The following is a 70,487-nucleotide window of genomic DNA, read 5'->3' as shown; positions in this document are numbered from 1 at the left end:
ACAAAAAGCCATTGCTTCATTTTGTGGTGTTATGAGTACATTTTTCAGAGAGAAATGTTGTTCCAGGATCAACAAAATATGTTGTCTAACTCTGCAAAATCAGGACTTGCTCGCAAGATAGTACTGTGTCCCATTTGCCATTTTAGGTTTCAGAATATTAAGAACATATTAAAAATTAGCCTACATATGTGCTTTTATATAAGTATGTAAGGCCGTCTAACTCGATCCAATGGCGGTATTCGAATGTCTGGTAAAGGTCTTTGCGTGTTACTGTCTTTTCTTGCGGCAAAGTATTTTTGGTTAAATGCAATACATTTTCCCATATGTATTTTCTCGTTATTTCATCTGACTCCATGAATGAAAAAGGTTTTAATGATATCTGTGCATCATTAAATTTGAGCGAATGTTTTACTATTCTTTTAAACTCTTGAATGAAAATAATGTCAATTAGAATAATCAAATATCACAATTTAATATGTCAGGTAAATGTATCATTACAATTCCATAATCAATTCAAAGGATAATCAATGCAAAACATCAAATGCTCTAGAACAAAGAGGAAAATACCCGACAAGAAATACGTGAGGCAGAGAGACTCGGCTCTCGACCTCACGGGCTGTTCTGGATACAGAAAAAGAGCCCTGAGCTCTCGCTGCATTTCATTATATACCCAGACCTCATTTCAAATCTAAACATCATCCACAGTGGAAATTTACCTGTAAGGCACCAGTTGCTAGCAGTGGAAAATTAGCATTCAGTCAAATGGTCAGAAGGTGTTAACTCAAAGACACACCCTCCAGTGTGGAAGATGTTTCTAAACTTCTTAAGAACTTTATTACATTTTGGTTTACTTCTTTGGGAATGACACATTTGTACCAGTCGCACTGAGACATTTCAAATAATACCAAACATGTATAAAGCTTGATCATAATCATTCACATTAAAGCTGCAGTAGGGAGTTTTGAGAAAATGTTGACTTAGCCTGAAAAGTTGAACAAGCACAACTTACAGGTCCAACCCCCTTGCTCTCTGCTACGCTACAGCCCTCCCTCCACAGCTCCTCCCCCACAGCGGAGCCTGCCGTTGAATGAACGAAATGACTCGAAAAAAGATTCGTTCATTTGGATGAACGAGTTTGAACAGGAGAGTCACGAACGACGGTACGCGCTCGCGCTGTGCAAGAGAGGGGTGATCAGCGCGTACACGAGCGTGATTGACACTGCTAAGACATTCCTCCTGGCTCTGATTGGTTGTTTCTGACCGGGAGCGGTGTATTTCTGCAAATGGCAATAGGACCACAGGGAGGAGCCAGAGGAGCTTGATTTTTTTCACAGATTATCTGTCTCATATTCTGCTGTCAGGACATAATGAGAGTTTTAACAAATATTTGTTTATAAAAGCTACCTACTGGAGCTTTAAACCATTTAGATTCTTGTGTGAGTTTGGGAGATCTCTGCCAGGATGAAGAATGGGGGAGAGAAATGTAGATCAGGATGAGGGAGGTGAGACCTTCGTCTCAATAGTGCATGACGGGGAGTTCAAATGTTAATTTCCTTTGTTTTCTTCGAGAGTGGCCCTCTCTTAAAGTCCTTCCAGTTTTTCCAGTCTTACAGATTGGCCTCTTGACCACGTGGGTCAAATTCAGATGAACACTTGCCTGGTCACAGTAAGACGGTTGTTGTAATCCTTGAGACGTAACTCAAAAATTGTCTTTGCAATATCAGCATCTGTAGAAGCTTTCAGAATGCTGTGTTTGGCATGAGTTCAGCAGGTGGATGAATGCGTTCAGGTTTTCTTCTTGCGTTTCAGCCTAGAATGTGAGCAAAGTTCATAGGGTCAATCTGGACCTTTGTGACTTATTCAGTCGACAGGTCATTCCTTCATAGAGAAACTTCTGCTTCTCTGGCACCTTCCCCATGATGATAATCTGACCCTTCTTGACCAATCCTGTCACCTTCAGCGGTGCGGTTGTCTGGGCAGACCTCGATGGATGAAGGGGCTCTCCTTGGTTCCACACTGCTTCGTGTGAGACACCTGAAAATCGTCTTAAATGTCCACTTCACGATTGAGCACTTATGAACTTAAAAATGTGAGGAAATGCGTCCGAACATATAATGCAACAAAACAAAAAAACAAAACAATATATGGGTTCATGTCAGCAAGTGCGATTGGTACATCTGGTCTTGAGTGTTTCTAAAGGTCCTGAATGGTAAGGTGGTCTCATTTGAAATATCCAATTCTCCATTACCACTGTGATGAAGTTAAATGATAGTGGAATTATAAATATTCTTGGTCTGAATTATTCAAAGGAAATGCAGCAAGAGGTCAGTGTAATCTAAACAATCAAATAGATTCTATGCATCAATAAATCATGTAATAACTAATAATATTCTATCGAAAATTATGAAGAAATACATATATATAATAATCACTGTGTTCAGGGATCTTCTAATGCAAGCCACCTATGCTGATCTAAGTGACTTGGGACATGCTTAGTCATTCAATAATGTAGATAGTTCAATCCTTGCAACAGTGGTGAGTGAGTGTGAGTGTGTGTGGGAGAGAGAGAGAGAGATAGAGAGAGTGTGTGTAAGAGTGTGTGTTCTGGCTATGTCAAAGTCGATGACAGGATTAAATTGTAAATTTTGTATGTGTGTGTGTGTGTGTTTACTGGCTAAGTCACAGTCGATGAAAGGGTTAAATTGTCAATTTTGTAATTGATTGAAGCGCTCACACTTCAGATCTATCCGTTTTTTTATGATGTTTTTGTTATTAGTGGTATATGTTGAGAAATCAGGGGCCCTCTGATTTTCCAACCACCCTAACAACAATCAGAAAATTTTAACATTTTGAAAATTGAATAGCAGGTCGGTCTCTGCTTATAATTTGCATCATCGATTTGTGATTGTGGCCATTCATATGTATATTACAGTGTCTTTGTGTGTGTTGTGAATAGTGTATGCTATGCGTCTCTGTTAGACTGTCATCATTGGATCAGCTTTACCATCCAATATGTGTGAAGCTATCCGGATCTGTTAGTGTGAAGATGTACAATAGGTCTTTAGTGAAGTGACACTTTTGGACTCTATGTCATCTTTATCTTTTTAGGATGTGTGATGTTCAGCCTGGATATACTTGATCTATTCCTGGTGATGATGAGGCGAGGGTGTATTGATGGAGGAGTGTGTTCAGTGTTCGTGTCTAGGAGATGGGTGGAATCTAATCTATAATAATTGTGTTGTAAATTTAGTTCCAGTTCTATACTGTGAGGCCATGCTTATATAGTGATGTGCTATTGTGAGATGTTAATGGCCTCTTGAAGTGTCTTTTCACCCATCTCCCGAGTCTCAGGTTATGTTCTAACAATCCCGCTGTCCTGGCTCTGATGCAGGTTGGGTCCGGCCCATCCTGGCATCCGTCCTTCAAGGAATTGCAGTAATACACATGAGACAGAAACAAATGCAGAGAGAACCACAGTTAATTCTGATGTTTTCAACAGTTTCAAATTCAGACATGTGGAATTCTTTTAACTTGCTCCATTATCATGTCCATTGCAATTTTAATTCCAGTTGCCACATGAAACCGAGTTTCATTGATCAGGTCTGAACTATTGCTGTTGTTTCAGTGCAGTGTGTGACACCTAAAAGCTGCTTCTGCAGTGGAGCCTTCACAGTCTGCTGTGTCATGAGCATTAGAGATCCCAGTTCTGCTGGGGAAAATTTCTGGATTAACCAGAGTTTTTCTCACTCATATTTTTATGAGATCAAATGAGTCGATGCCCATGGCTTTATTTCAAAGTTGCTCTCTTTACAGTCAGATCTGTGGGCAGAAATTAGTTCACCTGTTTGGGTGTTGCCTGCTTAGCATTTGCTTTTTTGTGGTGTCATTCACACGTGTGCAGATCTCTTGTGACCTGCAAAAGGCTGTGATACTTCTGTTCACACCCTCCTTGTAAATTTACTTCTCTGATCAGATTCAATTTTAGTTGGTGCGTCCCAGTTAAGGATGATTTGGTTTGCTATTACCTGTGCCAGACTTCTGGTTGTGGTTTTGTAAAGGCAAAAAATAAAAGCACATCCCCTCCCCTTTTGGCACTGGGTAGCAGGCCAATGAAATCGAACTGAAAGGATTAATGTCACACTTCTCCAATTAATGCCCTGCTTGGCGATAACAATATAATGTATATTATAATTTGAGTTATAATACAATTATATTATATTAAAAGGAATATAAATTAAATTATATTGTTTCTGGTCTCTAAAGAGTCTCTGGAACAACTTAGTTGTCAAAGTGTCAAAGCTGTACTGGTCAGTGCATCGTATGTACAACAACGGCCAGGCTGATAGCCAATGAGGAATTGCGTTGTTGTTAACACCCAATGAGCCGCAAGCACGTGCTAAACACATGGTCAAATCTCTGCTCATTCTCATGTCAATACATTTGAATATGAAAAGGTTTTTTGGCTCAGGGCTGATTAGAAGCACATTCGCTGTTTCTGATGTAGATTTCAAATGCCTGTTCGATTAATTTAGTCTTTTTAAAGACTACATAAAGGCAACGTGGCCATTTTAACATTTGATTACTCTCTTTTACTCTATTTTATATTTTCCCCGTTTTTAGATTAGGAAACTATGTTGCTTAGAGGTCCTCACGTTTTCTGTCTTAACGTTGGTCTCACGATCACAATCCGATCAGTTTCATCACAGAACAGAGGTAATTGGCTATATACCTGAGATTTGCTGTATTCACACGTATACAATCAAAGATACTTTCATAGCCCCCATGGAATTGCATCTGTCTGAATTTAATTTAGTCACTTTACCTCAGTAGAGGTTTTGGCCACCATTAAAGACGCTAGTCGACCAACTTCACTTCTCTTATAATGGCTTTGGAATGGCCAAGCCCGTGGTGTCCCACGTCACACTTATCTGAAATAACACTAAACCAAAATAGACAAAGCAGACGCACCCGAATCTAGGTCGGTCAAACAGCATTTCGCTGTTCTAGACAGAAATAACTCGTCTTTGCAGACCAAGTACAGTTGAATCTATGTAGAATATTGGTCGTCACCAATCTTGTTGATAACATACGAATCCATTTCTAAATGGGAAAATAATTGTAGAGCAATTCAGAATTAATTCAAACGTAACCATTTATAAATGTAGGCGAAACAGCTCCCATAGAATGGAGAGGAAAAGTATGCGTTCTCTAAAGCTTTGAATATGGAAAGGTTTTGTTTCAGGATTAATGAGATGCGCATTTGTTGTTTCTCTTTTGTAGATTTCAAATGCACTGTGAAAACACATTGTAGCCGCATGGCAATCCTATGCTCCTGTATAAGGAGGCAAACAAATTTCTCATAGACACGTTTACACAGTATACACAAGATACATGGCCTAGAATGCATGGCACCTACAGCCTTAACCTAAGTGCTATATCCAACACTTACAGTTAAGCAATAATGTGTTTCAAAGAATTTAACTTAACTAGCCTATGTGCGCATATAGTAGCACAAACAACCATAAAGTGTGTTCTATGAGCACAATGTGTTAAGCACAATTACAAATCTAAAAATACAAACAGAATTATTGCATGCTTTTTAGTCCCATATCCTGTTAATCGTTTTTGGAAGACACATGGTCATAGCATTTAGCTTAGCCTTGAATCTGACGCATGGTCATAGCATTTAGCTAAGCCTTGAAATCTAAATTTTAACCTGTGATCATACAATCCTATTTTTTCCCAAATTTGCTTTTCATAAACAAATGCATCGACTTGCCTTTTTATATAAAATCACATGTTTTCCGATTGTTTACAAACTTAGAATTTTCTTTCTGTTGTTTGCTCATTTTTAACCACGTGTTGCTCGTTTGTTTCAACAAGGCCAATACAACAATGGAGAAAACAGTCTGACTTTAAAACTTGAGGCTCAAATTTACAGCTCTTCATCGAGTACCAGAATATAATTTGGAAGATGTTTTCCAATTTAGGTTTCGTTTCTCGTTGCGTAGGCAAACAAGGATATCTTTAAAATCTATTAACAAGGGTTTTCATTCTTCATCTGCGGCGCAACTATCACGTCCTCACGTGTTTCAGTTCCGGACTAAACAAATGCCTTTCCGATCAGTAACAACGCAGACAACATTTTATCAACACTTCTAAAAAAGGGCAGAAAAAGTTGACTTACCATAACGGCGGAAGAAAGAGAAGATGTTCAAACCTCAAGTTGATTTTAAAATCCCAATACTTTGCTGGATAGGACGTTGCTCGCTTGTGATGCGAGATCACGTCGGGGTCACCACTTTGTAAGGCCGTCTAACTCGATCCAATGGCGGTATTCGAATTAGCGGTAAAGGTCTCTGTGTGTTACTGTTTTTTCTCGCGGCAAAGTATTTTTGGTTAAATACAATTCATTTTCCCATATGTATTTTCTCGTTATTTCATCTGACTCCATGAATGAAAAAGGTTTTAATGATATCTGTGCATCATTAAATTTGAGCGAATGTTTTACTATTCTTTTAAACTCTTGAATGAAAATAATGTCAATAAGAATAATCAAATATCACAATTTAATATGTCAGGTAAATGTATCATTACAATTCCATAATCAATTCAAAGGTAATCAATGCAAAACATCAAATGCTCTAGAACAAAGAGGAAAATACCCGACAAGAAATACGTGAGGCAGAGAGACTCGGCTCTTGACCTCACGGGCTGTTCTGGATACAGAAAAAGAGCCCTGAGCTCTCGCTGCATTTCATTATATACCCAGACCTCATTTCAAATCTAAACATCATCCACAGTGGAAATTTACCTGTAAGGCACCAGTTGCTAGCAGTGGAAAATTAGCATTCAGTCAAATGGTCAGAAGGTGTTAACTCAAAGACACACCCTCCAGTGTGGAAGATATTTTTAAACTTCTTAAGAACTTTATTACCTTTTGATTTACTTCTTTGGGAATGAGACATTTGTACCAGTCGCACCGAGACATTTCAAATAATACCAAACATGTTTAAAGCTCGATGATAATCATTCACATTAAACCATTTAGATTCTTGTGTGAGTTTGGGAGATCTCTGCCAGGATGAAGAATGGGGGAGAGAAATGTAGATCAGGATGAGGGAGGTGAGACCTTCGTCTCAATAGTGCATGAGGGGGAGTTCAAATGTTAATTTCCTTTGTTTTCTTAGAGAGTGGCCCTCTCTTAAAGTCCTTCCAGTTTTTCCAGTCTTACAAGTAAATGACATTAACTTACAAAAGTCTGAGAGGACTTCTCTTTTTGTTCACATTTTCCCTCGGAAGTCAGGTAGATTGCATATTTTCAGCGGCAGCTCAGTTCCTGCAGGTTAATGTGAGGCAGGCTCATGAATATTAATCACAATATGTGCGTTCAGCCAATGGCATTACCGCGTGTGTCTTTGTCCCGCCCACTGCTGAAGCATGTGATAGAGGCTTCTGCTTGGTTTTAATTTCTCAACAACAACAACAAAAAAGATTTTCCAAGTAATTTCCACTGTTTCAAAATATATTGCCTGAACATTTAATGCTGCGGTTTTGATATTTTATAATTTATCTGATAATCATCTTCTTAAAAATCCCTGATTAAATCCTGTGCAGAAAACCATTGGCGTTGACTAAATGCAATGTTTGTCAAAATAGTTACAAATTTTCATAATCCATTGTCAAAGAAAATCCTGCCATGTTTATGAACTGAAAAAAGGTACATAAATAAATAAACAATGTCAAGTGTATATTAATGAGCAAAGAATTTACCAAGACGTAAGAGCTGTAAATGAGATGCATGCAGCACTGCTGGGATATACAGGGCTGGGACAGTCATGGATACCAGTATTCAGGGATACAATAGATCTATGACCCCTAAAGGATTAGAAACCATGACTTGCAAACAGGAAGGAAATCGGAGACGCCAGGTCCAGGCTGACTCTTTGGACAGTAGAATAGGATCATGTGACAAGGGCAGGTGAGCAGGACAGTTGTGACAGTGCAATATTATTACTGTACAGTCTCAAGCTGCAGAGTGAGAACAAGAAGAAGGCAAATCAAGGCAAAAAGCCATTTGAATTGTTTTCTACAATGATCTGAATCGCAAGACTGTATGTGATGGGTTTAGCCACCATTCTTGTTTTTAAGTAGTTAGTCTTACTCACCTTTCTCACATTACAACATAAAATTATGTTTAATAGTGCAGAACTAGGCACAAATTGATAAACCTACAGGTGGACAACTTTTACAGGTGGGGGTGGGGGGGTGATGGGGGGAGAGAGAAATAAAATAAACAAAAAATCAGGGAAAAACAGAACTGCCTGAAACTAGTCATCAGTAATTCAGTCTTACTTCCTGAGCAAACCTAATATACCAACCTAATTTGTATATTGCCAGTCTATGGTCTTTATTGGCTGCTCACAAACAATGTCTACTTTGACTCTTAAACACTGTAGTTTTAGCTGAGACTGGAAGAGTTTGGTTTGTGTTGTTGAGATGTCGAGAATACACTGTTTTCTGTGCTGTGAAAGCAAATCCACTGTGCATTTACTTCCAAAGGATGAGGATGAGGACTCAAGCTCAAATGGTTGCAAAAAACAAATGTCATTGCTATGTTCGTATCACTGAGTATTGTGTGCTGATGATGATTAGACCAATCACAACAGACTGGGTCATCTGACCAATCAGAGCAGAGTAGACCAATCACAACAGACTAGGGCATCTGACCAATTAGAGTAGACCAATCACAACAGACTGGGCCATCTGACCAATTAGAGTAGACCAATCACAACAGACTGGGCCATCTGACCAATTAGAGTAGACCAATCACAATAGACTGGGCCATCTGACCAGTCAGAGCAGAGTAGACCAATCACAACGAACTGGGCCAATCAGAGCAGAGTAGACCAATCACAACAGACTGTGCCCTCTGACCAATTAGAGAAGAGTAGACCAATCACAACAGACTGGGCCATCTGACCAATCAGAGCAGAGCAGACCAATCACAACAGACTGGGTCATCTGACCAATCAGAGCAGAGTAGACCAATCACAACAGACTGGGCCAATCAGAGCAGAGTAGACCAATCACAACAGACTGTGCCATGTGACCAATTAGAGGAGAGTAGACCAATCACAACAGACTGAGCCATCTGACCAATTAGAGCAGAGTAGACCAATCACAACAGACTGGTGAGAAAAAAGGTGATGCTGCAATGTATAATATGAGAAAATTATAGTGTTTTTTTCTCTCTTTGATATAAACTTTGATTTCTTTATTTTGATATAAAGATTTGTCTTCAGATATGATCTTTTGGTACCCCAAGCACATTTATTCAAACGCCATCTACTTTAAACACTTTAAAGTTTTTGATATTCTCTCATGATACAAATGTGTCCCTTATATTAAATATGCTGTCAACTTCAATCAAGGTCTACTGTATATGGTATTATATCTCAGCAAGCTGGTTAAAAGAGAGGCTAAATGTCAAATCCATGTTTTAAAGCGTCATGCAGCTTTTCACTTCCATTCCAATGCATCTAATAAATAATGAATGACTGCACCAGTTCAGTGAGATATAATGCACATTTAATGATAATCCCGTGTAATTAACTGAAGCTACGGTGAACAGTATCAACTGTATGTTGTCAATAGATGTGACCTGAACACTTGACATCTCAGTCGTGCATGGGGCCATGAAGAAACCGCAAGAATGGGTGGGATTATCGCTCCGTAACTCGAGCAGGGCTTCCCAGCAAGATTTGATGAGAATGTCTAATCAAGAAAGCAAAAGAGTGAAGTAAATAAGTAATGCTGGCCAAATTTCTTTTGTCCTGCCGTGGCAATTAACTGGTCTGGTGGGATGAAGGCCGTAGATCCACGGGCTGGTTCCAGCGTCTTGTGCCTGTGTCTCTTGCTGGTCAATAATTGATGCACCTCGCTTCATTGTCACCAAAAACTCATACCAAGGAAGAAGTGTCAGGGTCGTCTTACTTATTAAAGGTCTCTGAATCTTTAATGGGCACCTCATCCTTCGTGATAACACAGCGTTACCGGCTAATTCATAGCTCTAGAGTGTTTGTTTCGGCTAGATGGTGTATGAAGTATGAAAAACAATAATTACAGATTCGGATAAAGGGGATTACCTTGTTGCAGGCCGTGCTATTATTCAGATCTGATTCAATTTGGGCTCGCCCGAGTCCTGAAAAAGCATGTGCGCCATTAAAGTTTTAAGAGTTGTGGAAGATAACGGTTGGGTGGATTCTCATGCATTATGCAGCGTGGGCTTCTGTTCAGTGAGTCAGCTGCTATTGTTTAATCTCTGCGTAGGGTTACAAACTGACACTTATACATTATGAGAAATCTCAGCCAAAGGTTGAGAATGACATCAGCTGTGATACGGGTCAGTCCTCTCATGCAGGTCATTTTACATGTCCCAGACAGCAACATAGTGTCGGCCTAGATCCGGCCCACATCTGGTGCACGTGGATTCAACGTGTACCAAGTGTGGGCCGGATCTGGGCCGACACTATGTTGCTGTCTGGGGTGTCTTAATTCGTCATTTTCAAATATGGAAATCACATATGATTTATTTAATCATTAAGCAGACATGGGAATGGGCTAATAATTGTACTACTTTGGTTTGAGCAGATGTTTCCAACATGAAAAATGACTAGAAAATGGATGACCATTTAATGTTGAACAAAGCATGTTTTGTTTTGATATTGTTTTAATATCATTTCAATTTTGAGTTCCATAATCCATCCTGTTAATCTTTTGTATAATGAGTAAGAAAAGGCAGTTCCTTAATGACATCATTTTAATAACATGTCAAGCATTAGAGTCATGAGGTTTTGTGTTTGTGATTTATGGTTTCCCTTGTGGAAAAAAAGGTACACTTAAAAATACTTATTATGGAAATCCATATTCATTAAAATAATAACTTCCATATTAATAACTTATTATCCATAATAATGACCAAAGCTGTTATTTTTTCTGTACAAACTACTAAATTGATTCAGATATGCCAAGAAGTTTGTTTTTTTGTTGTCTGAACTTCCTCTTGCTTGCCTCATTTGTCATAACCTGATGGTTGTGGCTGATCCAGATCACCCATTCAGGTCCTTAAGGCATTCAAATTTTGTGGAATGCCTCATTTGACAATAAAAGACCATTCAAATGTCTGGGAACACTTAATTTGATAATAAAAAAAACCTTGGGTTGGCAATATAGTCATCCAAATGCATGCAGCACATATGACATGTTATGGCGGGTTAACAAAGGCATTCTGAAGCGAAGCGATGCATTAGTGTAAGAAAAATATCCATATTTAAAACTTTATCGACTGCCGTAAAGCCGTACGCATCGAAAGAGTAACTCGTGACACATGTATGATGTAGGATGTAAGAGTAGCGTAAGCTTTGACACTCGCAGTTCAAACAAACAGGGCAATAAACTCAAGCTCCTCCGACATCTCTCTCTAAAAAATTATTGTTTTAGACTTTTAATTCATGACTGGTGTTTTGTTTTGCTCTATCCTCTGAGCTTCCGCGTTCATCAATGTGTCATGCGTCACGAGTTACTCTTTCACCGTAAATCAATGCGTACGGCCGGAAGCTAGTTATTTTAGACTATTAAGTGTTAAATATCGATATTTTTCTTACACAAACACATCGCTTCACTTCAGACGGCCTTTATTAACCCCCCAGAGCGTGTGGAGAACTTTTATGATGGAGAGATGCACTTTTATGATGGAGAGATGCACTTTTATGATGCAGAGATGCACTTTTATGGACTTCATCACAGAAACTGCCATTCACTGCCATTACAAAGCTTGGAAGAGCCAGGACATTTTTTAATATAACTCTGATTGTATTCATCTGAAAGAAGAATGTCATATACAGCTAGGGTGGCTTGAGGGTGAGTAAATCATGGGCTAATTTAAACTTTTGGGTGAACTATCCCTTTAAACTACCTGACTTTGCATTATCCTGACACATGTGATCAGTCCCCGCTCCAGGAGTTCTGTTTATCAGAGACGCTCCGCTAGCCGGTGGATTTCAGGCCCTGTCAAACCCCAACACGAAACGCTGGCGATCTCGCATCCATTTCCCCTCTCCGCTCCAGTTTCTGCATGATTACAGGAGTCACTGTTGGGTTTCAGCTGTGGCTCAGTTTCGACTGTTGGCCACCAGATCTTCTCATTACCGTACAGGGTTCTACACAACATATACCCGTCACATCTCCAGGACTTCACCGGACAGTGAATTATTAAAGCGTAACAAGCTGTCGGGACACCAAACTCAATTGTGCGTTTTAATTAAATGTCTCTCTCTCGCTCTGTCTGCCTCCTTTCTGCTGACAGTGAGACAGTGTTTGAGATGCTCCCATGAACAGACAGGGAACAGGGGACCGTTGTTTTCTGCTTACACAGCGTGTTGAAGTTTCAATCAATGGTTTTGTGATTTTCTTATTTAATGGGATAGTTTAAGTAAATTTTAAAATTCTGCCGTTATTTGCTCACCCTAATGTCGTTCCAAACCCGTAAAACTTTCGTTCATATTCTGAACACAAATAAAGAATTTTTTTTTGATGAAATCTGAGCCAGTTCTGTACTCTCCATTGAAAGCTGCAACTCCCAATTTGACACTTTAAAAAGTTCATAAAGAGATCATAAAACTAATACATATGAATTGAGTGGTTTAGTCCAAAGAGACATGATCGCTTTATATGATGAACAGATTTAATTTAGGCTTTTATTCGCACATAAACATTCATCAACGGACAAAAACAGAAGCTCAACTGAACCTGCTTGAAGCGCGAGTACAAACCTCTTGCTGAAGCTCAAACGTGATGCGTAACACGAGAACGAACCTCATTGGTTCTTGCAGAAGCTCAAACGTGATGCGTAACACAAGAATGAACCTCATTGGTTCTTGCAGAAGCTCAAACATGATGCATAACACAAGAATGAACCTCATTCGTTCTTGCAGAAGCTCAAACATGATGCGTAACACAAGAATGAACCTCATGGGTTCTTGCAGAAGCTCAAACATGATGCGTAACACGAGAATGAACCTCATGGGTTCTTGCAGAAGCTCAAACATGATGCGTAACACAAGAATGAACCTCATTGGTTCTTGCAGAAGCTCAAACATGATGCGTAACACAAGAATGAACCTCATTCGTTCTTGCTGAAGCTCAAACGTGATGCGTAACACAAGAATGAGTCTCATTGGTTCTTGCAGAAGGTCAAACGTGATGCGTAACACAAGAATAAACCTCATTGGTTCTTGCTGAAGCTCAAAGTGATGCGTAACACAAGAATGAGTCTCATTGGTTCTTGCAGAAGCTCAAACATGATGCGTAACACAAGAATGAACCTCATTCGTTCTTGCTGAAGCTCAAACGTGATGCGTAACACAAGAATGAGTCTCATTGGTTCTTGCAGAAGGTCAAACGTGATGCGTAACACAAGAATGAACCTCATTGGTTCTTGCTGAAGCTCAAACGTGATGCAAACACGAGAATGAATCTCATTTCTCGCTTCCGTTTACCACAACTGATGTGTGAGTTTATGAATTTTTGTATGTGAATAAAAGCCTAAATTCAATCTGTTCAACATATAAAGAGATCGAGTCTCTTAAAAAAATTGGACTAAACCGCTCAATTCATATGGATTAGTTTTACGATCTCTTTATGAACTTTTTGAAGAGTCAAAGTGGTAGTTGCGTAGACGGACAATGGAGTGACAGAAATCTCTTAGATTTCATTAAAAACATCTTAATTTGAGTTCCGGAGATCAACGAAAGTCTTAAGGGTTTGAAACGAGATGAGGTGATTAAATGACAACAGCATTTTCATTTTGAGTGAACTTACCCTTTAATTATTAATTTATTAGTTGTCTATCTTTACTGTTTTACTCTTAGTATAAGGCTGGATGTCTATTAAGTTAGATTAGGTACAGATACTGTACATAAACACTTTGAATGTATTAAACCAAATTTACTATATCCTCCTGAGGTTAACCTCAACAACTCACAAACACATAAACACGGTTCCTCACGCACATCCCACACAGAAGATCAGCAGACTCATCGGTAAATGAGCAAACGCAGGGCTTGGGTGACTGAACAGATCACAGGTGTGCTGACAGAACACAGTCCCTGAGTGGATGAACGCTGAAAACACACACACACACACACACACACACACACACACACACACACACACACACACACACACACACACACACACACACACACACACACACACACACACACACACACACACACACACACACACACACTCTGCACAATAACATACCCAGCAGGTTGCATGCTAAGACTCCGGGAACCATAGTCACACACACATGACTGAACACGTCTGTCTGTGAAACTCAAGCTGTGATAAAAACAGAATAGAGATTGAGGTTCCCACACCTTTTGACCAATAAATGTCCACAACTTTTACAGTTGCTTGTATTTATTGGATAAATATTTTAACTGTATTTCTTGTCATTTCCAGACAATTATATGACTTGTATACAGCCTAATATAAGGTATGCTCCCTGTTTTCACTTATTTGTATAATTGATAAATAAAAACACAATATCTGTAAGGTGTCTAAACTACGAAGAGTTGAAGTGTGCTATACATTACAGTTTTTCTCCAATTGCTAACACACAATTTTGCAAACTAGGCTGGTTTTATCAAAATACTTTAGCCTACTTTAGCCAAAGGCTATTTTTCATCCGCAGTCCCCCAAACAGGTCAAAACTAACATAACATTACACAGACAATAAAAACATACTGTACATACACACATACTGTCAAGGCTAGTTAAAAAATTAACTACAACAATCTCAATGGCTACATAATTGGTTCAATTTTAACAAAGATTTTAACTTCACTTTAAAAAGACCATACGATTTACACCCTTTTATATCCTCAGGTAGGGCATTCCACTGATTTGTGGCTTTCACTGCGAAAGATGATAGTGCAAATGCTGAAAGTCGAAAAGGAACTAGACAATTACTCATAAGTGATAGTCTGGTAGATCTCACAGAGGTGTCACAGCGAAAATGAATAAAATCACGTAATACAGAAGGAGCCAGATCGTTTAAGATTTTATGAACCATACACAAACTTGAATAAAGTCTAAAATTATCAACGTTTAAAAAGTTATGTTTCTCTATGATCCTACAAGAATGAAAATGGTTAGGTTTTTTATCTAAAATTTTTAATGTCTGTTTATATAGATATTTTAAGGGTTTAATAACAGTTTCACCAGCTTGACCCCAACATGTCAAGCAATAGGACATGTGAGAAAAAATTGTAGCATGCATAAATGCCTTTGCTACATCAAAAGAAAGACATTGTCTAATTTGCCTAAAATTTGTCATATTCCTCACCATTTTCTTTACGTGTTTTTTGAAACTGAGATTTGAGTCCAATATTAAACCAAGATAATTAATCTCATTTACAATTTCTATCTTTTCATTAATAAATATATCCACATCAGAAGATTTAACGTGTGCTTTTGAGGGAAAAAAAATCCTTTTGTTTTACTGATGTTTAAGCTAAGACATGACTGATCTAGCCACTGTTGAATCTTTACTATAGCAACTTTTAACTTCTCAGCTGCTAATTCTGCTGTTTTCGCATGTGTAAAGATAACAGTGTCATCAGCATACATTTGTACTTGGTATCCCTTCACAATGTTGTGGAAGATCGTTAATATACAAACTAAATAGTAAGGGCCCTAGTACTGATCCTTGGGGTACACCCATTGTATAATGCAAATTACAGGGCTTAACCCCTTTAATTCTTACACATTGTTCTCTATTTAATAAGTATGCAGGATACCCATGCCAAAGCGGTGAAAGGTGAAAAATGAAATGTAGACAATTTAGAAGGGAGAACTGTATGATTAACAGTATCAAAAGCTTTTCGCAGATCTAAAAATACAGCCCCAACAAATCCTCCTTTATCAACTTTAGATTTTTTTTGCTCTATAAAATGTAAAGTAGCTATTTCGGTAGAATGATTTACTCTGAAACCAAATTGCATACTATGTAAGCCAGACTCAATGGTATTGAGATGGGATGTCAACTGTTCAAAAATGATCTTCTCAGCAACCTTAGAGAGTACTGGCAGTATGCTTATGGGTCTATAGTTACTAACCACATAATGGTCTCCAGATTTAAAAATAGGAGTAACGATGGCTTTTTTCCACGCAGTAAACACTACCTTCAAATGACAAATGAATAAAATGAGTGATAACCGGGGTTAAACTGTCTTTGTGAGTTTTAACAAACATAGTATCTAAATGATGAACATATTTACATTTTGAATTCTTCAATGAGCTAATAACTTTATTAACTTGCGTTTCGTTAGTCTTAATTAGATTCAAACTTTCACATACATCCTCAATTGGACTAACATTTATTCCCCTTCTTGAAAATGTATCCCCTAATTCTTTAACGGAGTCAATAAAAAAAATTCTTAAAAATGGTAGCAATAGCACAATCATCTTCAATTAGCTTTCCCCTAACTTTAAGTTTAACATTTCCTGTAAAATTTGTTTCTTTTCGTAAAAGGGTATTTATGTTTTTCCAAATTAGCTTACTGTTGCCTTTCGCCTCATTCAATAAATGAAGATAATAATTGGATTTAGCTACTCTCAGCTCTCGAATTACTTTATTTCGCAGACCCTTATAACAAAGCCTATCAATGTCTCTTCCAGTCCTAATAGATTTCTTTAGAGCTGAATCGCTATTTTTCATCAGCTTCCATAATTTCACATTGAACCACGGTAACATATTCTTATGCCTATATTTTTTTTCCCCGAACACTAACAATAAATGTATCTCTTACAGAATTAATTCTATTATAAAATATATTACAACCATAATCTATATCCTTGGAAGATAAGATATCATTCCACTCTAGATCAGCTATTTCCTCATCAAATGCTACTAATTTATCTTTCGGTATACAATGAAAAATATGATTAGAAGTTCCTATATTTTTTAAATCTGTTTTTCGTTAGTTTCTGTGCAACTAAGGTTAAATTGTGATCCGATAACCCAGAGACCAAATTATAACTCTTGATTATCCTTTCAGGTTTATTAGCAAATATTTAGGGCCCAAGCACCGATGGTGAGAGGACCCTATTGTTTTTGATCCTTTTATTGTTATTCCGCTTCTTCTTCTTCTTCTTCTTCTTCTTCTTCTTCTCCTAAATGAATCACTTTTTAGAGGGCCTAAACATGCTCGAAAACTCATGAAACTTTGCAAACGCTTCAGAAGTGGTGAAAATTTACGCATGATATGGTTTTCAAAATTGGGTGGGGCAAATTCTGTAAATTATTGCCCCCACATTTTGCCCCGGCTCTACGTTTCACGTACAGGTATGAAATTTGGTACATACATGTAATGACCTAATACCTACAAAAAAGTCTCTTGGAGCATAGCCCTAAACACAACAGGAAGTCAGCTATTTTGAACTTCCTCCGAGATTTTGTGCATTTTTCGTAATTTCCTGATGTTGTACTTTAACGAACTCCTCCTACAGTTTTGATCTGATCCTCTTCAAATTTGGTGAGTGTAATCTTAAGGCCTTTGCGACGTTAAATTGCGAAGATCTTGAGTTTACGTCGAAGGGTGTGCCCTTGGCGGCCTGACAAATGTACACCCAATTTCAGCCTTTTGGTGATTTGTGCATGAATATGTCATATAGTTCAATATTGCTTGCAGTTCCGATGTTGCGAGGCAACCACAGACAGCCTGCAGTAACTCAGGCATACAATGTCCGATCTGCCCCAAACTTCACATGTTTGATAAGAGTCCTGTCCTGAACACATAACCATGCTCATATTTGGTTATAGCAATAGCGCCACCTGCTGGTAGCAGGAAGTGTGCAAATACAAATCCTTTGACATAGTCCTCCTATATTTATTATCATGACATACTGCCCACCGTGCTCTGTTTTCTTAAAACCGCCGGGTGGTGGTGGCGGCACGGGTGCGAAATTTACATCTGATATGGATTTCAGAATTGGGTGGGGCAAATGGGCAAAAAGTTGGGCAAACAAATATTTCGACTAATTGCCCCTGGCGCTACGTTTCACGTACGTGGACTAAATTCGGTACATACATGTAATAACCCAATACCTACTGAAAAGTTTCTTGGAGCATAGCCCTAAACACAACTGGAAGCGATAAACTTGGGAGGGTTCATCCAAACTTCACATGTTTGATAAGAGTGCTGTCCTGAACACATGACCATGCTCATATTTGGTTATAGCAATAGCGCCACCTGCTGGTAGCAGGAAGTGTGGCAAATACAAATATTTTGACATAGTCCTCCTATATTTATTATCATTACATACTACCCACCATGATCTGTCTTCCTAAAACCGCCGGGTGGCGGCGGCACGGGTGCGAGAGCCCTCTTCATCGCTGCTTGCAGCTTTAATAAATCATTGTGATGTTCTCACCATGTTGGCCAACAACATCTATAATGGCTCTGTGGTCAATGACGTTTCTCCCCTTTCTTCTGGTCTTTGTTTGAACCAAGCCTCATCTATAACTATAAAGATGAACTCCTTTGGGATTGCATGAGCATCCATTTCCAGTACTCCCTGAAAACAAAGAACAAACATCAGTCAATATGGTGTTATCCAGTACACTGGGAAACAATGTGCGTGTAGTGTACTGCAGTCAATATTGTACTTATCCACATATGATCTCTTTGTTTCTTTGATAGTTTCTCTGAAACAGCACCTTATAAAGTTGTTTCATTCTGACTCGTTGAATATGGTGTTGTTGAATATGGTGTTGTTGAATATGGTGTTGTGGCTTTGAATTTCTCGTAATCTGAGTAAAATAAAAAGTTTACAATGGCAGCTTCCTGTACCCGGTGAGCATTTGGCCCCTTCCTCCAGCATGGTTGCATCTCTCAGTCCTTTAGAAAAACTAAAAAACTAAATTATAGGGCTTGCACAATGCAGCCTAAAGATATTTCCCCCACAGTAGAGTGCATTATACAGGAAACTTGTACAGTTAGTGTATGACATCAGCCATTCATGAAGTAGACAGGTGTCACCCAACTGATACACTATGATATAGGGTGTACTACATGTGTACTACATGACATTTTGGTTAGCCTACATACCTGTAATCCAGTCGAAATGTCCGGATGAAACTGGCGACAGTAAAACGGCTCAAGTTGGGTCTCAAGTCTCGCATTGTCAGCCCATGGTTTATGACATGATCAACTAGGTTTCTCTGATTTCATTTGAAAGTTGTTGTCTGTCCGTCTTTTCATTCTCATTCTCACCCTCTTCCTCTTCCTCTTCCTCTCTCTGCAACGTTGTCCATAGTGGTTGTAAAAAATAAAAAAAAGGTGCTCACCTGTGGTCTTTTCATAGTGCTTACATCCTGATTGAAGTGTTAACAATTAACCATTGAGGTGTTTGGCCAGGTGGCGCATGTATTGGCCAATTAGCTCATGTAGTGTCATTTTGAATGGCAGTGTATTGAATTGCCAAATGTGACTTTATGTCAGATTGTTGTGTCTTGTGCAGAGAACCGTGTTAAAAAGTGCCATTTTGAATTGCAAAATGTGTGTAAAGCTGAAAATGTGTTTAGACTTTTGGAAACTTGAGAAGAGGTGTTGCTCTCTGTGTGTCAGTTTAAATAATTGTGCTGTGCATATGTCATTTTAGTGTGTTAGCAATTGGAAAAAACTGTAATGTCAATATGCTGCTCTGAATTTCCCCTCCGGTCTCATATATGTTGTAGCCTGTTGCCCTCTGCTGGACACTGACCAGACAGTTGATGGACCACATTGACTTCTGCAGTATTGGGGGGAAAATATACTGTGAAAGTCAATGGAGCCCATCAACAGTTTGGTCACTGACAATCTTCAAAATATCTTCTTTTGTGTTCAGCAGAAAAAAGAAACTCATACAGGTTTTGAACAAGTTGAGGGTGAGTAAATGATGATTTTTGGGAGAACTATGCCTAATCCAATATACAGTGATACATTTAAATATAACTATATATAATGTAATCTAAAGTTATACAATATAATATAATATAACATTATATAATATAATGTAATGTAATATATTATAATAAATTATAATATCATATAATAAAGATATATAATATAATGTAATGTAATATAATATAATAAATTATAATATCATATAATAAAGTTATATAATATAATGTAATGTAACATTATAAAATATAATATAATGTAATGTAATGTAATAAAAAGTTATATAATATAATATAACATTATATAATATAATGTAATATAATATAATACAATGTATTTTAATGTAATGTAATATAAAGTTATATAATATAATATAATGTAAAGTAATGTAATGTTATGTATTATAATATAATATAACATTATATAATATAATATAATGTAATAAAATATAACATTATACAATATAATATAAAATTATATAATATGATATAATCTAATATAATGTAATGTAATGTAATGTAATATAACATAATGTAATGTAATATAATATAATGTAATGTAATGTAATGTAATGTAACATAATATAATATAATGTAATGTAATGTAATATAAAGTTAGACAATATAATATAATATAAAATTATATAATATGATATAATCTAATATAATGTAATGTAATGTAATATAACATAATGTAATGTAATATAATATAATGTAATGTAATGTAATGTAATGTAACATAATATAATATAATGTAATGTAATGTAATATAAAGTTAGACAATATAATATAATATAACATTATATAATATAATGTAATGTAAAGTAATGTAATGCTATGTATTATAATATTAATGTAATATAATGTAATGTAATATAATATAATATAACATTATATAATATAATGTGATATAATATAATACAATGTCATTTAATGTAATGTAATATAAAGTTATATAATATAATGTAATGTAATATAATATAACATAATATAATATAATATAATGTAATGTAATGTAATATAATAAATTATAATATAAAATAATTTAATTTAAAGTTGTATTATATAATATAATATAAAGTAATGTAATTTTATGTATTATAATATAAAATAACATTACATAATGTAATGTAATGTAATGTGATGTAATCTAATATAATAAATTATAATATAATATAGTTTCATATTTTGTCTATAAAGAAGTCAAATTTTACACAATTTCAAAATCAGCCAGTTCTGAATTAAATAAAGCAAGTTTTTGCCAAAGACTTCTGATATCTAACAATTTTAAGAAATCCTTAAACAATAGGTTTTCATCGATTTCAGCCTCTGTCGTCACCGCGCGCGACCTGGCCACGTGCTTTCACTCTCATCGGAAATGACGTACGAAGGCCTCTTCTCTCTACTCGGCTACTGTTAGCTGGCTGCTAGACGGACAAACCCCGTCAAAAAACAAACATATCTGGATCCCGTGCTTTTATTTTGGCACTGGAGTGCGTTGGTCACCCGTCATCATGCCCATGTACCAGGTAAAGCCCGTCAGTCCCGGTGACATAAAGATTGATTTGCCAACGTGCATGTACAAGTTACCGAATATCCACGCGCAGGGAATGAACTGCAGCGAGCACGCGCTTCAGGTAATCACATTAACGATTAATTCACCATTCAGATGCCACACACCAGCACTAAATTATGAAAATGCGTATGATAAACAGTATATCTGTTGCATTAGGCAGACAGACTGATATTGCAACTCCCAGTATCATTATGTCTGATGATGTAATACACATTGTATGCAGATGATTGACAGCTGCAGTGTTTTTTGCTCTGCAATGAGAGGTTGGCCCTCCAAATGATATCTTCCTGAAATGACACTCTCAGTTTAATACACTACTGCTTACCAGCAACTAACAACACCACACTGAGACTCTTAGGAAGGAGATGGATCATACTAGACAAAATGATGATGAAATGGTAAATTGATCTAGCTATATAAGTTACACTACCAGTCAAAAGTTTTGGATCGGTAAGATTTTTAATGTTTTTTAAAAGAAGTCTCTTCTGTTCACCAAGGCTGCATTTATTTGATTTAAAAACATCAACAACAGTATTGTTTCTATATGAAAAAAACAGCTGCTTTCTATATGAATATATCGTTAAATGTAATGTATTTCTGTGATCAAAGCTGAATGTTCAGCTTCATTACTCCAGTCTTCAGTGTCACATGATCCTTCAGAAATCATTCTAATATGATTATTTGATGCTCAAGAAATATTTCTGATGATTATTATTGTGTAAAACAGATATTTACATTTTTATCTCAGGATTCTTTGGTGAATAGAAAGTTCAAAAGAACAGCATTTAGGCTATCTAAAACCGAAAGCTTTTCTAACATTAAACATTACTGTTCAAAAGTATGGGTTCAGTAAGATTTTTTATTTTATTTCTTGGGGGAAATAAATAAAAGAAATCCATAATTTTATTCATCAAGGATGAATTAAATTGATCAAAAGTTACAGTAAAGATGTTACAAAAGATTATATTTCAAATAAATGCTGTTCTTTTGAACTTTCTATTTATCAAAGAATCCTGAAAAAAAATTGCACACAACTGTTTTACAACATTTTATATTGTTTTTTGAGCATCAAATCCACTTATTAGAATGATTTCTGAAGGATCATGTGACGCTGAAAACTTCATCTTTTGATCACAGGAATAAATTATATTTTACAATATATTAAAACAGAAAACAGCCATTTTAAATTGTCATTTTTTTTTGTTGGTATTTTAATCAAATAAATGCAACCTTGGTAAGCAGAAGAGACTTCTAAAAACATTAAAAATCTGACCAATCCAAAACTTTTGACTGGTGGTGTATATATATTAGGATCCACTTACAGCCAAATGTTGTTTTGGAGTGTGTAATAGTACGTTTGAGAGGGAATCCATGCAGTTGCATGTAAACCGTCTCTTCTCGTGTGTGTGTGTGTGTGTGTGTGTGTGTGTGTGTGTGTGTGTGTGTGTGTGTGTGTGTGTGTGTGTGTGTGTGTGTGTGTGTGTGTGTGTGTGTGTGTGTGTGTGTGTGTGTTTCAGAACGGGGAGGTGGATCCGGCTGTGAAGGCGCTGGAGGACCGTCAGGATGAAGTCCTGAGAAGACTGTATGAGCTCAAGGCGATGGTGGACGGGCTCACGAAGACCGTGACCACTCCTGATGCGGACCTGGACGCCACCACACTCTCTCACACACCTGTCGAATCTGTGTTCAGAGGAACCGCTGATCTAGACTCCCTCCTGGGCAAGGTCAGCCTCGCATGCGCCATTAGGCATTTTACATTATTTACCTTAAAGGGATAGTGCACCCAAAAAGGAAAATTAGCCCATGATTTACTCACCCTCAAGCCATCTTAGCTGTGTATGACACTCTTCTTTCAGACGAATACAATCAGAGTTATATAAAAAAATGTCCTGGCTCTTCCCAGCTTTATAATGGCAGTGAATGGCCGTTTACTTTTTCAAGTCCATAAAAGTGCATCTCTCCATCATAAAAGTGCATCTCTCCATCATAAAAGTGCATCTCTCCATCATAAAAGTTCTCCACAGGCTCTGGGGGGATAATAAAGGCCTTCTGAAGCAAAGCGATGCTTTCTTATTGAAAAATATCCATATTTAAAACTTTATCGACTAAAATAACTAGCTTCCGGCATTATTAATGAGCTAATTTTCATTTTTGGGTGAACTATCCCTTTAAGTTACAGTTGGATGGTTCAAATTCAGATGTTTTCCTCGAGCATGCTTAAACATGCTGGTCTAAACATGTCAATCCAGTTAAAACCGGTTGTTTGTTTACTGCAACTGTATTGAAATGTGGGATTGACTCTGAAATTGTGATGTTTTAAAGGAATAGTTCACCCAATAAATGAAAATACTGTCAGAAAGTTGTTTCAAACCTGTACGAATTTCTTTCTTCTAATGAACACAAAGGAAGATATTTTGAAGATTATCAAATGTCGAAAATACTATGGGAGTCAATTTGGGTTATCGACATCCTTCAAAATATCTTCCTTTGTGTTCAACAGAAGAAAGATATTCATACAGGTTTGAAAAATCTTGAGTGCGAGTAAACGACGACAGAATTTACATTTTTAAGTGAACTATTCCTCTAAATGCAGTTACGATGACCTCTATAATTCAAGTTGTGAGGGCAAAAAAAAATCTTGTTATGAGTTTAAAAAAAAAAATATTTGTCACTATAGCACAGCCCTAACTGAGAAGTATTTTATCTCGATTGATTTTTATTTGAATTTGAATGCTTGTAATATGGAAGATTGTTTCTGACATGAATAAAAAACATTATAAAAGAAAAAAAAAATTTTCTCCCACAATTGCAAACTAAAATCTCACAATTGTATCATACAACAAAAAAAAAATTTGCAAAGGATTTCCATTTCAAATAAATGCAGAATTTTTTAACTTTATTCACGGGTTTCCACAAAGCTATGAAGCCGCACAACTGTTTTAAAAAACTGATAATAAACAGAAATGTTTCTTTATAATCAAATCATCACATCTGAAGGATCATGTGACACTGGAGAAATGCTCAAAATAAAAAGAATAAAAAATGTCAGAATTGTGAGATTATTGTTACAATCTTCCGCTGTGAACCAAAGCATGAGATTCATAACAAATGAGTGATACATTTAGTGTCAGTTTGAAATATTCACATTTCATGCTGAATTGACCCGTTCCTCATTGTCCTCCAGGACCTGGGCGCACTGAGGGACATCGTGATCAACGCCCACCCTGCCCGTCCTCCTCTGTCGCTTCTGGTGCTTCACGGTCTGCTGTGCCAGCGGTACCAGGTGCTGTCCAGTGTGCATGTGCACTCCTCTGTGCCCGGCGTGCCCCCGCCGCTCATGTCCTGCCTGGGCCCGCGACACACAGACAGCTACGCACGCCAGCGCTTTCAGCTGGGCTTCACTCTCATATGGAAAGACGGTGAGAGGGTACACGAGAGAGCAGAGTGTGTCTTAAACTGAGGTTTATCAGAGCGTGTTTTCCCGGAGGGCCGCTGTGCTTTCTAGGAATCATGGTTCTCTTGGATAAACAGAGTGCAACTGATCTGAACTGATCATGCCAAACGCTAGGAATTAGTGCTGCACGATTAATCACATCGCAATCGCGATGTCAAGCCTATGCGATTATGTGACACAAAATGCTGCGATTTTATATGAAATAAACAAATTAGGGCTGTTAACGCAGACTGTGACTCACAGAAAGAAGTATCATGCACATACACAGACCGCACGCCATAATACAGTTCTCTTTCGCGCTTGAACGAACAATAACACACACAATTATGCCAAAATTGGAACATGTTTTGTCAAGTATCTTCGTAACATAAGAGCAGTCTTATGATGAACGTAAAGAGTTGTGAGAGAATGAGGCGAGTGTGAGATGCTGCTCTTAAAGGGCCAGCAGCCAATAAAGCTTTCTGTCAGTAAAGTTAATCAAAGAACAAAAGGAACAGAGAAAACACTCACTGCTCTTGACTAAAGAACTTTTGTGGCTTTAATAAGGATTAGTCTATATATCATTTATGCAGCGCAGACTGTTTGATAACTGTATTCGTCCGTTTCACATGACGTCACTGTAGCTTTACGCCGCCATCTTGACGACCGACGATCTCAGTAATGCCTGCAACATGTTGTGCAGTCGGCTGCAACAACAGCCGAAGGAGGAATGCCGAACTGCCGAACCATAGACCCCTAACATTACAGCGTGCGAGTAATGAATTGTGCTCTGTTTCGTGTCTGAATGGACAAATACACACAACATTATGCTTAAATGTCCGTTTTGGAGAGTATTCATGTAAAATATGTGGGTCATGTCTTAAACAGAGTTGTCATCCAGTCTCGTTGGTAGAGAGAGAGAGAGAGAGAGAGAGAGAGAGAGAGAGAGAGAGAGAGAGAGAGAGACGAGGAGAACAAAGCATGCAAATGGAAATTATCGCGGCCGGAAAAATTATCAAGCTCACTTTTTTTTTATCGTGCGATTAATTCATTTATTGACTATCGCGACAGGCCTAATCCAGATTAATGACAGCTAGCCGTTAGCCGTGGCTAACAGCTGGCAAGCTACCAACTAGCTAACAACTCGCTACCTAGTCAGAGCAAACTACCACCAAAAGCATACATTTGAATTTTTTTTTATAATACCAACATTTCCCATAATTAAATATAAATCCTTGGTGGCCAGGTGCCGCACTTTTACGTCTTTTACCCATCCAGCGACAGCTGATACGCGTCTCTTGAAAGCCTTCAAGCGATCCATGGGGAGGGCTTATGCACAAGATAAATATATATATATATATATCTATCATGGAAGGCAAATTGGGGCAAGTCTGGGGCAGATAATAAAGGACAAAAGAAAACTGGGGGTAAGAAATAAGGATCGGAACCTAAAATTAAAATTGTATCCATGTATCTCTGTCTTTCTCATTTAAATGGGCAGTTTGGTTGGCCACCAGTTGAGATTGGTCGTCAATATGGGGGCGTTCTATTTCTACTGACGTACGTGGCATCTATGAATATGTCCTACCTGCAGTGTTGTGCCTGAACGCGTTCGTTGAACGATAGTTCATGAACTCGTTCATGTTTTGGGCGAACGTGAACTGAACGTACTACTGTATTACTGCCTGATGAACGTTACTGTGAACTCGTTCATTCTGGTGTCTTTGAACGGCGCGCTCTCGCAGTTTAACTTCGTTCAATAGAGTGCCAGATTTCTATAGAGCCTTCCAGGCGAAAACCCGGATAAAACACACCGCAAACAGGCCTTAATATGTAGCGGAAAAAACACCCAATCTGGCAACACCAGCCACCAGCGTCGCACCGTCGCATGCGTCATCAACACAAAAAGCAGCAAGAGTATGATCATTTAAACGAGTTTTATGATAAGGTCGGTGAGGATGGGAACAACGTTACATTTCTGTGCAAACTTTGCCCGCCGATAAAATAATTGCTGTCTGTGGTTCTGTATGGGCTGTGGCAATCATTTTGAAAAATAATAGCTCGCAGTAACATATGGAAAAAAAAAGAACTATGAAGTAGTTAAAAATTTTAAAGTATGAACTATGAACTGAACTAGTTCATTTTAAAATTTGTGAACTGAACTTTGAACTAGTCATGTAGAAAGTGAACTTTCCCCACACGGCCTACCTGTTAGACAGGAGGAGCACAGGTAAATATGACATTTATTATGGGTTTATGTGAGGATTGTTTGAAGTTCAATATTGGACGGCTATAATTAATGTTTGGGGGGGGGGGGGGGGGGGGGGGGCATTTTTATCTTGACATCAGTGGCTTATTCATTATCATTATAGGTGTTATCAACCATTTTAGTTGTTGTTGCTAGTTTGAGTTGAGAAATACACATTTCAGAATTATCACTAATCTGTGTGTGCATTTTGCTTTAGAACCCAGCAAGTTGACTCATGAAACCATTTGTTTATTATATCGCAATCGCAATATTGACCTCAATAATCGCAATATGATATTTTCCCCAAATCGTGCAGCCCTACTAGGAATGAGGTCACAACCAATAAGCTTGCAAAGAAAGCAAAATGTATTTGCAGTATTTCGTTAATCGTTGTGTGGTCTCGTCTGGTTGCAGTGTCGAAGCTGGAGATGAAGTTCAGCACACAGAACATGTGCCCGATCGAGGGGGAGGCCAACGTGGCGCGCTTCCTCTTCCGTCTTTTGGGCTCCGACCCCCAGGACCCGGTCTCCGCCACGCGGATGGACAACTGGATCGACACGGCGGTTTTCCAGCTGGCCGAGGGGGGCAATAAGGAACGGGCGGCCATGCTGAGGTCACTAAACGGGGCTCTGGGACGTTCTCCGTGGCTTCTGGGCGAGGGATTCTCCCTGGCCGACGTGGTGTGCGCCTGTTGCGTCCTGCAGGCAAGTGAGAGCAGCTCGGCTCCTGCAAACGTGCAGCGCTGGCTCAAGTCCTGCCAGAACCTGGGCCACTTCCACTGCGTGTATCCGTTACTGCAGTGAGCAAAAGCTGTGAGATCAGTGCAGGTCAAAAACAGGAACGCCACCGTCAACCGTGTAATTAAAAAGGGAAGTGCAATGTGACATCATCAATAACCAAACGTAAACCCGTTCTGCCAACGAACACTGAGCGTGGTGATGATGTCATGTTGATGTTGGTTTAAGTGGAGTGGATCTGGAACTGATCCCAGGCCAGGTCAAACACTCAGAGAGAGGGCTTTACTGTAAAACACAACTCCCTCCCGCCTTGTGCCTAATAAAATGCTGTACTAGACGATGTTGTGTGTTTCTGTTGCGTATTATATGGGGTGTTAAAGGGAGTGTTTGAAATGGCAGCTCGCGGACCTGCAGGTATGTGATCTTTTTCATCAAACCTGTTAAACCTTTTCACTATGAGTCACGGATTTTCATAATACAGGCGTATGTAAAGAAGAACGATTGCTGTCATGTTTCTGAATATTAGACCAGAGGATGGCAGTTTTATTTTTTTTTCTATTTATGGTGTTCTTTATAAAGCAAAATACACTCATTGGGCTCAGCAAGATAAAAAAAAAAAGATAAAAAAATGTTTCTCGAGCATCAAATAATCATATTAGAATGATTTCTGTAGGATCATGTGACACTGACGACTGGAGTAATGATGCTGAAAATTCAGCACAGGAATTAAATACATTTCATAATATATTCAAATGCAAAACAGTTATTTAAAATTGTAATACTTCACAAAATTTTATATTTTACAATATAATACCTCAACTTTTGCATGATCGTGTTGCTTTCAGATGTTGTAACCTCAATGGACAAAGCAAAATAAGTGTAAAAAGAACTAGATTTATATATAAGGTATTTGATTTACTACAACTAAAATAGCCAAATCAAAGAGCCTGCAATACTTCATGTAACCTGCGGATGGCAGCTCAACTCAATCCACTGAAGTCCGTTTCCCTTTAGGCAAAATAATTGTAATTTCACAGCTCTCAGATCTTTCCTCCGTTCACAGACGAAAGAGTTCACACATTATACAGATCAAATCACACTTTATCAAGGCGAAAGGTTTAAAAATATGGTTTAAGTTATGATTGTGCTCCTGAATCGACATCTCTACATACAGGAACACATATTTTCCTCCAAAATCAAAGTGAAACAGGTTGTTAAGAATATTTATGAAATCCCTACGCGGGCCATTCCACCGAATGGGTGACATTTGCTTGTTGTAACTCTTCAAAATTAAACTTTATTTTTTATATTTTTTTCAACACTGAATCTAAAACTACACATATTTCACTATTCAAAATGTGTATTGGTCAATCTCAGGCAACTTTATTTAATTTTTTTACAAGGTTTCTAAGCAGAAGATGGACGCATGTTTTCTCAGTTCTGTTACCGAAACTCATGTGCCATTTAAAAAGCATGTCAAATAATTCCTTTGTTTTCCCCTCAAGAAAGTGTAATAAATGTTTGGTTATATGTTTAAATAATTGATATTTGTGACGACAAAAAAAATCACTATATATTAAGGCAAGGTGTATTTTAATAAAAAACACAAAGCCATTTTTTTCATTTTAAAGAAGACCGAACCCTCAAGTTTATATATATTTTTTAATAATTTAATTTATTAAACAATTGTATAAATGATGGACCAAACAAAACTGATAAAAACAGTGGTTTAACTTTATTTTATTTTTTGAGAAAAAGAAAAAAATAGTAACAGGAATGAACATTAGGTAACAGGAATGAGTGTCCAAATGTGTGTGTATGAGAGAGTGTCTACATTTCTGTGTTGAAGTGATGTACTGTGCTAGTAGTACTTCACAGAGAAGGAGGTGGAAAGAGAAAGGAGGAGGGAGAGAAGAAGAGAGGGAGGGAGAAGGAGGGAAGTTAAGACAAAAAAGGGGGAAAAGAGCAGGTTGCGGGTGTGTTTCGCTCCTTCCATTGCAATATGCCATAGGTGTGTGTTTCTGGCACCTGCGGGTTTTCTCCATCTTCTACAAAATATAAGAAAGACAAAGACAAAACGTTTAAGTCACCTCGTGGTGGGCTGGCTTCCTGGAAGTATGTTTTTCACATTGTAAAACTAATGCTCATGTCTACAATATAAGTAATTGCAACCTTAAAACTCATAATTCAGGTGAATAGCATTATATCAACTAATATTTACAGTATTAAATCAACAAAACAGAGTGACTCTACTCACTCCTGTTACTTTAACTCACTCCTGTTATTTTTCATATAAGTAACAGGATTGAGTTTTTAAGCAAAAAGTTATCAAATACATGGCATATGGTCACATAGCATACATGCTAATAGCATGAGGACACTGAGCAATTTCTAGTGACTTACCAAAAGTTAATAATTTTAATATATACATGAAATCTAGGGTAACAGGACTGGGTGAAAACCCCGGGACACGACTAAAATGTGTATTTCATCTAAAATATTTTTTTCTCATGAAAAAAAAAAAACATTTTACAGCATAGATTGGATATAAAGTCACGCAACAATGCAAAAAAAAAATTAAGATTTCTGAAGTATTTTAATAATCATATTTCATGTTAAAGTTTAGAGATAGAGAGTGGGGACATGCAGAAAATGCTATTTTTTGTGTTCTATGTAGTTTTTATTAATGTTTTTAATTGTACATTTTAAATTTGTTGTTAGCATAACGTGCAGGACATTTTGCTTAATAATAAAATGTATTTTAGAGTTAATTTTCATGCAATTTTATACATATAATGTCCTGGGGAGAGGAATGTCACCCTTTCGGTGTAATGGCTCAAGCACAATATACACACATATATACACTGCATGGTTTAGGTTGATATGAATGTTGATCCTGGAACTTGTCCAGTAGTTATACAGTATGACACTGACCTTTACAGCAGATAATAAAAATAAAAATAAAACGTTAAAAAGTATTTTCTCCATATAGACCTTTTACATTTAGTTTAAAATCCCGTTTCCCCTGAAAGTCGGCATGAAACGGAAGTTACGATAGTCTTTTCTTCCCTATTGTGACGTGTATCCGAGTGAAACGGCTTCTCGAACACATAAATGTAGGGCGTGGCTTGATTTTGTTCACGTGGATTTGATTGGATGGTTGGATGAAGGTGGTTTGCTATTGGTGGATCTCATGTGAGTGACAGGTTGCCCCGCCCTCGCGCCAGTAAACAGAAGAGAAGAGATGAGCTGCAAGAGGGAGGGGAAGTTCATGGTGATTTTAATATAGGAATATTTGTTTCTTTGTCGTTTAGGCTACAAGCTAAAGAGGTTAAAGATTCCAGGATATTATACCAGCCTAGAGTCAATGGATCTGAACATCAAATTTCTTTCATGTTAATGAGAAAATTACCTACAGTAGCTTTAGGGAAACACTTTGTAAGGGTATGTTCTTTCTTCCTTTCTTTCTTTCTTTCTTCCTTTCTTTCTTTCTAACAAAAATAAAATATAAAAAAAGTGTTATAAGCAATAATTGCAATATGTCCGAAAAGGAGTGGAATGAAGCAGTCTATTCTATTCTAGGAGTGGAATGAAGCAGTCTATATTCTGTTCTGTTCTGTTCTGTTCTATTCTATTCTATTATGTTCTGTTCTATTCTATTCTGTTCTATTCTATTCTATTTTCCCCATATTCTTCTCTATGTCCGAGTTATTACTGCCCAGCACGCTTTTATTCACAGGATAGCTGTTGTGGAATATGAATATGATGCATTCATGTCTGCAGGCAGGAGTTAAACAAACCTGACGTCTCGATTAGACTAACAGCACTCTACTCGTCTATGATGTTACTCTAGACTCTAGAGCTTCAACCAACATCGTTTAAGTCATGCATTTCATAAGATTAGAGAAATATCTGATTTTGGGGCTTGGGGAAACGGATATATCTGTTTCTGGCATTTCATTGGTCAATACAGTGTTCCAGTTGTTATTACATGATATCATAAAAGCTACACACTAAACACCTGTTCAGCATATTTCCAAATATTTATTTTTGGCTTTCGGGAAATTTTTCGAGATTGATGGTAAAGAGAATGTTTCCTTAATGTTCTCTAAACTTCCAAATTCTGCAACCATTTTGCAACTTTACATGAAAAATCAGCCTACAAGCCATATCTTTTTTGATCCATTGTTTAAATAATCATTCAAATAACCTTCATAATATAGATGATTAGGCCTACATGAATACAAGTAAGCTTTTTTGTAACATGTATGTATATAAAATTGTAAACACAATATAACATAATCTCGATTTTACATTTCTTTTACTGATCAGCATCGTAACACAACATTATTAGATTAGATTTCACTTTGTCCTTGTGCAGAGTACAGTATAAAGCCAATGAAATATATTTTTGTTGCATAGCAACGTTCTGTATATTGTCAGGGACTGTAATCCACTTTTGAAAAAAAGTGCATAAAAATAACATTTCGATGAAAATGTTTGTCCTAAAATATGTTAATATTTAGCCTAATACAGTGGATACAAAAGTATTTGAGCTCGTTTTGGACACTCATTGAATTAGATAACATTTTGTTGTGTAATGCAGTGACGTTCAATAAATGTGCCTTAGATATCCAAACAGTTTTTGAGGGCACTGTATATTTGATGTAGCCTATTACACTGCTGTTCAAAAGTTTGAGATTAAAGGTGCGTTTACACGACAACGATGTAGGCTACCTAAAAACGCATTTTTTGCACACAGACGACAACGTTGTCAAGTGAACCCTTTTGGATCCGCGAAAACGATTAAAAACGCTGTATTATTCAGCAGGTGACGATGTCACAAAGAAACACCACGCGCCTATAGACTGAACACGTGATACACATGATCGCGTTTTTGTCGTTTAAACGAAGATGATTACAGTATAGGTTTCAAAAACATGCCTTTTCAGGCCCCCAAAACACCGTTGTAGTGTAAATAAACGGCCAAAACGCTTAAAAGGGTAATTTTTCACAATATTACTGCTTTTAATTTTTTTTATTTTTTTTTTTATTTTTTTTATTAAGGGACAATGCACAATATATGTAGTGTACTTTACCAGATTTAGAAAAGCTAATTCCTATTTGCAGTCCCTGGGCAGGTGCCAATATCGTGTACCAAACCTCCCAACCATAATAAACACAACATCAATAATGCAAATACAAAAATAAACAAACTGTTGTTACAAGAATTTTACTGCATTCTCTGACACTCAGTGGTAAAGAATTCAAATAAATGCAAACTTGTTGAGCATGCGAGACATCTTTCAAAGACTTTAAAGATAATCTTGCGACCCCAAACATTTGAACAGTTGTGTACATCAGTATTTGTAACAGCAAACATAATGTAAAAGGCTACCTGTCAGTTCTAACCTTCATACACAGTCAAGGTGAAATATGCACAGAAGCTTCTTTCAGAAAACAGTGCTGTGTAAAGGTCAGAGAGTCGACCAGCTTGTCAGATCTTCTTCTCTCAGAGCATCATGCTCAACCTGCAGTTTTAATTGGTGTTAACATCACATTTCCAGGCTTGTTTCTCACCCACCGCACTTCGGTTACCACAGTCGCATGCTGGCAACATAATCTCAAGTGTTTTCATTTACACGGCATACATCAATATATATAGCTGTGAAGACACGTGGGGTTTGTCTGTGGCTTTGCTGTTCAGGCAATGACTTTGCAGAAGAGTTTGTTTTGTCACTCCTCTATTCATTTAAATGATTATTTAAAATCACCCCTATTCAACTACAAAGTATAACTCATACCACACCGTTTGTTATACACATGAATGATAGCTCAAATGTTGAGTTCTACTCATTTTGAATAGAAGTGTGCTATTGCTTTTCTAAGTGATCACACAACCAAAATATTTGGTTACACTTTATTTCAATAGTCCAGGTGAGACATTCTACTAACTAAAAGTAACTTTGTCAATTAGCAGTCATTGGAGAATGGGTAGAAGGTTAGGTTAAGGTTAGGTGTTAGAATGTCTAAAGTGGACAATCGAAATAAAGTGTTAGCACATATTCCCGTAGACTTACATGTGTGTCATATCTAGAAAAAAGAAGAGCATAGAGACTTGGGGTTGGGTTTTTTTGTTGTTGATTTGGGCCAGTGAGCAATCGCTTAGCAACCACTGAACACCTTAGCAACTGCATATCAACTTGCTAAAATGCACCACCCCTTAGCATCACCTTTACAAAAGAACCCTCTTGTTAACGCTCAATTAAAGTGAAAGCACACTTTTGATGGACAAAATAAAATTGATTACACACAAAAACTGCACAGAATGCACAGAATAAGCATGTCAAGTAAGTTTTAACAAGATTTCCATTACACAAGAGTAGATGTTAAAACTTCATGCTGATTTGTACTCGGCTTTCGCCAAGATAAGCACCAACTAAGACGTAGCATGGCGGCCTGTACACAGCCCGCCAGACTCTTTCCGTCTCAACCACAGCCAGTTGCTGCTCCTTTCTGCTGCTTCAGATAAGTTCTTTACTGTGCGACGCAACTCTTGGCCACTGAATCCGATGTCTCTGAGGAACTGGGTTGTAGAGTGTGCCACAAATCCTCGACAACCCACTTCCACTGGATAAACCCGGACTCTCCATCCTCGCTGTTCTGCTTCAGTGGCCAGATGAGCATACCGCAGTTTCTTCCTCTCATATGCCTCATCTACCGCATCCTCCCATGGCTCTGTTAACTCTATCAGTTGAACAATGCATGCTGATCCAGACCACAAAACAATATCTGGTCGTAGGTTAGAGGTGGCAATCCCAGGTGGAAAAATAAGCCGTTGATCAAGATCAGGCAGCATCTTCCAGTCCCTAGCAGCTTCCAGTTGTCCTGAGCGAGAATTGGTGTTAGCACCTTTTCTTGGTGGTTGCTCGCCTGGGCGGAGGAATATTGTCTTCTGTGTGTAATGTTTTGCTAGAACAGGCGGCAACTTATTGGTCATGTTACGCTTGCCTTCCTATGCTAAAGCCAAACATCGCAATACTTGGTCATGGCGCCAAGTAAACCGACCTTGGCTAAGAGCCACCTTATATCCTGTCAAAAAGTGACCTGTCCTTTGTGATGAACACAAAGAACAAGAGGGATCCTCTCCTACCCAGAGGTTTAGGTTCTGCGGTGATGGGAGAACATCATATGTTGACCTGATAAGGAAACTGATCCTACTCTCTTCCATTGACCAAAGGTCTTGCCAGCCCATTTTGCGTTGTTCCACACTCTCCCATCTCATCCACTCTCCCTGCTTGGCCTGGGAAATGGCCTTTATACATCTCATCCTCTCATCCTGCTTTCGCACCTCGTTGACTACGAGCTTCCTCCTTTGACCTGGGGCTGCCTCGTGTCATTTAGGAGGAGCTAAACTGAGCCCAAAACCCCCTCTTCCATGCTGTACCTGTCCCACGATATCCCCAATTTGAAGGTCAGCCTTTGCCTCTTCCACAGATTACTTTGCTGACCACTTTCTACCAGTTTTTACCACAGGTGCTGCCACCCTTACACATTTGTCGTGTGACTCTGCTAAAGTCATTTCCAGTCTGACCTTGGCGCACTTAAACTCCTCAGTTAAAGCAGAGACTGGCAGCTGCAATACTCCTTTACTATAAAGTCCCACTCTGCTGAGGCAGCGTGGAACTCCCAACCATTTCCTGATGTATGAACTTATTAAGGCTTCCAGCTTATCCACTGTGGTCAAAGAAACCTCGTACACAGTCAGTGGCCACAGCAACCTCGGCAACTGGAGAACTGGAGTAGGCAAAAAAGAAAGAAAACGAAGACTCAAAAATATAGAAGATTTAGGCTACCCATTTAAACTTGTTTTTAATTATTCAGTTTGGGTGAAAGTATTATGTATTATAAATTTAAAAAAAAAAAAAACGTAAAATAGCCAGAAAATATTATATATAAACTTTATTTTAGTTTATGTAGAATTCACAGACAGCTACATAGGCTAGCACAACCCAAATCAAACCCAAGTGAGCGTTTGTGTGTTTTTATTTTTTATCCGTGGAGTTTGCAGTCTTGTAAACACATCGAAAGTATGACTGAAACGACGAGCACGGAGCTGTTTTCTTGGTTGTTTTGTTGTTTACCATTATATGCGAATGTTGTAGGCCTACACCTACCCATAACACACTTTCAAGACTATAAATTTTATAAATGACCCACTTCTAAAAACAAAGTTGTCTTTGTAAAGAATTGCTCTGCCCTGCAGCTGCAGTGACGATGTAGTTACACTGACGCGCTCCCCAAGCGCCGGTATTCTATTCTACATCCATATTCTATTCTATTCTACATCCATATTCAACGCTATCTCACGACCAATTCGTACGAATTTGTACGAGTGATTAAAAAGTGGCTAATTCGTATGAATTTGTATGACCAGGGGTAGGTCATTCATACAAATTCATACGAATTAGCTATTCTATTCTATTACATTATATGATATATTCTAGATATTGATTAGACAGTGAAATTATTCTAATCAATTAAAGTGATTTTACATCGAAGTGTAGAAAAACTCAATGGTAATCAGAAACATCATGTAAACCTATTTTTATTGTATTTTTCTCTCTCTCTTGAACAGAGTATGGGGAAGCAGCTAGCTGTGAATAGATCCTTTCCATTTGCTTCCTATTGATGAAGGCCTGTGTTCATCTTCTCGACCGACTCAATCAGCGTGTCTGCATTCAGCGTGCTCTGAGTGCTCACAGACACATTCTCCATTGATCCCCTGGGCTGATCACACACTCATCTGGGGGTCCTGCTCATTTTCTCCACCTCACCTATACTTATTAGACTATAAATAACAAAGATAGACTACAGCAATGTGTCTATATTCTGATGGGTTCCCTGAGAAACATTCATATTGCTAATGGATTTAATGGCTTCCATGTTCAATAGTGCAATTTTTGTGTAAAACGTGTTAAGCTAACAAACAACCAGGTGTTGACGTAATGTCTGTTTCCCAGGAGAGACTGATTAATTGTTTTGCTCTGAGGGTCTGGCTGGACTAGATTGAAGGAGAACAGATTTATAAGGTACTTGACGTAAACTCAGTAAACAATCGCTTTTTAATGTCTCCCAATAAGAATCTATTTGATTTCATCAGAGCATGTTGCTTTAACTGCTGGACAAATGTTATTATTGGTTTGCTTCTATGATGTTAAGCCACTAATCAAATAAGTACCCTAGTTCTACCAGGTTTTTTTTGTGTAACATGTACTATGTAATTCTTGGAAATACTTTAGAGAACCATGTAAATTGCGTGACTCATAAATATAGAACGCATTCAGTACCACGGTTTCTATCAAAGTACCATGGTATTACAATCTGAAGCCATCACTGCAATACTGGTTACAGTTTTAGTGGTGTAATCTGTAATAAGTAGCACATTTCAGAATTAATCAACCCAACACTGCATGTGTGAAAGCACTAGATATTTGTGGCACAACAGATATGATGTTTTTTTGTTTATTTATTTATTTTAAACACTATAGTTACTTTTCTAAACTGTACTGTACTATAGTAGCTATACTGAACCCATCCATCAATCCATTTTCCAAAATGCTTGTCTTATGCAGGGTCGTGGATGATGAAATCATTGGTATAAAAACTCCTTTGCCACACTCATTAAGATCAGGTAGGCCTAATACAATATATTATTATTAGCTAATGTTATTACTATAGTTGCATTTATAATAAATGCATTCAATAATTTCTTAAATGGAATCTTTGGCAAAGATTAGTTAATATTTATATAACTGGATCTCTCTCCTATTATACTATATTAATTCTATTATTTTCTATTCTATTCTATTCTATTCTATTCTATTCTATTCTATTCTATTCTATTCTATTCTCCATACATTTTCCAAACTGCCTGTCCTATGCAGGTTTGCAGGGATGCTGGAGCCCATTATACCATATCAATTATGTTCTGTTCTATTCTATTCTATTCTATTCTATTCTATTCTATTCTATTCTATTCTATTCTATTTTATTATTGTCACAGTCACCAGCCTAGTCACCACCTCCTTCACTACATTTCCCAGCATTCTCCTTGGCCCACACCTGCACCTCCTTCACAATCACCTGCACCTGTCAGCGATTAACTTCACAATAAAACCACTCACCTTGTGTTCCCTCATCGTCCAGTCTTGTTTATCCCGAGTGTGTGGAATGTTTGGATCCATACCTCCTGTGTCCTCTCCATCGATTCCTCCAGTGTTCATCCCCAGCATTCTATTCTATTTTATTCTATTCTATTCTGAGTGCTTCAGCCTGATCCGAGCCACATTCTCCATCGATCCACTGGGCTGATCACACACTCATACGGGAGTCCTGCTCATGTTCTCATTTTTATTTTCTATTTTATTCTATTCTATTCTATTCCATCATCTATGCATTTTCCAAATCGCCTGTAGGTTTGCAGGGATGCTGGAGCCTATTATACAATATTAATTCTATTATATTCTGTTCTATTGTATTCTATTGTCCATCAGTTTACCACAGTTGTCCATCAGTTGTCCTATGTAGGTTTGCAGGGATGCTAGAGCCTATTATACCATATATATTCTATTGTATTCTATTTTCCATCAATTTTCCAAACCGCCTGTCCTATGTAGGTTTGCAGGGATGTTAGAGCCTATTATACCATATATTCTATTGTATTCTATTCTATTTTCCATCAATTTTCCAAACCGTCTGTCCTATGTAGGTTTGCAGGGATGTTAGAGCATATTATACCATATATATTCTATTCTATTCTATTTTCCATCAATTTTCCAAACCGCCTGTCCTATGTTGGGATGCTGGAGCTTATTACCAAATTATTCTAATATTCTATTCTATTTTATTCTATTCTATTTCCTAAACCGCCTGTCCTCAGCCGGAGCCTATTCAATATTAATTCTATTCTGTTCATCCATTTTCCAAAACACTCGTTTCATGTAAGGTTGCAGAGATGTAAACTGTACAACTTACAATGCTCCAACATTTTGTCCCTTCGGGAAAGAACAAGGGCTATATTGAGAGCAATTTCTACAAATAACATGAAGTAACTTCATGTTTACTTATGATTGAACAGTAACTGCTTTATATTCATATGCAGAGCCTATTATTCTATAAATATTATATTTTATTCCAGAAATAATTTAATATAGAATATAGCCTAATATAGTTACTTGTTACTTCATCTAGGAGGTGAGTGTTATTTATTTATTTCCAAAGTTGTTACTACATATTAAAATATTAAGAAGTTTCCTTAAAAACGACGAGATTATATTTCATATAGCCTAAACTAAAACTATTTTGAACAGGTGGATTTGGACAGCTGAAACTCTGTATCAACCAATCAGAGTCCAGGACAAGACCTTTACGTTTTATAAATACAATTTTGATACTGGCTCAGTGTTTTCAGCTCTTTCTCCAATATTGAATAGATATATGATGAAATTACAATAGGCTATATTAGTATTTGTTTCAATCTATTTATTTTAAGTCACAAAAGCATCAAACCTGTAGAGTGCCTCTATATCTTTACTCTGTTTAATTCTCATTTAATGCAGCGTTTAAGCATTAAAACATCATCATGATCACGAAGAGAAGCAAGAGCATCATCTTATTCTTCAGACCATGTGTGTTTCTCATTGGTTAGTGTGACTGAAGGTGTGGTTTGAAGATCGCAATCCCAAATCAAAACCATCTGAGTTTGCAAAAGAGGGATTTGATTTAAGGAAATGGACAAGGTGATGACCAAAACTCCCACTAAAGCCTAAAAAGCAAATACCATATGTGAGCTGAGAGCTGCTCACTATATCAACAGCAACATGTGGATGAGACGCGCTCAAGTTTCCCGATCACACTGACTGAACAAAGCGGCGCGAGTCAAAACATGACGCTGTGTGGATTATTACCCTTGCTATTAGTATTATGAGTGGCCATGGCGTGGTCTGACCGTGGGAATCAGATGCTGCTGGCCACCGTCGGGGCTTTTGTGGCGTTTAGTTTGATGAGCATCGCGATTGGGACCGACTACTGGCTTTATTCTCGGGCTTATATCTGTAACGCCACCAACATCAGCACGGACGACACGCAGGCGCAACCCAAGAAGGTCCGCGGAGATCTCACACACTCCGGGCTCTGGAGGATCTGCTGTATAGAGGGTACCATGTGCTTCACATCCTTTCTTACACTTGAGTTTTAAAAGAGAGAAAACTAAGTTAATTGTTCTGTCTTTGTCTTCAGCCAACCAAGGCTTTCTTAAGGGGGCTTTTGTTCTTTTTCTACATACAAGTCAACTCAACTCAAAACAAAACATAATGGTTTCTTAAAGTAAGATGCTTAGTTATCGTTGCCAGGTTCACCCAAAATAAAAATAAAATCTGTCATTAATTAGCTACTCACCCTCATCTCGTTCCAAACCTGTAAGACTTTTGTTCATCTTTGGAACTCAAATGAAGATCTTTTTAATTAAATCTAAGATATGTCTGTCGCTCCATTGACAGTATATGCAACTACCACTTTCAAGCCCCAGAAAGGTAGTAAAGTCATCATTCAAGTAATCCATGTGACTCCAGTGGTTTAACGTAAACTTTATGAAGTAACGAGTTCTTTGTTTGCGGAAAGAAAACATAATTTACCCAGCCCCTCTCACAGCAATTCGTACGAATTTTCCGAGGTGGCTAATTCGTACGAATTCATACGACCTCACTTGTACGAATTAGTGCGATTTTTGGCAAATCGATCATATTTTACGAGTTGCCCAATTTGGATGAATTTGTACGAATGACCTACTCCTGACCCCGCCCCTAAACCTACCCATCACGTGGGTTTAGACAAATCGTACAAATTCGTACAAGTGAGGTCGTACGAATTCATAATTATTAGGCACTTTTTAATCACTCGTACAAATTCGTACGAATTGGTCGTGAGATAGCGTTGAACAAAATTTTAATCTCCAAAGAGCGTTCACGAGAGCAGCACGGCGCATGTGTGTTGTTGACGCGAGAGTGGACATTTTTGCGTGAACGCGGATCTGAGGTTAATATTTTGAAAATAAAGTGGCAAATTGAGTGGGGTTTTTTTTGCGCAAATAAAGCACTCGAGTCGCTTGGTTAAACCACTGGCGTCACATGGATTACTTTAATGATGTCTGTACTAAATTGAAAGTGGTAGTTGCGTAGACTGTCAATGGAGCGACAGAAATCTTCATTAAAAAGATATTCATTTGAGTTCCAAAGATGAACAAAAGTCTTACGGGTTTGGAACGACATGAGGGTGAGTTAATGATGACAGAATTTTTATTTTTTGGTTGAACTAACCCTTTAAGTGTGTTTGCGAAAGGGCTCGAACCTAACCAGAGACACTCAAGTTAACCAACATCCCTTTTTCTCTTCATAAACAGGCCTTTAGAAAAGAAACGCAGTGAGACCAAAATGGAGAATTCTAATGAAAAGTTTCTCATCTGTGTTCAGATTTGTCAAGATACCAAAATCTGAGCTCAAATATTTCTCATCAAATAAATCCAAGACCAAATTTTTATAGATAACAGTATGAAGATTGTCACTTTTGTCTATTAAAACGCCCCCCATAGGAGTAGCATCTGAGACAAAGATGATATCTAATTGAAAGAGCTTAGCCTTCCATCCGCAGGATCTGTCAACCGCTCATCCAAACTCTTTCATTGGGGTTGGATCTCTCTCAAGTTAGCATAAGTTGACGTTCACTTGGAAGGGAGTGAAAATTCCCCCACCATTTCTCTCTGTTGACACCAGTTGGTTTCTTGAATGGACAGAAAGGCGTAATCAGTCCACAGATTCTCTTTCTTTCATTTGATGCTGTTGCTTGGAAACAATATGTCTGAAATCACTATGGTAACGTGGCCAATTGTTTAAAAATAGATGAATCTGTTGCTTCTTATGATTGTCCATAGAAAAGAAAAAGACAGACAGATGTTTAATAACACATAATCATTTCGTGTTAGGTTTTTCCCACAACATGTGCAGTTTTGGCCGAGCTGTGACTCAGACAGTCGTTCTGATGACGTCATACATGCGTTCATAAGCTAAACAAGGACATCAGGTGATGAACAGTGTTAACTTAATACTTTATCTTTTAATAAATCTCGAATGATAATGTAATCTGGATTCATATTAAGAGCAGAACTCATACTGACAAAAGAAAATCCGTTTGTCTTTCAGGAAATTAGTTGACTTAGTGTTATTATGTCATTTTTTTAGTGTGGAAATATTTGAGTTTTCCCCCATTGAAAAAAGAAACTTCCTCAGATCTATGTAGAAAATGCTGCTGATTTTTGAAGTCAGAAGGGCATTATAGGTCATGTTTTTTTTTATTTACTTATTTTATTAAAACTGATCAAAATGTGTTTGGCATAGCTAGCATAATTAAATTGTTAACCCATTATTTCCCTGACATGTTTATAATGCAATGTAATTGAAATATAAATAAAATAATTAAAAAAAAGAAAGTAAAATAAATTACTTTTAAATTAACCAAAATTTGGAATAAAAAAAGTTTAATAAAATAAAATAAACACCTGAACTTTTCCATATATGAAATTAAATTAAATAATATCTTGAGGTTTATCAAAGTTTAATAAAATAAAATAAACATCTGAATTGTGCCATAAAAAATAATACATTAAAATAAAACATTATCCTGAGACAGGATAAACACCTAACTATGTCATGCATTTTTTAATAAAAATGATATTGAGGTTTATTAAAGTTTAATACATTAAAATAAAATAAACACTTGAACTGTGGCATAACATTTTTTAAAATAAAATTATTATCTTGAGGTTTACTAAAGTTTAATCAAATAAAATAAACACGTGAACTGTGACATAAAAATGAAATAAAAAAACTATATTGAGATTAATTAAAGTTTAATAATATAAACACGTGAACTGTGCCATACAAATGAAATAAAAAAACTATATTGAGATTAATTAAAGTTTAATAAAATAAAATTGAACTGTGCCATTAAAAAATGAAATAAAAAAACTATATTGAGATTTATTAAAGTTTATTCAAATTAAACAAACACCTAAATTGCCATAAATTAAAAATAATATACCTTGAGTACAGTTAATTGACTGGTTATCATTGGTTTGTTTGTGAGATTAGGGAGTATTGGAAGCGAAGAGCTGTCACTTTTGCCATTCCCAGCATGCACAATAGATCTGTAATTAAATGCAGCGTCTGAAAGGCCACGTAGTCTCTAATTATCCGTTGGGTTTGACTTCCGCCACGATCCACACTGAATAACACAGTCATAACCAGCTTTGAGCACGTGCCAGGTGCGAGAACACCGTTCTCTCTAGTTACCTTTCCTTCATAAGCCTCAAATAAAAGGTGATATGTCACACAAATACAGCACAGCTGCAAAATGCTGCTACAGAAGCAGCTTTGTATTTAGTCATTCCTTTTGTTTAGTACTTTCGTTAATTGGTGAGTATTCAATTCAATTTACATGTATTTGTATAGCGCTTTTCACAATACACATCATTTCAAAGCAGCTTTACACATTACAATTTAGAGTGATCGATTATCAGAGGTAACTGTCTAAGTCATGTATTTCAGAAATGTACATATACAAAAATCACAGTTAGCGAAAAATGTATTAGTTTAAACTATGTAATAATTTAATAATATGTAGTGAAGTAATGAATACTTGTCTGTTAACAAATGACTATGACATTTAGAAAAATGTATGAGCAATAATAATACTGATACTTGCCTTAACAAACACTACTAGTAAGGACGACACGGTTCTCCATATTGACAGATTTGAGATGACAAATAAGTCGAGCCAAAGAAAAGCACACTGCCCTATAGCAATCACGACAAGGCGGACGATTGGCTGTCCTGCGCCGATTCACAATTACGAGAAAATGCTGGAGGCGGTTGTGGCAGCTGTTTCCTCATCCAGTGGGGATGTGGGTTTGTGAGGCAGGGGGCCGAGGGCTTTTGGCATGCGGGAGAGTAGTGTGATGCTGTCTGCTGTGTTAAACCACAATGAAGATGTCAAAGGAATCCTTGGAGACATTATGGAAATCAGATTGTCGGATCAGACCTGAGGTTGCTATGGAGAAGACATGCTCAGCGTGGAGCATTGTTACCTCCAGGCAGGCCACAGGGACCAAGCTATCCTATCTTGCTCTCCTTCTCCGATGTGTGTCCGTGTCAGTCAGGCGAGGTTCCTTATTTTGTCTTTATGAGGCTGGATACGCTTCGGTCACTGGGCCAATAACAGCACCTATAAATCAGCAGCTCCAGCGGCTTTAAACATAAGCTCCACTGGTTGACTGTACACACTGAGAGAAGTTATAATGTACAAGAGAAAGTTTAAGAGTCTGTTAGAAAGTTTGTCGACCAACACATTGGAAATGTCAGATTATTTTCCTATTATTGTCACGGAATGGTAGACAAGAGACGTGGATTCAGATGCAGAGTGTTTTAATAACAAAACAAACAGGGTAGGTACAAACTTCAGGACTTCGACATCACGGGAGGAACACGAAGACACATAACATGTACAACGAGCCAGCACTGGACTGCAAACACAAAGGAGACTATATAGTAACCAAACACAGGAGAATAACGAGACAACCCAGGTGAAGAACGTTAATCACTAAACAGATAACGAGATGGGAGGGGCTGACAATAGACAGAAGAGCACATGGCACAAGGAACAACATAACAGCCATGTGCTCACAACAGGCTAGACAAGACACAAACACACGACAACCCCAGAGTGTCACAGCTCTGTGAAGAAACCATAAGGAAACCCAGACAAGGAAGACAGAGCTGTGACAATTATACTTTGTCTCTTTTTCAACTTTACTTGAAGTGTAATGCTGCTGTTTGAGGATAAAGATCTGCAAGGTTACAAAGCTCAACGTCCACTCAAAAGGGAAAATATTTTATTTAACAGAATCCACTTTTCAAGAACTACAATGAAACGGCTCGTTTGGACTGCAACGCGATTTTTCCGGATCTTCTGAAGTCAAAATGTTCCTCATTTAAATAATCCCCGCCCTCGGAATACCCAAAAGATATTGGCGAGGCCTGGTTAAGCTGCTAGAGAAGATGAAGTGAAGTGTTGTCGCTGTTTTTTACAACCCGGTAAAATATTGTCTTAAGGCTGTCGAAGTTAGAATGGTTAAAATGTATTTTTAACGCTGTTCCTAAACATTATAACCTCAACGTTTGTCTGAGCGCTGCACATTTTACGTAGGAAATCTTCCAGAAGAGAGTACATTGCAGGCTATACGCACAAAAGCTTCTTCTGAAAGACATAGCCGTTCCCATTTATGGATCACAACTTGTAAGTATGTCTTATTATTTGTAGTTGTGTATTCTATCAACAGTTTCAATTATAAGTTTTATTTAGTTGCTATGATAGCTATGATGTAAAGGAAGGGCAAAGCTTTGCCTCCGCTAGCCTCTAACTAACATTACAATATTTATGTTGTGTTTACTTTAGCTTTTGTAAGCTCTTGCTTTTGTAAGACTGTTCACCACTTAGGAAATTTACCCATGATTTTATGATCGATTACTGTTTGTATTACCATAGTTTTCTGACAAATATGATTAAATGGTGGATAACATCTTATCTATAAGAAAAATACAAAAAGCATACCACTCTGAAACGTGCTGTGAAATCCGTGCTTGCAAAGTCCTTGCTTGTAATCTGTTCTGCACGATTCTCTTGTTCGTTAACATTGTCAGGGTCTGAATCAGACTCGAATTGGTTTGAAATTGACGCCAAGCCTTAATATTTGCATCTGAGAAGAGTTTGCGGTTATGAAGGGGCGGGACATTTCCCGAACACACACTAGGCGCTGCCAATCACAACATACTGGGCCATCTAACCAATCACAGCATATTTTGTATGTCGGAAGGAGGGGGTTTAATCGAAAACAACGCATTCAACCAGACTGGGGATAGAGGAGCTGTAATAATGTAAAATATGTGAAAAATAATGTGTTTTTGGAACAATCAAGCATAAATACATATTCTAGTACACCCCAAAAATAAAATCAAGACTTAGTAAAAGGGCATTATAGGACCCCTTTAAACCTGGATATAAACAGCAAGGATTTAAAAAAATGAAAAATGGATGATGTACAATTAAGAAATATCTCAGATTTCCCACTATTTCTAGGTCACTAATCAAATAAGTAAATTTGTGGCATGAAGCATTTAAGCTATACAAAAGGTCAGATTTTCTTGCTTTCTTTGAAGCACCAGATGCTCTTTGGATCATTCTCAAATCATACTGGAGATCATGATCATCATGTTTTGCTCATGCAAATTCTAAATACTTTTATTTTTTTTTATTGTATTTTTACTTTTATTTTATTTTGTTAAATTACAAAAATATAGTTTAAGATGATGAGAGATATTTAAAGGCTTGCAATCAAATAAATTCTGGACAATACATTGAAAGATGTACAATATTTCTCTGACAATATGAATATATTCCTATATTACTAGAGTTCAATGTACAGTGAACATTTTTTAAATATTATAATGCATTGGGGTATTTTTTACGACTGACTAAAAAGTATAGATTTATATCTCATCATATCATATCAGTTATCTGTCATAATAGTTCTAATTATTTGCCATTGATATTGGCAAACATTTTTATATCTGTGCATCCTCCTTAGGATTCAGTTATTGGACTGAATCCTATTGTTGATGGATATTATTACACAGTAAAGTTTATTCTGATATTTTATTCTGATATAGTACCATTGTCACAGTGTAACTTTCATTCAAAGGATATTAAGACACCTATTCTGATGGTTTAAAAAGTCATATACTGAAATATTGTTTTCATTTCGTAAGAAACCATGTTTTTAAAGTTAGCAAGAAATTGCCTTTGCTTCCTATTTTACTTGCATAATATGACATATATCAGAGTGAAACATGATATTTCATGCAATTTTGAGTGTGGCTACACATTGGGAATTGATTAGATGATGAAAAGTGGTATCTAAATGAGAAGCATTTGCTAAAAAATTTAAAAATAAAGTTGTTGCAAAGCTGGAACAACTTATAATTTTGATGGGAAAATCATTTGGAATAATATTCATTGAAGATTTTTTTCAGTTGGTATTTTTATAACAGGTTGGGCATTATTTTTTGCAACTGTTTATAGGCAGCATATGTGGCATTATGTTTAGGGTTTCAAATATATATATATATATATATATATATATATATAATTTTATATAAAGGCTTTTTTTAAAGCAAGTCTTTTTTTTTTTAACCAAGGTCTCCTTTTTTACAATGACTTGACTAGAAAACACATGCCCCATTTTCTCAGACCTATTTAATTCTAATTAATTTGCTCCTTTTTTAAACTCTAGACCCAATTAATGGCATGCTGGGTCACACAAAAGCTGTGTCACAGGGAGTAGACTCCACATGGAGACAGACAGAGAGAAGGAGGTTTGATATGTTACAATTTATGATGTATGCTAAGACCTAATGAACACACATCTCCTTGCTTAAAGTGCTAATATTTAGCTTTTTCGAATATTACCTTTTATGCAGTGTGTAATATAGCTGTTTGTGACGACAAATAAAGTTATTGTCTCCTAAAAGAAAGAAGCGATTCTGAACTGCCTGAAATAAGTCGTCAGTAAATCCAGTCTCACTTCCTGTTATAAATTAGTTTGAAAAATATTTGCATAATGCCAGACAATTGTCTTCATTGGCTGCCTGTGAACGTCTACTTTTACCCTTAAATACTGTAGTTGTAGCTGAAACTGAAAGAGTTTGGTCATGTCGACATTTCGAGAAGACCCTGTTTTCTGCGCTATGAAAGCAAAACCACTTTGATGCACTTCCAAACAATGAGAACTTGCCCTTGAATTGATATGGTAAAAACTGACACCATGATTATGGTTCATATAACTGTGATAAATATAATTATAACTATGACCCGGAGCTGAAATTCAAAGCTAAGTAGACAAATCACAACAGACTGGGCCATCTGACAAATAAGAGCAGAGTAGAACAATCACAACAGACTGGGTCATCTGAACAATCAGAGCAGAGTAGACCAATCAGAACAGACCGGGTCAGCTGACCAATCAGAGCAGAGTAGAACAATCACAGCAGACTGGGCCATCTGACCAATCAGAGCAGAGTAGATCAATCACAACAGACTGGGCCATCTGACCAATCACAACAGACTGAATCATCTGACCAATCAGAGCAGAGCAGACAAATCACAACAGACTGGGTCATCTGAACAATCAGAGCAGAGTAGACCAATCACAACAGACTTGAGCCATCTGACCAATTAGAGTAGACCAATCACAACAGACTGGGTCATCTGACCAATAAAAGCACATTAGACCAATCACAACAGAACAGACTGGGCATTCTGTCCAATCAGAGCAAAGTAGACCAATCACATCAGAGTGGGCCAAATGATCTGACCAATCAGAGCACAGGAAACCAATTACAACAGACTGGGCCGTCTGACCAATCAGAGTAGAGTAGACCAATCACATCAGACTGGGCCATCGGGCCAATCAGAGCTGAGTAGACCAATCACAACAGACTGAACCATCTGGCCAATCAGAGCAGAGTAGGCTCTCGGAAATGAGGGGTTTAGAGAGAATAAGTCCTTGATCAAGCCGTTTCAGACTCTGTGACAAAAGAGCTGATGCTGCAATGTATATCATGAAAAATTGTCCTTGGATGCATGTAAACCAATTGTAGGAGACCTCTAAAACAACACTAGGAACCTTTAGTATAGCATAATAGTAATAATAGGGGCACTTTAAAGTCAAAATGTAATCAAATTTAAAAAAAACAAAAAACATCCTAAACAGGTAATACATCCTAAACGGTATTAAAGCCGTCAAATACAGCATTTTGGATGTAAACACAGTTCAATCTATAAACAGTTCTTCTGAGCCTATCGACTTGCCATACTTCTAGAACACTTTTACATAGAAAAAGGTTCCACAGTGGAACACAAAAATGCATTTTGTGTGAACCATTCCTTCTGTATGCACAGTCATATCCATCAGGACTTTATGATTGGGTCAAAGCTCAAATAATTGGCTTATGTTCATACTGGAAATCGTATATTTTGTTGTGTAACTCTCCGGAAAGAGCTGTATGTGTGAAAAGACTTTAAAGTCTGTCACTGAACAATAAGGAATATATATTTCAAGTCCATCCTATACTGCTTCAAAACAGAACAAATTGCTACCATATGGAGTTTTTTATAGTTTGTTCTACTGACCAGTATTCTAACTTTTGCTTGGTGACTTGCATATATTTGCATGTCCTCACAACTCTAACCTTGACCGGTTTCATATTTTTGTAGGTCTCAACAAAGGAAGTTGTTACCGAATCAATCATTTCCCAGATGATAATGATTATGACACAGACAGCTCTGAGTATCTCTTACGTGAGTGACATTCTCTTCTCGAATATTAGAGTTGCTGTCTATATCTCAATGTTGAAATTCTTATCATGCACTTTTTTATATCTTTCTCATGTAAAAGCGGTGTTTATCTGTGTGCATGAACAGGTATTGTGCGCGCCTCCAGTGTGTTCCCCATCCTCAGTACCATTCTGCTGTTGCTGGGAGGGCTGTGTGTCGGGGTGGGACGCATCTACATCAAGTGGAACAACATATTACTCTGCGCAGGGATACTGTTTGTGGCAGCAGGTAAACCTTGCTAATGACCACCTGCTAAAATCCACACAGGGGCCATTCAATTGACTTTAGACATTTTTAGCACTATAAAAAACATGTATAGGCCAATATCCATGCTCTGATATTCCAACTTATCCCTGCTGTTACTGGCAGGTTCACTGGAAATGAGGTGGGCAACAACTCCTCCACTTTTTTTTACCTGTTACTTAACTGAATTTAGTGGGCTGATATAGCTTACTAAAATCGCCTTCCTTGTATAGTTTCATAACCCGATACATGTAAAGATGATGAAAAGACTCTTTATCTAAACAGTAAAAGATTGTGTTAAATACTTAAAGGACAAGTTTGGTATTTTACACTTAAAGCCCTGTTTTAAGATCGTTTCCAATGAAATAGAACGGTTAAGATTTGGACAAAGGCTGCTGTCCTGAGAATTTTCGGTTTCTGTGATAACACCCAACAGGTGTTTTACCATTCGTTGTAAAACTGTGGACCTAATTTTCCAAACGCCTCACAACTAGACATTCTTCCGTTGAGAGCTTGAATAATAGACACTCTAGCCCAGTTGGTGGCGATAATGCACCTTTGCCAATGTTTGGATAGCGTAGCCTACGATACCGCGACTGCATAAGACTACAGAAAGAATACAAAAAACCCCATTTCCGTTTCCGGCAGCGGAGTAATACCGTACCTCACAGAACATCCAATACAAGTCGATGGAGTTGGACAAAAACTAGGATAAAACCTGTTGGAAAGCATCTTTTGCAGCGATGTGTGAGCATATCAGTGAACACCCCAGACCACTCGGTGAGTTTCACGTCTTTGTAAACTAAAGTTTAATGCGTTTTATGAGTGATTCTTCCAGCGCCCCTATGAAACCATTGTGGAGGTGGCTTTAAGCTTTAAGTGTAAAATACCGAACTTGTCCTTTAAGTAAAATCAATACTAGGCTAGATTGGGTTAACTTGCAGCATAGTGTGTCTTGGCGGGTCTTGCATTAGCAACCAATACTAATTACCACAATACATCAGCATGTCTGCCATATTGGAAAGGTCAAGATCCACATGTAAACCAAGTAGGTTTATAATGCCTAGAGAAAGCTATCTGTTAGCATTCCCATTCATCTCAGCTTTTTTTTAGCCAGAGGTTGAAGTTACAACATCTAACAGCCGGGGCTAATTGGGCCATGCTAAGGTATCAGAGGATAGCTAAGAAGTACTGTAAGCTGATAGCTAAGAAGTGTGCATGATAAGTGCTGAGGTAAACCTTACTCCCCTGGCCTCAAGAGGCGCACTAGAGACTGCGGTCTTTATCGTCTTTATTAGCATACCCACCACCCACCACTATGGCTGATGCCGGTTTAAATCCCACTCAGAGTGATGCAAGTAGGGCCAGTTACATTGGTACCGTGAACTGGATGGGAGTGATGTTTAGGGGTGTGAATGTAATGGGGCCAGATAGTAAGAGCTGTCCTTGTTGGTTGATGTTGTTTTGTATCCCATTCAGAGCGGTTCAAGTAGGACCAGGGGTACACCGTGGGTAGACAACCCTTCCTCTGGAGAGCTCCCTTCCTGCTGAGTTTAATAATAATTCATTACATTTATTACATTTATATAGCGCTTTTCACCTCAGGGAATCTTCTCAGGGAATTTTCTCCAAGGGGGAATCTCCTCAACCACCACCAATGTGCAGCATCCACCTGGATGATGCGACGGCAGCCATATTGTGCCAGAACGCCCAACACACACCAGCTTACTGGAGAGGAGACAGAGTGATGAAGCCAATTAGTATATATATATGGGGATGATTAGAAAGCCATGATGGACAGAGGCCACTTGGCAAATTGGGCTAGGATGCTGGGATTACACCCCTACTCTTTCGAAAGACATCCTGGGATTTTCTGTGACCACCTAGAGTCAGGACTTCAGTTTAACATCTCATCCGAAGGACGGTGCTCTTTGACAGTATTGTGTCCACGTCACTTTACTGGGGCGTTAGGACCCACACAGGGTGAGCGCCCCCTGCTGGCCTCACTAACACCTCTTCCAGCAGCAACCTGGTTTTCTCAGGAGGTCTCCCATCCAGGTACTAACCAGGCTCAACCCTGCTTAGCTTCAGTGGGCAACCAGTCTTGAGCTACAGGGTGATATGGCTGCTGGCGTTTAGCGCCAACGCTAATCATACACACCTGAACCAGCTTATCATGGTGTTCAGGATTACTTGACAGTAAGGTGTACTGGAGCAGGGCTGGCTACCCCCAAGTTACCCAGCTAAACCTTGACCTCTTGACATAAACACATACAGTTGATTACATATTTACAGCCTGTAGCAATTTTCATGCCTACATTAGTATTCTCCCCTGTGAATTTTTTTTCCCCATTTTGTCTAGAGTCTGTGTCATCAGTTCATGCAACCGTAAGCTGCCAAATGTTGTGGCATTTTTGTCAGTAAGATTACAATTGGTTGAGTAGTGATTACTTCTGATGAGCTCAACCTGGAGTGTTAACCTTTCAAATATGGTGGTGCTGTTGATGTATCCCAATCAGCCAAATGTAACATTATGTACATGTAAATGTAACAACAACAAGTTAAATAAAGTCATAAATCTGTTATATTACTTTAAGGCATTATGCTTATGCCTGGCTTTGTTTTGTGTCTGGCAGGTTTGAGCAACATCATCGGTATAATTGTCTACATCTCCAGCAACGCCGGTGACCCCAGTGACAATCGTGACGAAGACAAAAAGAGCCAGTATTACTACGGTTGGTCGTTCTATTTTGGAGCGCTCTCCTTCATTGTGGCTGAGGCGGTGGCCGTTCTGGCTGTCAGTATCTACATTGAGAAAAGCAAAGAAGTACGGTTCAAAGCACACCGCGAGTTCATCAAGGCTACCTCGTCCTCTTCGCCATATTCCCGCATACCCAGCTTTCGCTACCGCCGACGGCACTCACGCTCCAGTTCTCGCTCCACGGAAGCATCCCGTGAGGCATCACCCGTGGGCATGAAGATGAGCTCGGTTCCTGTAGGAGAGATCAACATGTACACATTGACAAGAGATCCCCTTAAGTCAGGAACAGACAGCTCCTACAGCCCTGACCACGATTCTGGATTCCTCCAAGTGCACAACTGCTTTCCCAAAGACCTTAATGATGGTATCAACAGGAGGACAACACCTGTATGAGGGCACGTACTGGAACGGAAGCGATCAAGTTAAGGCCATACTGAATGGATAGCCAGTGGAGCTCAGTATTATGTGGCAGGTGCCAGAGGAAGCGATACTCATTGATGAAGCCAGGCGACCAATGACGTCTGTCAGCGATGAAGAAGAAGCACTGTGTAAAAGAAGAAAGTATTTGATCTCGACATTCAACAATCATTGCAAACGCGCTAATTTGTTTTTCTTGTTGTGTTGTTCCTCACATATAAACAAGAACACTCAGAGAGACCCATCTCTCATCAAAGGGCAAGACACGCAAATGTAAAACAGATGATCTTCAGATATTACCTTTGTGTAAGCCAGCCCGTTCCCTTGGTTGAGAGTAAATATCGGTACAGTGCCATAATCTCAATGTTTACCAATATGATAATAACTCTCACTTTATGAGATGGTGCTAAAGTAGACTCACACTTAAAGCCTTCCCATCATTATGTGTTCAGTACAGACCCAAGTTGTATATTGAACGCCTTTGCCTATGTCATATATTTGTAGCCACAGTTGTCTAGCCCTATTCAGTGTGCCTATCATCTTGGCAGTGTCAACTGCTCAAATAATCTTTGAGCCACTTAGCCATTTTTGAATATTTTTGATATTTGTTTTATTTTTTATTTTTGCTGAACAACTAGAAATATCAGTTGAATTACTAAATAATCACTGGAAATACTAAATATTCATTGGAATTTAGTTTAGGATATTTATGACTACTAATTGTGTATAACCCCCTGCTGAAAAGAAAAGCTTGGATTTTCATGATGTTCTGACTGGTTTGTGCTGGTCTCGTGCTTTCCTATGTGGTGGATGTTAGGGCCAATTTACACCTGGTATTAAGATGCGTTTTTGTCGATCGGATCACAAGTAGACGAGGGAGACACATACCTGTTTACACCTGGTGTTTTAATCCGTCTCTTTTGTACACTTTCAACCACTTCTGTCCTGATTTCTTCGAGGGGAGGGTCTATGGGCAGGTAAATCTATAGTTTTTTTCAGATCTTTCGATTTAATGGATGAAAAAAGCTCACGCAATTTACATATGAACACGACAGGAGACGACAGAAAAACAGAGAGTGGAGAGCGGAAACGGAGAGCAGCAGCGTGTGTGTTAGAAATCAGGAATGGTGAGAGAACATTGTGCTTGGTACATTTTTCCTCTTCAAACCAAACTTGGGTCTTCAGCCATCAAAGTTTAAGTCCCATCTGACTAGAGCGCTTCCCATAATGTTTATGCGTTCAGTCAGTAGGCGGAGAGAAGGTGGTCTTTTGTGGCTGTTTAAACACATTCGACCACATGAGCATTAACACTAAGAAAGCAATCTGCTCAAATGCGTTTTGGACTACCACTGGAAGTTGTCGAAAGTGGACAAGCTCAAAATATTTTAGGCCCTGTTTACACCTGTATTTAACATCGTCCACTTGTGATCCGATCAACCAAAACGCATCTTAATACCAGGTATTAACAGGGCCTTAGACATGCTGTGTATCAGTAAAATGTGACCAAGGAAGTCTTGCTGGTTTAAGTCAGCACTAAAAATGGCATTTGCAACCCATTTTACTTCGGTCATCTAACGTATTTCTGAATGAAAAGTAGGGCTGGACTTGATGTTATCCATTGGGAACTGATTGGATACTGAAAAGAGGAAGGAGCATGAGTAGAGCCAAGCTAGTGGGTGCAACGTACAACTGATGACATCACCCAAAAAGAAATGGTTTCAGCTGCATTTTTGAAAGATTACAAAGACAATGAAGGATCATAAAGACATTTTTTGAGTCATGCAGAATAATGCAGAATAAGACTAGGGATGTGTATGAAGACAGAAAATAGGTCCGTTGTGATTAAATGTTGTCTTTAAGTTAGTTTAGACTCCAGTGTCTCTTGCTCAGCACCAGCATCCAGAACATATGATGGTGACCAGCTCTGATGGTCTTTTCCACAGGGGAGAACAGCACTATTCAACAGGCCTCACGTTTTATACATCACTTTGAATTCTGACTGCCATTGATAGTCAACAAGTGTCAGTAGTTAACCAGCCAGTGTCGTTGCTTTCCATTTTGAATCTGTCAAAGAGTGAAATAATTCCTCTGCCTTCATCTCTATCAAGGGGTTTCACCTCTACTTAAAAGCTTGGTCTTTGCCTGAATCTGGGTTAAATACAGCCACTCCTTCTCTTGATGGCTGTGCCGTTTCTGTATGGGGCACCTTTGGGGATCTGACATTGTTTGAGTCCACTGATAAAAGGAGTGCTGGGAAATGTCAGACATTCGGAAATAAAGGACCAGTTTTGAGCCGGTCGGCCCTGAGAAGCATCTCAACGACCACTGATAAGTATCTATGGTTGAGCAGTATGAAAGACATCAGTGTGGCCAATCCAGCCCTTTAGAAGACTATTCAAAGTGTCTTAGCCTCACCAGAGCCTTATGCCTGGATTTCTCTTTGAATTGACTATATAACCTCATCTCTCTTCTTTGTTACTGCTGGTTTTCCTCTCCAATCTCGCGCCCTTAGTGAAGAGTCTATCGCTTTTTCCCACTAAGGTCCCAGAGGTTTGCATTATCCGTGTGAGTGGTCAAATCTATGTTGCTAAGAGTGTTTCCTCACAGAAGGAGAGGTCGCAAAAAGATGTACATATCTGGTAGGTGTTTCACTAAATTGAAGCATTTACAGCTACCTTTTCTTAGTAAAGCCATTTTGACACAAAGCTTTTGAGCCATGGCTCTTTGTAGAATGGTGTGTGGTGGGTAGATGTAAATGTTTTTGCATGTTTTTCTCTAACCCATTGACTTTGTGTGCTTTTAACAGTATTGTTAACAGGATGAGTACAGGATGCCTCACTGCCAAGCATCGCTCACTATAAATTCCTTTGATGTTCTCTCTGTTCATCAAGGAAGGCATTTTGTCCTTCTGGTTTTATTGATTTGCTAATGTTATTCTCAGTATTTCTCTGTATCAAGGACAAAGCCAACATATCTTTGCTCACATAAATAAATGAAATTGAGGTATGGTGTCTCGCTTATGCATATTTGCTTTGTTATGTGACTGTTGTGCTTTGTAACAGGACTAGGAGTAATTCTGATCTTACAAATACAATACAGCCCAGAAGCTGTCTATTCACAAAATTGAGAACATAATTCAAAATTCGATTTTGTTTAGAAAGTCATTTAATGCTTTAACGTGCATCTAAAGCCTGACATACACTATTTTGAAGGTTAGACAGATCATGTGACTTGAATATGGGCGTCAGCCATGCCTAACCTACATCTGTTAAAAGGAAAGTAAAATGTAAATTCTGCCATTATTAATTTACCTTAATGTCGTTCCAAATTCAAAGTCACTTGAGAACTGAATCAGTTCAATGAATGAGTCATTCCAATTTTTGTGAACTAGATCACCGATTCACTTCACAGAAGTATGATTTGTTCACAAAACAGACAGCTTTTTGGAGTTTGACAGCCCCAGTCCTCATTCACTTTCCTTGAATGGAAAATCTTTTAAAAAAGATTAACATTTCGAGTTCAACTGGTTTTAATATCAGTCACACAGGTTTGAAATGAAATGAGGGTAAATAAATGATTACAGAATTAATATCTTTATGCTGTTCTTCCTCTATGAATAAAGCTAAAATACTTGGGAGGATGAAAAAAATTGAGGAAAGTCAAGGTCATGTTAAATGTAAAAACTGGCCAAAATGTCAGCATTTTGAACATTTTCTGATACAATCCAGTGACACCAACTTTCTGTCTCTGAACTGTTTTGACATGTAAATGAAATAAATGAAGGCTTTCTTGCACTTTTGTATAAATAGTGAGTCTGGCCTTCCAGTGCATGTATGAATGGTTTGAATCGATGGTAAGTGAATTGTGCATTCCTCTTTCCTCTCTAGTAATGGAATATGTGCTACAGACAGGTTGTTCATCTATTTTCATATTAAGGACATCCCTTTGTAGAAGATACATAAAATAAAATAAAAAGGAAAATGACCACTTAAATAGAAGGTGAAGAACACCAAGTACTCACACATAACATTGATAATTATTGAGGTTTTGCTTAGTGCCACTATCACAAATGCTTTTAGGATAATGGATGTAAAGAACCCCATATTAGTGTGCAAATATTCCCTTCCTGCACCAGGGCTCTCAAGTGGCACGCATTGAGCGTGACAGTCACTCATCATTTCGGTCTTTTGTCACGCACTCCCGCCACACATTGTATTTCTCACGCTGAAAAACTATTTATAATATATTTAATATGCCGCAGCGCCCAAATTTATCTGGCCAAGCCGATCTCACTATGGAACTGGCAGGAATCAAGCGCGCCGCGTCTGCCCTGGTTTTCTTTGTCGACTCGAGCCCGCCACTTATCAGCCAATCAAAAAAAAAAAAAAAAAGACAGGGGCTACATAATAGGCAATCTGAAAATAGCACTATTGTATCTAGGTAAGATTTAACGCAACGCAACCAATGAAAAAAAGTACATCCTGGAATTGTTCAAGTGATTCTGCTACAACATCTTCCAAAAGTTTCGTTCACCCACATAGGTAACCACTGGAGCTCTAAACATCACTTTGAGCACAGAGTAACTCATGATCTCCTGTTTTAATGTAACAACAAATTCACAACTTGTTTGACACAAACAATGACAACTTGACTGCTGTTAGAGAATGTTTCCCAGAGAATTAGCATCAGTTTTTCATGGGTGTCTGTAACTTAGCCAACAGTTTTACAGCCTGTTCACTGACAACACTGCTCAGAATTGCAGTGTAACACTAAACAAGACTTTGCAGATAATGACAGAGAAAACCATGCTTATATGGGGTGAGCTAATTAAGATAATGAGACACAGGTGAATGTGATAATGGATGAAGAGTCCAGGCAGTAGGTTATGGGAGATGTAGTTTGTGAGGGAATGACAATAGTCTGATGTCGAGTGCCCTCTGGTGGCTCTCAAGGGCACTCCAGCTGGTGACCGTTTCATAGTCCGAAAAAACAGGCGTGGCAGCGGCCATGACGGGACAAGACTCTGGAAGGGCGGCCATGACGGGACGAGACTCTGGAAGGGCGGCCATGACGGGACGAGACTCTAGAAGGGTGGCGGCCATCTTTGGCTGAGGGGTCACGGGATGGAGTTGATGTATGTGCTGCCCACACACACAAAATAGCCGTGGCCATGATGATCATCCAGAGCTAACTCAGGCTCGTCGGCCTCGACGTGAAGCAGCTCAGGCTAAGCAGGCATCTTCACCGGACATTGTGGTGAACTTGGTGGGCCAAGCTCCGTGCAGACTGGCCACTCCCAAAAAATGTCTAAGGGAAACGCCCTCCTCAAACTCCCCGACAGTGAAGGAGGAACCAGTCAAATGAAGGGCATAATCTAGAAACTCGCTCAGTGATCCTCGAGGACCATCACGGAATAAAGTGGATTTTAACGGGTTGTTGAGTCCATAACAAAAGAAGTCAATGAGAGCATAGTCTAGGAGGTTAGGGAAATTGGCAATACCTAGGACGCGGTCTCTGCACGCGGTCTCTGCACACACCCCAGGCTCCACAAACGGCAACAAAAACAAACTGGGCTAACCCACACCATGAAACATAACAAACTTCCAGCCAATAACCGAAAAGAAGGGTTTGGGGGTGGGGTTTGGGGGGTTAGTGCGCGGATGAGGAGGAGGGAGGGAGGGTCTAGCTAGCCTCAGTTTTGTTTGACAATACTTCGAACGTCAACAAGAAGTGAGGTCAACCGACATCGCTTAGAGCACATTTAAGTCTGGTCACGATCATGTTTAGTTAGTGTTTGCTAACGCCTGTTCGTCTGTTTTTGAGTATACTTGTTATTAAACTTCGTTGAGATCTTTATTCATCCGTCTTCGACTGTCTGCCTGCAAACACCCTGCGAAACTAACATTGCAACAAGGAAAAATATTCTTCAACATGAAATTCGTATTCTCTAATGAGTGTTTGTCTCCATCCCCTCTAATGTTCTTCATTTGTTGTTTACTCAGTATTAAGAAATGAGTCTATCTGAACATCCCTGATCAGCCATGTTCTGCCACATTACTGCCCATCGTGTCTGTGGCACAGATTAAAGCTGAATAGTACAAACCGATTTGGTATGCGACCGTTCTATTTCCAGTGACCTTTATGGAGATGGCCCTGAGGGCTTGGGTAATCTAATTTAGCTTGAATAATATTGCCTGTCATTAGGAAAAGCATACAGTATATTCAGCTCCTCCTTCAGCATCGGTGCATATAATCTGAAACCAATCACCATTGTCTTTCTATTAGGGAAGCTAAAGCATTTAAAACAATCAAATTGTTAGCCATTTATTTGAATTCAGAGGAGGCTAATGAAACGCTCACGACTAGATGAGATTGATTCCGCATTGTGACTGTCATGTACTTGCCACATGTTCAGTAATGTGTCCGCCGTATCAAGGATTGTACACCGGTTTCCAGCTGTGCTGTGCGGCGGTGTCACGCTGAGGTTAAGATGCTGTTGTGTTGACGTTGATTGTCACAGACTGGGCGAGATGTTTACAGATTTATTAAACTCCTTCGGGGTCAAGCAAAACGTCACCGGACCAACTCATCGTCTTAATCATACACTCGATTTAATTATATCATATGGAACCGATCCAACCGATATAGATATCATTCCACAAAGTGATGATGTCACTGACCACTACTTGGTAACTTGCATATTACGCACTGCTGTAATATGTCATGCTGCGCCACGTTATCGACCAGGTAGAACAATTCGTCCATCCACCATAGATCATTTCTCAAATAGCTTATCTGATCTGTCTCAGCTGCTGCCTGAACCCAAACAAACAGATGAATTAGACGAACTAACTAGCACTATGAGCAACATTCTCTCTAGAACATTGGATATTGTTGCACCCATTAGATTAAAAAAGGTCAGAGAAAAAAGTATAGCACCATGGTACAATAATACTACGTATGTTTTAAAGAGAGAAACCCGTAATTTAGAGCGTAAATGGAAAAAAACTAATTTAGAGGTCTTTAGAATCGCGTGGAAAGACAGTATGTCACTTTATAAAAAGGCACTTAAAACGGCCAGGGCTGAGCACCTCAGCAAATTAATAGAAAACAACCGAAATAATCCAAGGTTTTTATTTAATACCGTGGCTAGACTAACAAATAAACAGACGTCGTCTGAACAAAATACCTCGTTACAGTTTAGTAGTAATGATTTCATGAACTTCTTCACCGAGAAAATTGAAAGCATCAGAATCAAAATCGTAAACGTTCGATCTTTGCTCGCGCCTTATAATTCGGCCGCAATTATCACCCCGCAAGAACAATTACAATGCTTTACAACCATAGAACAAAAAGAGTTAAATAAACTTATCACTTCATCTAAAACAACAACATGTTTATTAGATCCTATACCAACTGAACTACTGAAAGAAGTGTTACCTGTAGTGGAAGAGCCTCTTCTCAATATTATTAACTCATCTTTATCTTTAGGTCATGTTCCAAGAACGTTCAAGCTGGCAGTTATAAAACCTCTTATTAAGAAACCACAATTAGATCCAAATAACCTAGCAAATTACAGACCCATTTCGAATCTTCCATTTATGTCAAAAATATTAGAAAAAGTTGTGTCCGCTCAACTCGGCTCTTTCTTGCAAGAAAACGACATCTATGAAAAGTTTCAGTCTGGATTCAGGCCACATCATAGCACTGAAACTGCGCTTGTTAGAATCACAAATGATTTACTTTTAGCTTCGGACCAAGGCTGTATCTCAGTACTAGTTTTACTTGATCTTAGTGCTGCGTTCGATACTATAGATCACACAATACTCTTAGATCGACTACAAAATTACACTGGTGTTCAAGGACAAGCATTAAGCTGGTTCAGGTCATACTTATCTGACCGCTACCATTTCGTCTACTTAAATGGAGAAAAATCGATTATAACTTCGGCAAACTATGGAGTGCCGCAGGGATCTGTGTTAGGCCCTTTATTATTCTCAATATATATGCTGCCACTTGGTAATATTCTAAGGAAACATGGAATTAGTTTCCATTGTTATGCTGATGACACTCAAATATATATTTCCTCACGGCCAGATGAATACGCTAAATTATCCAAATTGACAGATTGTGTTAAAGATATAAAAGATTGGATGACGCATAATTTTCTTTTATTAAATCCAGACAAGACAGAGGTAATACTTATCGGTTCTAAAAACCGTCCACAAAACCTTTCACAGCACGACTTTAACATAGTAGGATGCCCTGTTACTCTATCCGCTACAGTAAAAGACCTGGGTGTTACATTAGACTGCAACCTGTCTTTTGAAAAGCATATTTCATATGTTACAAAAACAGCCTTTTTCCACCTTAGAAACATTGCTAAGCTACGTAATATGCTATCAGTCTCTGATGCAGAAAAGTTAGTTCATGCATTCATGACCTCGAGACTAGATTACTGTAATGCTTTATTAGCTGGTTGTCCTGCATCTTCAATAAACAAGCTACAGTTAGTCCAAAATGCAGCCGCTAGAGTTCTTACTAGATTAAGAAAATATGATCATATAACACCGATTTTATCATCACTTCATTGGTTACCTATAAAGTTCCGTATTAATTACAAGGTATTGCTTTTGACTTATAAAGCTCTAAATGGTTTAGCTCCAGTCTATTTAACGGATCTTCTATCGCCTTACAATCCATCGCGCTCTTTAAGATCACTAGATTCGAGGTTTCTGGTCATTCCTAGGATATCCAGATCCACCAAAGGAGGCAGAGCATTTTCACATTTAGCTCCGAAGCTCTGGAATAGCCTTCCTGATATTGTTCGTTGCTCAGACTCGCTCTCCCAGTTTAAAACTAGACTGAAGACGCATCTATTTAGCCAGGCATTCATATAAATTTTTTATCTTACAGTTACTGTAAATTCGGCCTCTAGTTCATAAACGCCAGAGGAGAACTGGCCCCCGACTGAGCCTGGGTTCTCCCAAGGTTTTTTTTCTCCATTGGGTCACCTGATGGGGTGTTAGGACACCATTAGGTCACTGGATGGAGTTTTTCGGTTCCTTGCCACTGTTGCCTTTGGCTTGCTCAGTTGGGGATATTCAAATTAATTAACCAATCATACCATTGATCAGCTCTACCAAACTTGGATGTCTTTTTTCCAGTAATAAACAAACATTAAGTTGTTTTGATTGATACTGTGAAGCAGCTTTGATACAATCTGTATTGTGAAAAGCGCTATATAAATATATTTGACTTGACTTGACTTGACTTTCTCATCTGCAGTTAAGCTGTTGCTTGTGACCCTCAAACATAAGGCTCTGTGTGATAAAACTCGACCACAAAAGAGCGTTGATCCTGTATTCACAAAAAAAGGTGTTGATTTACCAGAGAGGTCAAGGTTTTACAGGCTAGCCTGGCCCTATTAGCACCTGCTGGTAGATGCGAAAACTAAAAAGCATCTTTCTTCTGCCAGTGAGCAGATTTCAAATCGTGTACTTCCCTTGTGGAAAAGAAGTGTGCTTAATTGTTTTGGATGTGCACTTGTAGTGTACTTCGATAATGAATAGTATATATTTTTTTTAAATGTTCTTGGGGGAAAAAAATCTTAATTAAATAAAAGACCACTTAAGTGCACTTAAAGTGAGATACTTTCAGGACTCTTTCTTAACACACTTAAACCTGTAAGTAGACTTTTAAAAAGTGCACTTTGTAATAATGTCAAATTTAAAAAGTTTTACATTAAAGTACATTTTAAATCATTATGCTTTTAATAAATATTTTGTTGTGACTTATTTTGATGTGCTGATAAACATACTAAAGCACTTGATTATAATTTTAACTGTAGATTGTTATTCAATGTTACATTTAAAGCTTAATTGATTTAAAACGTTATTATTACAAATGTGTTACTACGGTATATTTCAATTCATGACATACAAGTTTCAAAAGAAATGACATTAAAGTATATTTTAGTATACCATATTTGCTTGTCAGTACATTCAGCATTAACTTTAACAATATTTCAAAGACAATAGATGTAATTATGAAATTACACATTATGATCATGATGGGTCATAAAAGCAATTTTGAGTTCAACTAGTTGAATTTAATTAGATTAATAAACTATACAAAATAGTTTAATTTAATTGCAAATAACACGACATCCAATTTGCATATTCTATTAGTATATACTTATTCTATAAGTATATTCTATTAAAGCGTAATATTTTACACATTAAAAGTATGCTTAAGTGTACTCTTTTTCACAAGGGTCCTAAGGCAAAAAACAAGCAAACTGTAATTTAGTTCAAGAGGAATAATGCAAACATTAGCTTTCATCAGGCCTAAAATAGATCTTGGATTTAGCATTATAAACCACTGTTCACTTTATATGGAAAAGTGCAGCTTTAACATTCTATTAAATATATTTTATGTTTTAGTTAGTTTTAGTGTTTAGTTCAAGTGAGTTTGAATGTCAGTAACTTGTAAACTTGCTCAGTTCAAACAAATGTAAAAGTAAAACTACTTTTTGGCTTTTTGTTTTTGGTCTGCCGTCACTTTAAGACCTGACGCACGGATCCAATACATTGGGACACGCCCAATTTAATTTATTTCTTAACTGTTTACGTTCACTTAAGACATATCAGACTCTGTTTGCGTGGATACATGCCAGAATGTGCATTTTAACATATTTTTGACAATTCAATTGCAATAATCCTAGAAAGAGAGCTGAATTTCTACACTTCACTAGTAGAAGCAGAGCTCTGTCACACATCAATACAAATTATGAAATACGGCTCTTATTAGAATGCTGTCATTCTTAAAGTAACGGTACTAATAAAATGTGGAACTGAACCATTTTTAATAGCAGTGTATCACGAGACCTCTCTAGTACCGGTATTTGTGCAACACTACCAAGACAAACGTTTTTTTGTTTCTTTTTTTTATAATATGCACTTATCAGATTTTCACCAGAAAGACCAGGAATGTTAAGACAATTAATAGGGCAATGGTTTGACTAAATCATCAAAAAAGAATCGTTCAGAAGATCACAACATCACTTTTCAAAACGCCTGATTCTCTATTTTTAAATGTCACCTGCAGATATAAAGCAAGGCAAAACACATAATTTGTGTAACATCTGCTCAGTATTTAGCAACCCATTTTTAACACAACCCATTCCATTTGTCGCTCACAGGTAGGACAGAAATGACTTTCTAATTAGGGTGAGTACATAATCCATTTTCACTGTTTAACACTTTAGACTGGGAAACAACTGACACAAATCTGGTGGTCCACTGTATAATTCAGACATCATAAGTGGAGGTGAATGAAAAGGTAAAAACAGCATCAATACAATCATAACACCAGAGAAAATATGAGTCTATTTATAAGTGTTATTTATATGGAGTTAGTTTGAGAATCACTGTAAATGATCTATTCAAAACCAGCACACAGTCGTATGGAAGCCCATTTCCACCATATAAGAAAATAAAATCATGCTCTGGTAATTATTACATACTGTAAAATGTTGAAATTATGACAGGATGTCAGAATTATGAGATAAAGTGTCAAAATTATGACTTGTAAAAGTCAAAATTATGACACATTAAAACGAAATTATGATTTAAATTGAAATTGTAAAAATTCTGAAATTATGAGAATGTCAGAATTGTAAGATGAAAAGTCAAAACTTTGACATAAAATGTGAAAATTATGACATTCTAAATCATAATTGTAAGTTAAATGTAAAAAAAAATATAAATAATAATAATCGAAATTATAACTTAGAGGTTCAAAATTATAACTTAAAATGTAAATTATAAGATAAAAAAAATCTAAGTTATGACAAATCATGAAATTAATTCAAAATTTACATTAAAGTCATAATTATGAGATACAATTCAAAACTATGACAAAACATCATAATAATGAGATAAAAAGTTGGAATTACGACATACATTTTGACATAATTATGACTTCTAACTTATAATTTCGATTTAATATGCCATAATTTTGACTTTTAACTCATAATTTCAACTCTGTATAAATTTAGACTTCATAAGACTTCATAATTTAGTTATTAACTTTTTGTTAATTTTGACTTTTTAAGTAATAATTTTGACTTTTTAAGTCATAAGTTGGACTAAGTATGTCATAACTTCGACTTTTTATCTCATAATTGACTTTCAAAGTGATCATTTCAACTTTTCATCTCTTAATTATGACATAGTGTGTCATAATTATGATTTTTCTCTTATGTGATGGAAATGGGCTTCCATAGTCATGCAATCATGACCTTTAACATGGAAAACAGCAATAAAGGATCTGAATTTCTCAGAACAATAACACTGAATAAAAGCTGGGATAAAAAAAAAGCTGCCCATAGATGTACAGTAGATGTAAATGCTCACTATTGTTATGAAATAAGTGGTTCTTCTCTTTTAAAAATTCCTGAAAGACTGATGCAGGAGCAGCGTGTGTGTGTGTTAGGAAACAACCTCAGCATCTAAATCCCTGTCGCAGAGCCTGTGGATGAAAAATTTATCTACATCTCAATAATATTTACACAACATGCATCAGGCTCAGGGTGCAGTTCCTGAACAGTAACGCCTCACCTCAGGATGACTGCTCTTTTTCCACCTTAAAGAGTCTAATTTTCCTGTTTTACACGTTTTGGGCGGCGAAAGACTTGTAACTAAAGAAAAATGGGCCAGAATCTTAATAAGTGGGCCACAGTGTTTTATAAAAAGCGCAGACTAAGATGTCGATTTATGTTATGCTATAATATTATCAACACGTAAGTGTAACTCAAATGCGAAGGTCACTACAGATGTTTACATCTTCTACAGTGAGTGGCAAAGAAAATGATTCAACAAATGGGCAGCTGTGTGAAGACACTAACAGTTATCACAGGGAACTTTCTAGTATGTTTATCTATACACTGACATCTAATGATCTGCAACTAACTGAAACATTCCTACTATGATTTTATGTACCTTGGTATTCATTTTTTTTTTACAGGTAATCTTTCAGAACTGAGGCATAATGTATAATCATAGAGAGAAGAATTGACTATTCTAATAATATAGTAAGATATGTAAACAACACTTTTTCTGAAAAAAATATGAGTTTACTTGACTAAAAACTGAAATATGGCTTGACTAAATCTCAAATATGAGATTGCTAATGAATTGGTGCGTCAAAAGAGTCTTTATAATATTCCTATCTCCAATATATGGCTTTACTGCCTATGAGATTTTTGGGACAAGTTGCTTTTAACACTTAGGGTAGGTGTTCATCACCATCATTAAGTATGAGCAATAGTAACACTAGTTATGTTTCCAGTTATCCAATCACATCTAAAGTCAAGTGAGTTTTTTGTTGTGCATCAATGAATTCATTCAATAAATGTGTTGGCATTGTAGTTTATGTGTATGTCTTGTTTTTGGGAAAAAAATGTATCTGCCTCAATTGAGCACATACGTGTTTAATGTGCATTTTTAGAAATTATGCGTATCGTGGCGTTTCCATCCAGCATTTTTTTTTTATGTGTGATATCCCAAAATGTGCATAAAAATAGGTGGATGAAAACATAGCTAGTTATGCATGCCATTGCAAGTGACACCAATAGCTCTTTATATTACGTAAGACACCTACATAATAGTAAAATTAAAATGCACATCTTTGAAATAAATGCTAACAATAAGAGACAATAGAGTCTTAGACTCCTCCTAAAACTTAAAACTCGTTTTGATATCCAGGTAGAGTTACATCCTCTCACACTCACTGATGGGGGAAAGTAGATCATCTACTAATAAAAGGAAATTTCCCATGAGCCTCTTGGATCCTTTAATCGTGCAACAGTAGCACAGGAAATAATTAAACTGCTTTGGAAAAGCAAGACATAAGACAAATAACACAACAAGACATCAACATCCAATCATGCAAGATGAAAATTAAGTTCATGACATGTAAAATGTTAAATGTGTTGGCCAATGCATTGCACCATAACAATTTATTTGTATTGTTCTCTGTCTTCCTCATCTCAGAATGTTTACTATAATAGATTAATCAGCGGCCAGCTTCAGTAACAGAGAAATGACAATGAAAATCCTGTTCATCATCAACTGAAATCCATAGGTATACAAATTGCTTTTGCATGGGCTGTTTTAGAATGTTAGTATTGCTAAAACTCTGTATAAGTTTAGGGGGGGGGGGGGGGAAGATTTATTGGCAACATCACAAGTTGACCGATGTAAAAAATTGTAAGTTTTTTTTTTAGATTTAGTGTTTACTTCATTGGAATGGTACAAAACCTGGCAAAGGTTTTAGCACTTGTGAAAAAAAAAAAATCATGGTTATGATTCGAAAACAGGGTAAATGGTCCTGAAAAAAATAATAGTCTCACTTGTGCTCCTCGTGGTCAATTGGAAATGAATGTGAAACTAATTTAATATATAGTGGAAATGTTTGGTACTGAACCAAACCAAATCTTACTGAAAGCTATCAAGCTCTGAGATATTAAGCTCAAATTTGGTAAACAACTTGTTTAGATTTATGGCTTTGATTTTCTTGCAGTTTTAGAGTAAAAAATGGTTTGGGAAAATATATATTTCATACAATTTTTTTTTTTTTTGTAACCTTTTTCACTTCAGCACTAATCTGCCAAGTGTCTTCTTTAAAAAGAGACCAAACTTAAGTCTGTGCTCCAAAGCTTTCAGGATTTATCATCAATTTAAGTAGGAAATTTTATTTTCAGATCTTTGCTCAAAAAGTGAATAAATGGATTATAACTACTGCATAAATATGATATACCATAAAATCCCCTAAAAATACAAAATATGAAATAAAAAAACAAATATAGTAAAATAATTTACAAACAAAGTGGTCACCACAGGGTTAAATACATACTGAATAGAAATCAAAGTAAAATAAATAAATTAAATTAAATTAAAAGAAATCACATAATTCCATCCATCCATACATTTTCCAAACAGCATAAACTATGGGGTTGCTGGAGCCTATTCCAGCGTCTGAAGGAAGGGAAATACCCTGGATGAATGGCCAGTCCATCACAAAATCACATACTGTATATAATATTATTAAATAATTTCAGACAGATGGGGAAACTCAAAAATAGACACATGGTGTCCATCATCTGGTTCTTCTAGACAGTTCCATTGATTATTATGTAAGTGATCACATGTCCTGTGTACACATGGTCTAAGAAGTTACCCAATATACAAACTCAGACATGTCCTCTATGGCGTATCACAACTGTTTTGTTAAATGCTAATTTCTGCATTTTCTCCTGAGGAGCTGCATGTTTTACAATATGTGCTAATAAACTTTTTCTTTGCTTACATCATGAAGGCAGGTCTAAAGGCACAGCCCACCAAACTCAATGACTGTCTTACAGGAAGAGAGAGAGAGAGAGAAAGAGAGAGAGAGAGAGAGAGAGAGAGAGAGAGAGAGAGAGAGAGAGAGAGAGAGAGAGAGAGAGAGAGAGAGAGAGAGAGAGAGAGAGAGAGAGAGAGAATCTAGGGCACTATTATCTGGCCTCTTTTTCTTTTTCCAAGCAGAAGCAGAGATTTGCGGACAGCGAGCTGGAGTGAAGAGATAGCGTGTTGCCGTGTGACTTTTACTTTTCACTTAGAAGTAAACTAAACCAAAGCATTCATTCAAGGGCAGAGGCACTTTTATACTACGGCACAAACTCAAAGCTCACTTATCTTCAACGGTCACCATGCTAGAGGACCAGAAGACCAAGGTGAAGATCACCTTCCTGGTTATCCTGGTGGGCATCTCGTCCATGTTGGCGGCGGTGGTGACGGACCATTGGGCGGTTCTGAGTCCCAGGGTGGAGCAGCTCAACACCACCTGTGAAGCGGCCCACTTTGGACTCTGGAGACTGTGTAAAAAAAGTATCTTCATTGTGGAGGAAGACCCTGAGGGCAAAGGCTGTGGCCCTATCAGCCTGCCAGGAGGTAAGGAAGTTCATATCTACTGTAAGTTATTTCTCATGAACGCCATTAGCAAAAATCCAACTGATGTAGCCCAAAGGCATAGACAAGTTTTTGGAAGAGCACCTCATTCATCTTAAGTTTGGTAAGTGGAAATTGAGGAGCAGAAGAAGGCAAGCCTACTATAATCTTACACGCAGAGCAAGAAAGTGCAAGGTGAAACTTTTTTTTCTCTCTCTAAGAGCTCTGCTATTAAACATTAACCCACAATACGGGTGGGTGTCTCGTCTTCAAATTAAGGGTATAATATTTCAATAGCACTGTTTTGAATTGCTGAGTGAGGTTGGTGACCATTCTGCACCATGAATTTAACAGGTGCCGATTGGCTGTTTATGATCTCATTAGGTTGTTTAAAGCTATAATAAATAGGTTAAGATGATTTATGAGCCGAAATGTGGTTTTGGATTAATGGAAGGCAGATGAGCTGTATCTACCTGTGGGAGACGGGAAATAACCCGACTGTTCTTTACGCTACTCTAGGGACGGATCAGCCTCATTTCATTCCTGAGCCCAAGCTCATGAGGACAAATAGATTGAGGAGAAGAAGAAAAGAGTATGAAAAAGTAAATGCAATTCACTCATATGACAGTAAAGACTGATGAAGACTGTGTGCATTCATTGAGAAAACATTGAATAACTGCCTTGAAACATTATGTTCCTGACAATTAACCGTCAACTGTGCTCTGCGCACATACTTATGTCAACATTTAAGTCTTGAGAAATACAGATGAGAGGGTATAGATCAAATATAACAACAATTGATAGTTCTGTGGATGGATGATCATGGTATTGAGTGGAATGGATGGAAAAGAGGGCTCTGAAACGATAGAAACAAGTGGAATGAATAGGTAATTGGAGCCAGGTTGTCTCCTATTTGATGCAGGGGGCAGTACAACCAGCATCCTCTATTTGTCACACTTCAGGAAGACCTGTGGGGATAAACAGAGAAATCACTCCCAACATCTGCTCTTGTGAATGTCTGGAGAGATTCCCAACCTTAAACAAAGCCCCAAGATTTCACATCAACTATGGATGTTGATGGCAGAAGGACAGCGGCCTGCAGTTTCAATTGATTTAAATCACTATCTATAGTATCCATCGTTTATCCATCATAGTTATTTATCTTAGATGTGTAGACAACTCACCATTACAGGGCACTATATCTCGCAGTCCAGCATGTAGCATCAGCCTCAAATGCCATTGGACCATTTATGGACATTATGACCATTCATCTGATGTATATTTCACACAAAATGGCAAGAGCTTTCTTAAAGCAGCAAGCTCCAATCTGATTGTCTGGCTTTACAGTGAATCAAATCTTTCCAGAATTATTCCCAGGTGCTACATTGAGAACTTCTGAGGAAGGAGAAGTCAAAGGTTTGCTCTCTTAGCTAGTTGCTTTGAGCTTTGAAAGGTCAAGACTTGTATTGCGCTTTACTCTCAGGGATATTTCTAATTTAGCCACC

General features: G+C 37.7%; 3 protein-coding genes and 1 pseudogene across 5 annotated transcripts in view; 3 read left to right on the top strand and 1 right to left on the bottom strand.

Annotated features, from left to right (window-relative positions):
* Positions 1-21,373: 21,373 nt before the first annotated feature.
* Positions 21,374-28,345, top strand: aimp2 (aminoacyl tRNA synthetase complex interacting multifunctional protein 2). 3 transcript variants are annotated; one of them, XM_077211641.1, is made up of 4 exons: positions 21,374-21,651; positions 23,108-23,314; positions 24,775-25,009; positions 27,686-28,345. In XM_077211641.1, exons 1-4 carry the CDS (start codon positions 21,529-21,531, stop codon positions 28,072-28,074), a joined length of 954 nt encoding a protein of 317 aa, XP_077067756.1. In that variant the 5' UTR covers positions 21,374-21,528; the 3' UTR covers positions 28,075-28,345. The 3 variants fall into 3 exon arrangements, with proteins under 3 accessions (XP_077067756.1, XP_077067757.1, XP_077067758.1); XM_077211642.1 differs by having other exon boundaries at positions 21,380-21,543; XM_077211643.1 differs by lacking the exon at positions 21,374-21,651 and adding an exon at positions 21,814-21,988.
* An 11,284-nt stretch (positions 28,346-39,629) lies between these two features.
* cacng4b (calcium channel, voltage-dependent, gamma subunit 4b) lies at positions 39,630-56,014 on the top strand. Its single transcript, XM_077211640.1, has 4 exons — positions 39,630-40,226; positions 49,450-49,533; positions 49,657-49,797; positions 52,449-56,014. The coding sequence occupies exons 1-4, from the start codon at positions 40,004-40,006 to the stop codon at positions 52,964-52,966; spliced, it is 966 nt and encodes a 321-aa protein (XP_077067755.1). The 5' UTR covers positions 39,630-40,003; the 3' UTR covers positions 52,967-56,014.
* LOC143722499 (5S ribosomal RNA) lies at positions 51,829-51,945 on the bottom strand (annotated as a pseudogene).
* A 12,564-nt stretch (positions 56,015-68,578) lies between the features above and the next one.
* cacng1b (calcium channel, voltage-dependent, gamma subunit 1b) overlaps positions 68,579-70,487 on the top strand; it is a 12,910-nt gene continuing 11,001 nt past the window's right edge. The window contains exon 1 of the mRNA XM_077211680.1: positions 68,579-68,985. Within this exon, the coding sequence (XP_077067795.1) occupies positions 68,745-68,985 (241 nt within the window). The 5' untranslated portion in view covers positions 68,579-68,744. The remainder of the gene's footprint in view (positions 68,986-70,487) is intronic.

This window comes from Siphateles boraxobius, unplaced genomic scaffold, assembly GCF_051911475.1.
Source record: "Siphateles boraxobius isolate OS27281-9 unplaced genomic scaffold, OSU_SipBor_1 66, whole genome shotgun sequence".
Classification (NCBI taxonomy): Eukaryota; Metazoa; Chordata; class Actinopteri; order Cypriniformes; family Leuciscidae; genus Siphateles; species Siphateles boraxobius.
This window is presented reverse-complemented; position numbering and strand designations above follow the sequence as displayed.

Coding starts and splice junctions, on each gene's coding strand:
- aimp2 (XM_077211641.1), top strand. CDS start 21,529: ATGCCCATGTACCAGGTAAAGCCCGTCAGTCCCGGTGACATAAAGATT. Junction 21,652..23,107: donor GCAGCGAGCACGCGCTTCAG/GTAATCACATTA, acceptor TGTGTGTTTCAG/AACGGGGAGGTGGATCCGGC. Junction 23,315..24,774: donor TAGACTCCCTCCTGGGCAAG/GTCAGCCTCGCA, acceptor ATTGTCCTCCAG/GACCTGGGCGCACTGAGGGA.
- cacng4b (XM_077211640.1), top strand. CDS start 40,004: ATGGCGTGGTCTGACCGTGGGAATCAGATGCTGCTGGCCACCGTCGGG. Junction 40,227..49,449: donor GAGGATCTGCTGTATAGAGG/GTACCATGTGCT, acceptor ATATTTTTGTAG/GTCTCAACAAAGGAAGTTGT. Junction 49,798..52,448: donor GATACTGTTTGTGGCAGCAG/GTAAACCTTGCT, acceptor TGTGTCTGGCAG/GTTTGAGCAACATCATCGGT.